This window comes from Lissotriton vulgaris, chromosome 4_1 (assembly GCF_964263255.1).
Source record: "Lissotriton vulgaris chromosome 4_1, aLisVul1.2, whole genome shotgun sequence".
NCBI lineage: Eukaryota > Metazoa > Chordata > Amphibia > Caudata > Salamandridae > Lissotriton > Lissotriton vulgaris.
The window spans coordinates 498,026,699-498,098,787 of NC_141691.1; the positions used below are offsets into that span (position 1 = coordinate 498,026,699).

The 72,089-nt window shown below is 44.0% G+C and overlaps 1 protein-coding gene across 1 annotated transcript; it reads left to right on the forward strand.

Annotated features, from left to right (window-relative positions):
• Positions 1 to 22,451: 22,451 nt before the first annotated feature.
• On the forward strand, positions 22,452 to 56,750 carry LOC147718887 (zinc finger BED domain-containing protein 5-like). Its single transcript, XM_086967260.1, has 4 exons — positions 22,452 to 22,647; positions 40,948 to 41,535; positions 41,652 to 42,679; positions 56,694 to 56,750. The coding sequence occupies exons 1-4, from the start codon at positions 22,452 to 22,454 to the stop codon at positions 56,748 to 56,750; spliced, it is 1,869 nt and encodes a 622-aa protein (XP_086823386.1).
• Positions 56,751 to 72,089: the final 15,339 nt, after the last annotated feature.

Sequence of the window (72,089 nt, forward strand, 5' to 3'; positions counted from 1 at the left end):
TTTATTCTTCTAATTTGCTTCATTCCTTGGAGAATTTGGTTAAAATAACGAAGGAATTTGGAAATGTCTCAGGTTATCAGATAAACCAGGATAAGACTGAGATAATGGCCTGGAATCTAAATACGGAGGGGGTAAACAATAAATCGGGAATGAGATATTTGGGAGTTAGGATAACTCAAAATATTGAAGATCTTGCTAAAACGAACTTTGTTAAGATTAAAAAAGAAGCTGTGGCCACTTTAAAAGGATTTATGAACCTCCCCCTGTCATTATATGGCCGGACTAATCTTGTGAAGATGGTGATTGTGCCAAAAATTACGTTTTTGTTTGGGACTATCCCACTTGGATTTAGAAAAGAATGGTTGGCTAAACTACAGAGCGAGATAATAAAATTTATTTGGGCATCAAAGGGCTCACGGATATTGTGGAAAAAGTTAAGGAGGAGAATCAATAAAGGTGGTCTGGCTGCTCCAGACTTACAAATTTATGCATGGGCTTTTTGTTTCAAAAATTGCAGGATGCTGTTGGGTACCCTATTTAAATCTACGATTGGAGAAATATTTGGTGTGCTGCTGAAAAGTTCTGGATATGATGATTTTGGTTTTTTATATAAGTTCACAGATCCTAAATTTTTCAAAAAGGCGAGACTTAAGATTTTACGGGACTTGGCAGAGGTATGGTACAAAATAAGAAGACTACTCAAATTGCCTTATTTTAGTTATATGGCCCCAATATGGGACTCTCCTGGTGCTCCACTCTGGACAAAAGATGCTTTGGCTTTGCATTTGAAAAAAGAAGATGCTCTGCAGAGATGGAAAGATTTGTTTCAGGATGGTAAACTGCTGCCTTGGGGCTTTTGCCAACAACTGTGGGGTCAGGTTTTCTCGAGATATAAGTAATTACAGATTCAGAGTTGGGCAAATGATCCGGAAAATGTAATTGGGACTCAGAATGATTTTGAGTTGAAGCTTGGAATAGGGATCTTTAAGAAGGAAGTGGCCACATGGTATTGGACGATACTGGAAATGGAAGATGGACCATTTGTGCTTCCGGAGGCCCTGTGGATGGAAAGCTTGCCAAAGATCGCGACAGAGAACCAATGGCAAGTAACAATGTCTATGCTTTACAGTATTGTTAAACCCACAAATTTAAGGCGAAATCTTTTGTTTACTATCCATAGGGCATATTGGTCCCCTCGCAGATTATCCAAATTTAAAGCTGACGGAGTTGTGGGGTGTCCGAAATGTAAGGCCCCAAATGTGGATGATCTTCATATGTTCGTCTTTTGCCCAAATAGAAGGCAATTCTGGCTGGATGTAAATAATTGTATATCCAAATCTCTGAATCTGCGCATTGAGGTAAGCCCCGAATTAATCATAACAGGAAGAAATGATTTAGAAAATAAATGCATGAATAATAATGTAAGACTTACTTTTTATGCTATGTTGATAGCTCGTAGAGAGATATGCAAGTTATGGGTCTCACCATTTAGCCCTAACTTAATGGATTGGATTTTAGCCATGAGGTATATGGCTAAGCTTGATACTTCAGATCATACCAAGAGAAATCAAGGATTTTGGGTACCCTTCCTTACATGTTTTGGTTGAATAATATCGACTATGATTTCCGATGATTAAGCCTGCGCCTATCTCGCTGGTATATATTATATGGGATTCTAGCTCGAAAAAAGAGTAAGAGGAAGACACACTTGATGAGTCAGATGGCCAAGAAGGATCGCTCAAAGAATGGTCAGACTCAAAATAGGTGGAGTTGATGCCTCACTACTCTAACCAGCTTATGAGATAAAAAAGCCCAGTGGTGGATTAAGTTAGAAGATATGGGTGGCGAGACGGCAAATGAGGATAAAAAAAAAAAAAAAGGATCAAGGGTCTCTTGGTTACTAGGATTCAAGAAAGTCTCCACGTATTTTCTTCAAGCGCGTTTACGTAGCACTATTCAGTTGCTAAGGAACTTAATAAACAGATGAAACATCAAAAATGGCTTCCATGTTTTTTTTGTAAGTGCAATAGCGTCACACGATACAGTTGCCTGGAAACACCACAATGGTCACTAAGACAGCATGATGACATCATGCGTAAATTGCATGCTGACACACCCTCGTGCAGATGAAGATGAAGAAGACGCATGAAAAGAATCTTGGGACCAAGCTAACAGTGAGCCAAGATTCTTCAGAATGATTGCCTGTCTGTTTTTGAAAATTTACCTCGCGCAAACCATAACGCGGTATAACTCCACTAGATCAATATAAAAGTGTCAAAGTTGAATTTTACAAATTACTTCACAACTATCCAAAAGAGTGAGCCACATTGATTACTCCCAGCCCATTACAACAATCAGATGGAAGGCGAGAATGTGCCGAAATGCTCCCAACTCTTTATGTTTAGTCAAATAGGTGAGGGTAAAAGTGGAGAATTTTTTTTGTTAGCGCTTAAGGTGTTTTCTTAAACACGTGTGGCTCGAGTGTAGTCCTTTAAAATATAAATTGGAAAAGTCTCACCACATATGCTATTAAAATGCTGCAGTAGATAAAGATTTCATAGGTGTTGGGATCTTGTTGGAGTAGATAGATAGAGCTGCCAACTATGCCAGTGTGGAATTTTAAAAGATGCAGGCTCCAGGCAAAGGTAAAGTTTGTTAGAAGATTTATTCTCAACAGAAAATCCCATCCAGCCAGGTTCCCAGTTCACCCGCTTCTCTCAGATCTAGACCCACAACCACTATGATCTATTTGCATTCTAACATATGATGCATAAGAACCATAGAAGTGTTTACAGAAAGAAAGACTATAATTATAACCATAGAGATGAGGATATCACAGCCACCCACATGAGTAGCCTGGAAAAGAGGTCTCAGGCCTGCCACCGCAGTGCCTGTGCGCAATTTGTTAACTGCCATGTCGACCTGGCAAATGCACCCAGCTTTTCCAGGCCCTACCCTTCTCTTTCCTTGCAGACAGGACTTCCCTAAAGTAGGCCCAAGGTACCACACTGGGCAAGGTGCAGTGTATGTGAAAGGTAGGACATGTACTGATATGTGTAACATGTCCTGATAGTGAAATACTGGCAATTTCGTTTTTCACTATTGAAAGGCTATCTTGCCCATAGGACAGAATGGGGAATGCTTTGTAACATTTTACAAGCATATCTTCCCAAAGGGATGAGATAGAAAATTGGAGTCTGGTATCCCTGAACTCAGAATTTAATAACATCCTTTAGTAAGGATGGTTTTTAAATTGTGTTAAAAATGGCACTTTCAGAAAGTGGCTATATTCTTGTTCACCCTTTCCGTGTGGTTGTGGATTGCCTGTCTGGATTGCCTGTCTGGCTTTGGAAGTGACAGGGGCTGTGGAGGTGCCGTGGCTCCAGGAGTCTGGGCGAGTCAGCACTAGACTGAATAGGCCGATCTGCATTGCGATTGGTGGGACCTGTACATGCATAGGGCTGTGCCTGCTGGTTCCACCCCCCTGTGGTGTGTCTGGGACCCTGGCCAACACTAACAAATGATGATGTTGTGCACTGGCAAAGTGGCCCCAGAACTGGTTTGAACTGGTTTAAAGGGATCAAGGGCATTTTGGGGTATATGTATCAGACCTAAAACCCCTCAACTTTAGACTATTACTGGAATCAAGAGGAAGCTTTGCTGAGGAGAAGAGCTGGATAAACTGAGGAGAAGTACTGCCCTTGCTGTGTGTCTTGGGTTGGCCTGCAGTTGCTGTTTCTGCCAAAGAAAGAAGAAGCACTTTGCTGTGTGCTGTGTCCCCTGCTTGAAGAAGGACTTTGCTGTGTGATGTGTCCCCCGCCTAAAAAAGGACTTTGCTGTGTGCTGTGTCCCTGGCTTAAAGAAAGTCTCCAAGGGCTTGAAGAAGAGCTTGCCTCCTGTTTTGAAATTCCAGGAACAAAAGGACTTCACCCCCAGCTCCCCTGAACGCCCTTGCTGGGAGTAGTTCTGCATGGAGGTGCCTATAACTGTATTGGGCCTCTGGAGGTTGTTCTTGCAGTTGGGAGCTGGAAGAAACTCAAGAGAAGGAAGAAATCCTGTTTCTGACGCCGTTTATGCCAACGCTGTGACGTTGTGACCTGCATCGAGGCCCGGGGAGCTGCTCATGAATTGAATGACCCAGCGCCCAGCCTGCTCTGGAGCTCGGACGCCAGCAGTGATCACCAGTGCCCGACGTCAGTGCTCGCATCGACTCCGTCTTCGCCAGCCCCTGCATCTTGTTATCGCGGCGCCGATAACCACTGAGAGTGACTCGAGAAACTTGCTGACATCACATCATCACCAGAACCAACAACAGCCATCTTCAACGCCGTGCATCGTCACCGACATTGTTTTTAAGGTACTGTTTGTTTGGGTCTATGTGTGACTCCGCACCAGAATCTGCAATCCTTGCGGGCAGCACCGTACTTTGGATTTTCTACTGTCCTGACGTCATGATAGCCTCAGTTGGTGCTATTTGATTTCTACAAGTTTTTTTTTGCAAAATCCTTTTTAAAGACATTATACTGAGTATCTGTATGTTGGATTTTTGTTGTTTTAGTCTTGTCAAGTTTAGATAAAGATACTTTATTTTTCTAAACTGGTGTGGTGTCCATTTGTGGTGTTTTACTGTATTACTGTGAGTGTTGGTACAAATACTTTGCACATTGCCTTTCAGATAAGCCTGTCCGCTCGTGCCAAGCTACCAAGGGGGTGAGCAGGGGTTATCTAGAGTGTGTATCCCCCTTATCATGACTAGAAGCAAGGGTCCCTATTTGGACAGAGGTACCTACCACTGCCAACTAGAGACTTCCATTTCTAACAATATGTTTGCCCCCTTACTTTGTAATAATAAAGTTCTGCGAGGACGAGATGCCCCACAGAGCAACAGCAGCGTATTACTGGCTGTGGGAGTTTGCACTTATTGCTGCCTAATGGCATTGAAGAATAATATGGCAAGGGGGCATTAATGCTGCATTCTGCATGGTGCAATTGAAGCTCATTAAAGCCTGGGTCAGTTTATGCTTCTAACTGACAATGGGCTCAAACCTTCATTCCTCCTTGGGGATGATGAGGCTTACTAAATGAGTGACAATGATGCACATTAGTTCTGAGTCTCATTATTGATTGGTCTCACTGATATTTGTTACTGCTTGGATACATTGATCATTATTAATGCTTGAAACTTTTGATGCTTTTTAAATTGTTGTATCTATAATACTTTATTAATGCCAGAGGACATTTGCATTGATTACGTACTTGGTAAATAATAATGTACCTCATTCCTGGATCGGAGAGTTGAGAGACATTTGTTGATGAGGATATTAATTCAGTGTTATTGCCTGTGCTTGCAGGCAATAATGGCTGCTATCATCCTCTCTTTATTTTTGAGTCTGAGCCGCAGATGAAGGCACTTACACATAACGAGGGGAGAGTAGTCAACAGTGGGTTTTGTCCTGCAGGTGAGGGGAATAAGGCTGTTGGCGCTACTCCACACACAACCAAAATGGGAGACGCCGTGGGACCATGAGCTACCTCTCTCCTAAATGGGATTTAGCCTTCTGCAGTGCTCCTTGCACTGCCGTTACACCGATGGCTAACTAGGCTCCCTCCCTTGTTTTTGGTGATAGGAAGCCTAAAAAAAGTATAAAATTTACTTTTACCTTTTTCGACTTTTCTTTGGCAGATTGATCTTCCCTTCGCTAAGGGAGGATGGGACAGTTGTTACCACTCAAACATTCAGGTGAGAGGCTCCTCATACTTGTGCAATGCTCTCTATTTGCCCACAGTGTGGACGATTAGGAGCTGACTAGCCACCTGACATTTTCAATAAAACCAGCAAAGGAAGCATTCTGATTGGCTGGCTAGCTCCCAACATTCTACACCGAGTGCCAATGCTCATTAGTGCACGGACAGTTACGAAAAATAAATAAAATGATGACGTGGAAAAACTGCAGCTTGGACTCAAATACATCTTATGTTTTCTACCCATGCTGAAATTATTATTATCCTTTCAAGCCTTTTTCTTTGTCTTTCAGTTTTGTTCTTCTAAGCTTCAATTTTTCCAGATTCATTAAGTGATATTTCTGTGATTTTTTTAACGCATCTCCCTGTAATGGAAAACGTAATGTTTGTTGCATTTTTCTGAACTTTCATTATACTTTTTGTTTTATTGGTCAAGCCTACCAAACAATTTGACCACCTGTGACGGAAAGACATATTCGGCCACATGCATCAATGTTGCCGTTTGCGAATCCTTAATTGCGAAAATTAAGGAATCACAATTAAGAATTCGCAAACGGCAATGCATCAAAATTTCGCAAATATGTTTGCGATTTCTTATTTTTCCTTAATTGCGATTCTCAATTTGCGAATAGCAATTAAGGAATCCATTCCCATTGATTCATATGGGCCAAGAGGCCCATAGGAATCAATGGGAAGGCATTCACAATTTGCGATTTTCAATTTGCGAATCGCAAATTGAAAATGCAATTTCAAGGGTGCAGGGGGGTCCAAAGAACCCCTCCCTGCACCCCTGAAATTAAACTTAAGTGCAATTTACACACACAAATGTCCCAAGGACATGTGTGTGTGTAAAATGCAACTTTCAAAAATGCAATTTTGTGCATGTTTGTAAGTTTTCTTTAAATTAGCATGAAGTCCACCTTCATGCTAATTTACCTCTTCCAAATTGCGAATTCTCAATTCTGAAATGATCATGCATTGCATTTAGGAAATGTCAAATTGCGATTTCTTAAATGCAATCGCAATTTTAGAAATCGCAAAATAATTGCGATTTCTAAAATTGCGAAAATAGCAAAAAAGCTTCAAGCATCCGAAATCAATGATTTGCATTCGCAAACGGCTGAATTTTGCGATTCGTACCGTTTGCGAATGCAATTCAGTTTGATGCATGTGGGCAATTGTGCGCTTACCAAGCACATAGAGGGATTTGCAGCCTAAGCATTGCTTACCACTTGTTGTCTTTATTGTCTCTCTCATTTGCCTGAATCTTATTTGATGGCTTGCCTATTTCTCTTGAGTCTGTTCCTCCACTGCTCACTTTTAGGGAGCTACTTAAATCCTTTTTCAAAAAGCACTCTACGAGAGTGCATGTGTTTTCCAGCTGTCCCCCTAGTGTGCTTATCTTCCTTTCCACGCTCAGCGTTGCTCTCTCTTGCCAGTGTACTCCCCTCTGTGATGCACTTGTGTGCTTCTCATCCCGGATTGCTTTTTTGCCTGTGTGCTTCTCTCCCCAGCTCCATGTTGCTCTCTCTTTCTCTCATTTGTTTTCCCCCCATGCTCAATGTTGCTGTCTTTCTCGCCTGTTTGCCGTTCTGTCACCCACTTAATCTGTTTTAAAAAAATGTTTTTGCCATTTTTTTTCTTTTTCTTTACCTATCCATCCCACTCCAGTTAAAGAAAAGACAAAAAAGCACTGGCGTCATTTTATAGGTGCTTGTATTTGCAGTGCCACCAAAAGGACACAGGTAGCCATGTCATAGACTTTTTATTATTCTTTCTTAGCCATGCTGCACAGCATGCTGTATTCATCATTAAAAGCCATAGGTTAAGGTAAGACATGTTGGCTTTGCCAATGCTTATTTATTCCGGGACACCTAACTTAACTGCATGTTTTCGTAATCACACTTCCGAATAATATATTGATTTTATATCATAATTTACAATCACATAATAACTCTGAGGAGCAAGCGATAAATAATGGAGCTGCAAAAATGTATTATGAAAATTACCCTCATAAAACTAAGAACTAATCTTCAACTGAGCGCCTAGTCCTGATTTGTCTGGTCTTCACTACTGCTTTGCAGTCAATCCTAGAGGACTGAAAAACTGCAACATATCCCAAAATAAAAGTTTATTTTTTCGCGATGTCCCCAGCACAGTGATGCTTAACACACCAGCAAAAAACACAGGTATTCAGGACAAATTAAAATGTTCATATCCTTTAGAAGTGAATTATAGATGATGAGCCTGCCGGACACAAACTAAGCTATAAACAGTCCAAAGCAATTTCGTGCGGTGCACTCAGGGAAGGAACATGAAGTAGGAAAGATTGAGCAAATACCTTGAGGTATGAAGCTTTAATATCAGAGACCCTGGGAACCATAAAATATATTCATTACTTTTCTTATTTACAGAGTTATAGTGTTCCTCCCCTGTGGGGGATCCGAACCTGTTGGGTAAACAAATTAGAACAATTTTAGAGAAAGGGGAAGCGATTGGGAAACCACTACAAACGACCACAGTGAAAGAATTAAGGAGGGAGAGGCATCCAGGCTGACTTTGGCACTGGTGGTGCCCAGTGCGACAATGTTTTTTTGCCCCCCTCTTCCCCATGACCTCCTCCTCAGATTCCCTCACTGCCATCCAGCACAAAGGCCCCTCATCTACTCATAGCCCCTCTCACACATATATTTAATTTGTTTTAAAGTTCAGGTGCAGGCTGGCTTTACTGATCCACTCAGCTTTCCACTTTAAATACAGATCTGTTCTTTGCAGCAGGCATATTAAGCCTCTGTGTTACTTAATGGCGAGTCTAAACAACCATAGACTGAACTCCGATCTCTCTCTGGGGCAGGAAAATTTCTCACAAGAGTTATCTTGACATTTTTATTGCTGCCTGAAATCTGGACGCATAAGGAACTATGCATCATTTGCTTTTAAATCGTAAGTTATTGCTAAACACAGCGTCTTCACCTGAGGTCAGCCGTGAGCATGTTTCTTTAGTTATTGAAGGCTTTTTTAAGGACTTTAGCAAGTGCTACAAGCAACCTTTGTTTGCTTCTGAACTCTATAGCTGGGGAGTATAAAGGTGAAAAGTGTCATTTTGGATGGAAGTTCAGAGATGCAGAGGGAGAAGTTGACCTGACAATCATGTCAGCCAGCATGATGTAGGACCACCCACCCCCTTCAGATTCTGAAGGGGGTGGGCAGTCCGGCGTCATGTTGACTGACAGGCATTGTCAGACCAGGAGCAGGCAGCACCACAAGTGCGCATGACTGGTGTAGGTCGGTGAATTTTTCCGCCACGCCCAGTCATGCGCACTAGTGTCTGCTCTGGCTGGCGCAGGCCCATTTGGAGAGCGAGGGTTGATCAAAGGCTTAACCCTCAGTCTCCAAATGGGCAGGCAGGCGGCAAGTAACCCTGCTTTGAGCCAATCCTTCCTGGCACTGCTGGAGCAGCGCCAGTATTGGCTGAGGGGTGGCCACTCCACTGAAGGCGCCAAGGGCCCAGCAGAGGTGGCACGGACCAGCGGTCAGGTAAGTTTCTTTCTTCTTTTTTTAAAATTTTAATTCCCCGGTCTCCACCCCCGTGCGCCCCTCCAGCCCGCGATTATTGTGATGTGATCCGCGACTGGATAAATGCAAATACAGTTGAGGAAGCTGTGTGGGTTAGGGGTTGAGAGTAAGATTTGGTCCTCAGTGTGGTAAAGAGACGTAAATAAAACAAAACCTTTTATGTAGTGCGGAGTGTGTAATAGAGTCATGCGTGGGAAAATCAATAGTGAATAGTGTATTAAATAGATGTAAAAGGCAGTGGGTATGCCTAGGAGTGCAATAGAAAACCTTGCTTGTGGTGCCAGAGTCCTGCGTGTGGTAAAGTAGGAAGGAGGGGTCAAGTGTGATAAGGAGACGTAAAAAGTTGGGCATGTGGCGAATAGTACTATATAAATATATTACGTCTGGTGCAAAGTGTGTAAGAGAGGTCTGCGTCTGAAAAAGAGTAGTGAAGAATGTATTAGGAGACGTAAAGTGCGGTGCGTGTGGCGACGAACACTAAAGTAATACTCCCAAGGGGTGCACGATGTGAAAGAGAGCACTGCGTCTGTCAGGGAGTACTGAAGAGCACGCCAAGTGTGGTGCAGAGTTATAAAGAGCCTTCAGTGACAGTGTGACAAAGAGTCCTGAAGAAAGTCTTAAGAGCGGAAGGAGACCGTAATCCTCAGTGTGTTAAAGAGCTCGTGAGAGGGTGTAAGCGGTATCGTTACCCATGCGTGATGTGGGCGCTCTGGTAAAATAATCCTGTCTGTGGTAATATCATGAATACGATAACGAGTACCAAAGAGAGCCCTGCAAATAGTGAAGGTGAGGGGTGTCGTGTTTGTGCAAAGAGAGCACTGGGGCGGTAAGGATGTGGTTGTGGTAAAACACTACTGAGCTAAACGGGTCCTCTCTGCGGTGTTGCAGGATACACAAAGGATGGAATGTGATAAAGTGAGGTACTGATCCCTTCTCATGGTAAAGAGCCCTGCATGTGTGGTAAAATGAGCCAGGCCTGCTGTAATGAAAGGGAGACTAGAGAGCCCTGACTGTGGTAAGATGAGGGGGGCCTGAGTCTGGTGAAGCGAGACATGTGCTTGCAAATATTCTCTATTTGTAGCAACAAAGTAAGATGCATCAGACACTACTTAGCAGGTGTCTTGTGATGCTTGAGTTCCACAGAGGGCTCTTACGCATTATAAAGAAGAGCGCGCGAAGTGCAACCTGAAAACTGTGATGTAATCATTGGAGCCTTATACAGAATATGCCTGTGCGCTATTTCAATAGGAATATTAAATGATTCTGATTTTCCAGTTGATTTAAACTAGTGTTCTATATGTGTGAATATACCAACCATGTGATCTTGCTGTTTCAGAAGCGGATTTGTCTTCAGCAAGTGGGTCCATCAAAGCTACCGCCTACATTTTTATCTAGGAAGTGCTTCTGATTGAACAGAACTCCTGATATGTGTTCACTTTGCATGGGTGGTATATTATTTGCACAAAGGTAATTGGTTACGGCTGCTGGTGTATTTTGACCGTTAAATGGGGGCACTATTGGCAGCAGCTAGTTAAGTCTTTTGTGAACTATCATGTGAGAACAGTCACTCATGCAGCAAAGCATTTGATGAGGAGAAAATGACGCTAGCGAGTGACATTCCTATGTTGATCCTGGGTTATGATCGGCAATTCACTGTCCTATCATAAACTGTGAGCCATAAATGAATCACTGGTGTGACAGCATTTCTTGAGTTATTGTTGTTAGCTGTGCTGCTGTATGAGCAATAACAACAGACTGTGCGATGCAACTTGCCAAGTAAAAGCCATTCCATGTAAGAAGTCTGCTGACCCCGGTGACACCTCAATGGCTGTCGGCGGTGCACTCCTGTGTTCACTGGTCTGCATTGTCAGAACAAAGCCAGGGCCAGGAGCCATTACTACCTCAGATGCATTGTGGTGCAGACCCACCACTATGTGTGTCACTGCGAACTTTGTTCATTTTAATGCATCTCTGGCCCATCACGCCAGAGGCATGGTGTCCAATGCAGGCCTCCGTTGCTGTTTTGGACACTGTGTGCAATGAAGGGTACCGCCGGTTCATGCCATGCAATCATCCATTACAGCAGTTTATCTGTGCACATTTGGCGACTAACACATGGGTTCCGGTCTGAAGTACTGTGCTACTGTGTTTGCAAGCTACTGATGTGTTCTGTATATTGTGCCGAGACCCCTCATCATGCTTACCTCCCCCACTGACACGCCATGCCCTCGCTGAGTATTGAGCGCTCTTTTAGAAGTGGAGCTGCTGCATTTGCTTCCTTGTGAAATGGATCCAAACATCCGAGTCAGGCCCAAAGCGAGAGATATGGGCTTACTGTGTAACGGTTGCTTACAGTGGCCAGTCCTATGATGTATGGCATTAAAACTGGCCCTATGTACATGCTCCTAAGTTAACACTGATGCCAAAAACATGGATTGACTTGCAAACAATGAATGTTAAAAAAGAGGGAATGCATTTCAGCGATTTAGTTCCTCTCTTATTTTACATGTTTACTTAATCTTGCATTCCCCACCAGTTAGCTATTTTATAATGTCGTTATTTATCTGTATTTATTTCTGTGCATACTTTGAGGCAAGAGCCATGCCACGTGTTTATGAGGGGCTTTGATTGAGGACGCAGGTGCTAAGGCTAAAGCCAAACAAAGTGCCTGTCAGTGGGATGGCCTCTCTGCAGAGCACACAGAACAATGTTTTTGTATTCCATTTGCAACTGAAATTCTGCTGAAATATGAATGAAGGGGGTATACTGATGTCAAAATATTTGCAAGGTAAGAGTAAGAGAAGTTAAGGTGTTTATATTCGAGGGATTGCAGTGCATGTTGGGGGCGGTGAAGTGACAGATGTGAGGAAGGGCATTTGGGGAAGAGTGAAAAGAGGATGCTGAAGAGTAAAGAAAGGGAGTTAAAGATGTGCAGATGGACAAGATATGCAGAGATAAAGAAGATACAAATCTAACATAATTCACACTTAATTGAAGGCCAAAACTCCTTCCAAAGGCCTCAATGCTATTTGTTTCACAGACTCACTATTTCAGAAGTTCAGAATGTAAACATTTTCAATGTTAATTATTTATAAGAAATCATTGTTGTTACTTATTTATTGTAAACAGCTAACACCCAGTGACAAAGCCTATCAAACTGACAGGCTTTAGGCGTATGTCAGTTGCTGTGCCATTTATCTGGATAAAATTACATCTCAGAGAGAAACCAAAATAGCGGTCTGATGGCACACTATGGGAATCACAGAAATGTATGTGGCATGTTCTTTATAGGGAGCACCCACTTTTTTTTATCTCACTTAAAGGCCTGACTGCACATATTTCTATATGAATGGTTATAGCCAGCAGCTGTGGATGCTTCCCGAAGTCTGGTTAGAGCATATTTTTCAAAAGTTAATGCTGAATTTAGTGCAAGACACTGGGCAAGCATACATTTTAAAGGGCTAAAGTTGTCATGCAGAACAATTTGCATATTACAGTAACTGTTGGACAAATTAATACAAGAAGATACAGGGCAGTTTTTAATGTGTTTGATATTTCAAGACTATACGTTCCCACTGCTTAATAAACCTTGCTTTACCACTGCATTCATTTGCTTTAAAATGCACCATTTTCCAATCTTTTTAAAATTTCTTTCTCAGGAGAGGGACTCTCCCTAGACCCCAGGTTTCTCCATTAAACTTGTTCACATCACTAACTAGTGTTTTCTGTTGGAAAGGGTAGAGCTAAAGCAGTCTTGCTTAGTCCCCTAGCCCTCATTATAAGTCAGACTTGCTTGGCAACTCTGAAATATTGTATGAGTTTCTTTTATGAATGCCTAGAAGAACAGAATTTTTAGTCCCTTTATCACAGAAATATTGCTGAAAATCGCACCAAAAAGATGGCAATTTTTAAAAAATGTCTTCATGGGTGGAGAACCTCCCCCGAACCCCTCTTATTGCGGTCGGGCTCGCTCGCTTTGCTCGCACACGTTGATTTGTTCTGCATACGTCCCACCAGTTTCAAATTCCACCAGCCACCACTGGCTTCATTTGCTGCAAACAGTGTTCTTTTGCCTCAAGATTTATCCCAATGTTTTTCAACATATTTTGGAGTGTTTCACTCTTTCTGGTGATTGCGTTATAAGCACTACTGCGCAAAGACTTAGGCCACTTGTGATGTCATATCCGCTAGTGGTAATTTCGAGAATGCCTGCGGGAACCGGTGATGCGCTAATTGATTTACTGTGATGGTAAATAGCATGTCCGGCTTCTCTCTTTACAAACAATAGCATGTTTGCTGCCGTGCTGGTCGGGCAAGAGAGGAGTGAATGTTACAATTTAAAAGTTCTTCAACTATAAGTGACAGTCTGTCCTCCTGCCAAGGGTCCTCCATGTTCGAATTATTGATGTTCCAGGCCTATGAGTGTGATGCAAAGCCAGTCCTGTTTTCCCTAGTCTTTCTGGCACCGGTATTTCTTTCATCCATTATAAATTCAATACAAATCACTAGAGTTAAAACCTGGTGTTAATTATTTAACCATGTCCGAAATAGGGACATTTGAGCATCCTGTGTGCAGTGGCATACTCTATGGTTATTTTAGATTGTAAAATATTCCAACACGGTCATAATATTATGTGAAAGGAGAAACTACCTACCCTCATATGCAGTCTGTAGTAGCTAAAAGGGTAGGAGCGGCCTACATTGTTACAAAAGGTTCACTATAAAAGCGTCTCTTGATGGTTATCAAAACTCTGTGTGGAGCTGACAAAATTTCACCTAATTGTTGTCACCTTGGAGCACCATTTTAAGCGCCCCGGCTTTCCTCCACAAATTAGTTGCACCCTCCACAACCCACCCTATGCAGCCTCAAGTCTCTGCTCATTCCGCTCTTAGCAGGCTTTAATTGTTTAATTATCGCCAGGTGTGGCCTCTCTGTGACTGGCAGCGGCCAGATGCGATGCCTTCACACCACCTATGCTGCATAAATCACTCACACTCGGTAAACAAGAATGGCAGATGTGTGTGCTTTTTATTACACAACTCTTGAAACTCAATGCTATGTTTCGTTCTTAGCCCACCCACTGCTTTATTTTCAAAATTAGAGTTTGACAAATGTAATTCATAAAAAAAAATTCCTTTAATGACATTCGTCTTCCGTTTGTGAGAGGAGTAAGTCAATTTGTAGCAAAAACAATTCGCCTCAGAGACTAACTGATTTGAAGCATAAATTATTTAGTTTCAGACAAAAATATTATTGTGTGTGTGAAACTGTTCCTGTTTAAAATACCATCGCTTGTGTGTTTCAGTAGTTCTTTTTTCTTTTCTCAATGTCTATTTTCACTGCACATTTCAATGTATTTGCTTTATATGTCTTAGTTATTGCAGTGTATTTTTTTACTTTTATCTTTTGTTGACATGTAAGCCGCAAGACGCTCCTCGAAGTGGGTATTTCTCGCTCAAAAACTAAATATATAATAAAAACACGTTAATCAGCAAAATGCCCAACTGCTTCTGGGAAGCATAAAAAACTAGGCTGAAGCGAGAAGGGAAAACATGAGAGGAGCCCTCTGCTCTGCACTGTAAACTCCCCTGGTCGTGGTCTCTGGGGCGAGGCTGAAGCGAGAAGGACCGTCACACAGTAATTTCAAAACCACAGCTCTTCTTCCAGGGCCAACACTCATCCCCATGTCGCCTGCCGCTGGATCCAGTGGCAGACAGTGCCAGCTCTGTGTTAAAGTTCGGCCTGGAAATGGAGACGGCAAAGGGCCGTGCCGGCCCGGCTGAGTAGCAATAAAAAAAACAATATTAGCAATGCCATAGGTCTCACATTTAAATGCGAGACCTATGGCATTGCAAACACACGGCCGCCATTGTCCTGGTAGCATGTCGTCGTGCCTGAAGTAGGAGAAACTTAAAAAAGAAAATAGTGCTTACAAGACTAAATAACACGTTCCATGTAACAACCGAAGAAAAGGGGCCAGAAGTCATGGGAGGTTACAAATAAAGACAAGGCGGTACTAAGGAGGGACTGACAAGCCTATTAAGGAATCATAAACCAGCATTTACGAAGAACAAAGACACAAGTCAATGAAAAATATGGGCGGAGAGTGGGCGGGGCTTCTCTTCCATACTCCAGTACAGCAGTCACACAGAGCAGCGCATGTGTGCTGACTCAGGCTCTATCTAATAAAGGCACTTATCCCCTGAGTGAAGAACGTGCTCTAGTATAATTCTATTTAGAATGGTTTTGTTGCACTGGAGAATGGAGTCATTTTTACTGTTATTTGACACACCCCTTTTCCACCTCCCATTAATGGATTTGCATGTCATTTTGACATGCCAAAACTACGTAACTTATGCTTTCGGGATTATTCTCCTTCAGTATGATCCCCGCCAATTATGTCTTTCAGTTTTCCTTCAAGGAGAAAACAGCTTTGCTTCCTTATTTCACTATTCCAATATTCCACCATATCCTACTGATGTGTTTTATCTAGGAACCCGATCAATATTGTGACCTCATGCCCCTATACTGCTATAATCAATACATATCCCTATAATGGCATAATAATCAGAGCCATATTTCAGTAACTCGCCTCTGCAGTCCATGACACAGCAGAAGCCACTTCCTTATATTCCTAGAGAGCACACCGAGTTCTTTCGACATGCCAAACCCCCAGCAACCTGGGAAAGCCCTGCTTGCTTTGTTTTCATTAGTAATAGAACTCCTGCGAGCACTGTAAGAACGACCAGTTCTTAGTGACATCTTTATTGACGTCTTATGTTCAAAAACTTACGTCAAAATATACCAACGTTGCCTTAAGCAAACACACGGTGGTGGTGAATACTGGAGCAGAACAGCTGTCCCCTTGCAGAGAGCCCAGCAGATGCGAGAAGCCCACGGACGCTGCCCCTCCTCTTTGACGCGCTGAGAAATACGCTGTCTTTTCTCCTGCCGAGAAAATCCAGCTCCGGTGTTTCCAGCCTACCCTTGCGGGTGACTGGGATATCGGGTCCTGAGAGGGAGATACCAGACCTCCTACATTCTATTCCAGAGGTACGGTGCTGACTAAACCCTTAAAGAGAATTCTTAAATCAAACTCTTGGCAAAATCAACTTAACTTAAACTGCTACTTACTTACTCCCTCCCATGTATTAGGCTTAGGTCAGGTACACCTGGATAGGCGCAGTTAGAAGCACCAGTTGAGGTCGTTAGCCAATGTATATATGAATGTATATATTTTATTCATTTTAACTATCTTATGGCTAAGAAACCATATCAATGCTTTTACAGTATTATTTCGTAATACTCCTTTTACAGTACGCACTTTTCATAATAACAAGTCTTGCAATTGTGGCAATTCATTTCTCTTGCATGAGAAAGAAGACTGCTCAATAAATAATATATTTTTATTGAAAACGCCCGTCTCTCTATTCTCTGCACCCTGGTGAAACTAAGAACGCACGTCTGGCTGAGTGAAATAGCTGTCTATTGTTTCACATGACTCTAGAGATTGACTCTTATTCTGGGGAGCAAAGTTGTCATGTTTATGTGGTTGTCGGAAGCTGAATACCTTCTTGTCTGAGCCAGGGAAGCTGATCAATTCCTATTCAGTCAAGAAAGTTTCCAGTGACCTCTGAGCTAGCTGGCGCAAACCTAAATTAAGTCTAACATAGTCAGTAGAGACCTAGAAGACCTCAGTCCTACGTCTACACTGCTGTTTATGTTATTCCAATGCGCAGGGCCTATAGGGAAAATAGGAACTACACTACACTACTACTTGTAGGAGCAGTGGGATGTTTGAAAGAAGTTTAAGCTAGCATTTTCTTTCAGGTGGAAAAGGACTCATCCTGTTCCTCTGCTGCCTTCTCCACACTACTCCTACACAGTATATAGTCCTCGAAATGACTGTACTGCATGTTTTGTGTCCATGTGCAGAGAACGAAGAGCTGACCGTTCGTGTCACTGCTAGATGAGCTATGTAATTTCTTTACTCAGGCTCCTACATCTTTTCAGTGGTCGAATCTTTTGTTTTCTTTTCATTGCAACCATACCCTATACAAAATAAAGGTATGTGCCATTATGCTCTTTTTTTTTATATGTCACTGGTTGTATCTGCCTGGGACGTCCATCGCCCATGTCACTGGTTGCATTTCACATTGTGGTTCTTTTTAAAAATAGTGCATTTAAAGAAACCATGAATCCAGCCTCTGTAATATAAGTATGGCCTCATTCATTAAATACTTTGCAAATTATATCACAGTTACTTTGCAGTGCCCTTGTTTTAAATTACAATAGCTGATATTTGATGTCATGAAGCTTAGTAATAGCCCATGGCACTGCAGTCTTGTGATGCACACTCTCAGAACACCTAGTAGCTGCCTGTGGTACTGCTAGCTTGTATTGCTTACCCTCGGGATATATCTGGAAACATCCTATATTTATGCAGGCTTGTGCTGCTGAATGTTGGGACACTTAGTAACAGCAAGTGCTAGAACAGATGTATGCTGCTCACTGTCAGTATGTCTAACAGAATACGGCACTGCATGTTTGTGCTGTTCACTCTTGGGATGCCTGAGAGAAACTCGTAGTGCTGAGGGCCTTGGCTGCCCACTCTTTGGGTCTCACTTGGCAATGCATATATCTGCCCGGAAGAGTGGATTCAGACTTACAAACATTTCTCAATTCATACAATTGGCTGTTTGGTGTTAGGATGTGCTTTGATTGTCATGCATCAGGTGCATTGTTTTCGGGAATTGAAGGGAGCGGTTCAATAAATGGCAAGTCATCTTGAGAAGAAGATTCTCCATCTAAAAGCGATAGGTTCTCCATTGTAAGTAATTTAGGGGCATTATATCAAGGGGGTTTATCTCCGCTTTTTTGGCTTTAAAAGCCAAGAAAGCGGAGAAAAAATTATCTCCCTATTACCTACCTGTCGCTAACACCAGTTAGCGACAGCTAGTAGGAGATAGCGACTATCTTGGGCCCCACTTTGCATGTCAGCGATATTTATCACTAATGACATGCAAAGTGGGCGTGCCAAGATGTTAGCGACTGGAAACAGTCGCTAACATCGCTATCTCCTATTACCAACTTATGGAGATATTTGCGCTAAGCGCGAATATCTCCAAAAGCTAACACCTGCCCTGAGCAGTTCTTAGCCATGTTATCCAATGGGAGGTGGATAACATGGCTAAGAGCATTAGCTCGGTAATGCATGAATATCGCTGCCTTTTCAGCGATAGTCATGCATTGCGGCCGATTTTTATCGCATTTGCGATAAACCTTGGTAATACCAAGGTTTATCTGCGATAAAAATCGCCGCAGCTCAGCGGTAAATTTTTGTCTCTAACCAAGCAATAGCGATAATTATCGCTATTGCTTGGAAATATGCCCCATGATTCTTAAAAGGTAGACACAGTTCTGTTCCAAGAAAATGTTAGATGCAACGCTTTTGCATAAAGCACCTTGGATGCATCAAAAAATGCAAGCAAAAAAGGTTGCAGGGAAGGTTATGCGTCAGTTCCTTACACTCAGGGAAAGTGATGCGTCGGTTCCTTACACTCAGGGGAGGTCATGAGTCGGATCCTTACTGGAGAGGAGGTGATGCATCGGTTTCTTACTGCGTGGGGAGGTGATGCGTCATTTTCTTACTGCGTCCCCCAACGATGCGACAGACTTGACGCTTTGATACGATTAATGACAATCCGGTACGAAACGATGCTTGAGGACCTGAGATGCACTGCAATTGAGATAAACCCCCTTGGTAATATGCCCCCATATTTTTAGTACTGTTTTATGGATTTTTGTCATTTGGTCTTGTTTTGGTTTAGATAAAGATTACCTATTTTTCTAATCTAGTATGACCATTTGTAGTGTTTTCAGTGTATTACTTTATGTGTTCACAAATGCTTTACACAAAGCCTCTGAGATAAGCCTGTCTGTTCTTGCCAAGCTACCATGGGGGTGAGCGGGTGTTATTTTAGAAGTGTATCCCCCTTACCCTGACTAGGAAGAAGGGTCTCTACTTGGACAAAGTACATACCTCTGCCAACTAAAGACCCCCATTTCTAACATTGGTGGTCAGCGGTGAGAATCTGTACTTGCATTTGTATCTTGCATACAGTGATTGGTGTACAACACTTGTAGAGTGCAGAAAATCACGCAACCACATTCAATTGGTGGACCTTTGTCTTTGGGACTATTTTTTTTTCTTACAACTGAGAACTGCCAATCTTCATCATGTCAAAGTCGGCATCACTTGCATCTGTGGATACTGAGTTTGAAGTGGATAGGGCTGAAACCTACACTGTGCCACTATTGAAAGCTTTCTGCAGAAAGTTTAAAATCTCTGTAAGAGGCCTCTCCAGAAAGGAAGAATTCCAAAAGGCGCTGAAGAACTGGTTGGAGTCAAGAAACCCCAGCGAACATGACGATCAACCTGTGGAGGATGTGGAGGATTCACATGAAAAGCAGACTAGGCTATTGGGTCTGCCTGGGGGGAGGTTACCGTCCCAAGGGGCAGCAGTGTCTCTTCAAAGGGGCTGTGTCCAGCAGAAGAGCTGGAGGACAGGGAGAAAACCAGGATGTATGAATTGGAGCTCACGAAGCTCATGCCGGGGAAAAAAGATAAGGAGTTGGCATTTCAGAGGAAGAAATTAGCCCTAGAAGGGAAAAAAATTTCTTAGAGCATGAAAGAGGTTTTAGGGAACTAGATCTAAAAGCAAAAAATATAGAGTACAATCCCAGTGGTGGCAGCGCACCATCAGTACCTGGAGAAGGGAGGGTATACATACCCAAGTAGGTTATTATTTTGTGATGCAGGAATACGTTGGTCAGTGGTTTAAGGCCTATGAGGTAGCGATGAGGTCCTACAGTGTCCCTGAGAAAGACTGGGAAGCGGTGTTGTCGAGCCACTTTATCTCTGAAGGGAGGAACATGTTGCTAGCATTACCAACTGAAGACCAGGGGGCAAATTACCAAGCAATAGCGATAATTATCGCTATTGCTTGGTTAGAGACAAAAATCTATCGCCGACCTGTGGCGATTTTTATCGCAGATAAAGCTTGGTATTACCAAGGTTTATCGCAAATGTGATAAAAATCGGCCGCAAGGCATGAATATCGCTGAAAAGTCCACGATATTCATGCATTACCGAGCTAATGCTCTTAGCCATGTTATCCACCTCCCATTGGATAACATAGCTAAGAACTGCTCAGGGCAGGTGTTAGCTTATGGAGATATTCCAACACTGGGTTAACTCAAATTAAAGAGTCACGATTAGAGTTTTGAATTGCAACATGAGAAATCTCACTTGACACTTTTTGGTTATCGTGTGTTGTTGTAAGTGGGTTATCTATTTATAACAGCTAGTTTGCACATTTGTGGTGCACTGGGATTTGGTTCAATGTGGGCAAACGATCACATGTGCACTTTAGGTAGGCTGATGACTGTAATATTTGGTGTATATGTTTATATAGATGTATATATGTGTGTTTTTTAATAGATTGTGTGCAACCTTCTCGTTCTGAGGATGGTCTCGTTGAACTAAGCTGGTGGAGACCGAAACGTCGACGCCCTATCACCTTTTGTTGGTTGTAATGAATTGGTTTCTATATATGAACCAGATAGATATTGTTTTGAATTGGTATTAGTGTATGGCAAAACGATTAAAGTGTCCATTCATTTGTACAAAGGTGATATGTTTATGCTGTAGGGAGAGAATAATACAACAGCATGTTCTTCGGTTGCCATTAATGAATTGTATGTAAACCAATGTGTATGTATAAATGAATGATGTACACTTTGGATTCCAAATGAAGTTCCTGATAAAATGAAATAATTCAAATATCAGTTCGCCTTTTATAGTGCTTTTTGATTAAGTAAGCGATCAGTTACCTGACGATATTACAATTTGAAATGTCTGTGAATAAATCCTCAAGGATTCTTGTTCTATGATTATATATACCCATTTCCTTGGGGAAGATTGGGTTGCCCTGTCCAGTATTATTCCCAGAGCTATACAGGCAGAAGTTGAGCGCTTGTAGTCAGGCACGTGGGTGGAGTTTGTCTCCTGTTTTTACAGAACACTGGATGGATGGGTGAAGGGTAGCCAGGTACATGATTTTCATGGGCTCTATGATTTGGTTGCATCGGAGCTCTTGTCAGAGCATTGTTTTCCAGAGCTTTACCAGCACTTAAATGGCAGTAAGCTGACTGATCCCAGGATGTTTGCTGTGGAGGCGGACCGCTGGGTCAGTACCAGGGTCCAAAAAGGTTGTGTGGTAGGCTCTGCCAAAGGTCAGCATGGTCCCCAGCAGAAGAGTGGGAGGGACAAGGGTAAACCAAAGGAGTTCCAAAAAGGGCCCCAAAGTAATTTACAAGGGAACCAATGGAAAGGTTCCCAGCCTCCCACTGAGAAGAAGCCATGGGTCACTCCAGGTAAGCCTGTTCAAAAGGGCCACAGGGCATGTTATGGTTGGGGTCAGGTGGGTCACTGCCAGGGGGAACCTAGGTGCCCCAAAAAGATTACAACAGTACCTACCCGGGAGATGGCGAGTGTAGCCTCGGGGGAGGAGTCAGTTGCCCAAGAGGGGTGGGTGTCCACAGAAATTACCTTGGTGTCTTTAGGTGCTAGTGAGATAGTCCCAAGAGCTCATCTGCTTGATAACACTAAGACGTACAGGCAGTGGGTGACCATCAATAACCATAGTGTGGAAGCTCTGAGAGACACTGGAGTCAGTCTGACAGCTGTCAGTTGTCGGATAGTGTTTGAGGAGCAGGTTGTCCCCCACACATTCTAACCAGTAGTTGCATTTGACAACTCGGAGTCCCTCTGCAAAGTGGCACAGGTACCCTTTGAGTGGGGGGGGGTGTTCTCAGGTACATTGAAAGTAGCTGTGAGGCCAGCCATGCCTGTTGACTGTCTGCTAGGCAACGATTTGGAGAGTTCCCCTTGGGAGAAGGTGGAGCGTAAGTCTCGTTTGAAAATGTTGTGTCTGCCTGAGTGGGTGTGTGTGACCACTCAGTCTATGGCAGCCGGTAAGGGTGATCAAAAGCACCTGGAGCCTGAAACCATGGCCCAGGTGCCTGCTAGAAAGAAAAGGGGTGTGGGAAACCAGCACCTGACGTTCCCATGGTCCAAGAGGGAGCACACCTTGAGGGGGATGCCGTGGAGCCTACAGAGGAGCAAGTGGCCGAACTGGGAGACCTGCCTGGGCTGACCCATTTTCAGCAGAAAGAGGACCCCTTCAGGAAGGAATTCTGCGAGGAGCAGCAGAAATCTCCTTCTCATGTTGGTTTGCGGCAGCAGGCTGGAAATCAGGCAGCAGGTGATCAGTCTGGATTACATTGGATTTACTAGGAGAACAGTCTCCTGTATAGTGAGCCTAAGGTTGCTGAGCCTCATTCAGTCTGTGGAGAAGTGTGGCTCAACGATTAGAGTGGCAGACCCTGATGCAGAGGTCTAGCCCGGGACCAGGGTTCAATTCCCCTCCTCGGTGGGTCTTGGGCTCAAAAAATTCCACGGATTTGATAATTTTCGCCTCGGTGCCTATTCCGATCATGGAGTCCCACTCTGCAACTCTGGGCAATAGCTTGCTTAACCTTCACAACGGCCCCCACAACGCTGAGGATGCCTGGCCTCCACCTTGGGGGTGCCCAGGAGTGGACGCCTCACAGGGAAAGCCAGGATAGGTTCCACAGTGGTATTCGTACAAGCGCCTTGAGACCCTTGCGGGTGAGTAGTGCGCTATACAAGTATCAATTTACATTTTGCCTGTGTGCTGGTGGTACCCCAGAGCTTTAGAGCCTTCCTACTGGGGCTGGTTCATGATGTGCCTTTGGCAGGGCATTTGGGGCAAGACATGTCCTTTGAAAGGCTTTTCACCCACTTTTACTGGCCCCAAATGTGTAAGAACTCTGACACTCATTGTAGGTCTTGTCAGACTTGCGAGGCAAGTAGTAAGAGTGGGAGGAAGTGCAAGGCTCCTCTCCACCCTTTCCCTGTAGTCAGCACTGCCTTTGAGAGGGTGGGTTTTGACATTGTGGGGCCTCTGGATCCCAAGACAGTGATGGGCAACAGGTTCATTCTGGTCTTGGTGGACCATGCCACCCGGTAGCCGGAAGCGATCCTTTTATGGACAGTGATGGCCCCTGTGGTGTGTCATGCTTTGATGGGGATTTTCTCCCATGTGGTGTTCCCCAGAGAGGTGGTGTCTGAATGGGTTACCAGCTTCATATCCAAGTCTATGAAGTCTAGGGAGATACAAAAGAAGTCCTTAGGGTTCAGACCCTTTGAGCTCCTGTATGGGCATCCTGTAAGAGGACTTCTAAGTCTGGTCAAAGAAGGATGGGAAAAAGCTTTCAGTAAACCTCCCCAGGATGTATATAGCTACGTGCTGGCCTTCAGGAACCAGACTAAGAGTTTCAGGCAACTCGCTCAGGCAAATCTGGAAGCCAGCAAGGAAGAGATGAAACAGTGTTATGATCAGAATGCCACTCTGATCGAGTTTCAGCCTGGTCAGAAAGTGTGGGTCAAGGCCTCAGTGGAGCCTTGTGTGCTCCAAGATAGGTGGGCTGGGCCATTTAAGGTGGCAGACCACAAGAGTAAAGTCAGCTACCTGGTGGAATTGCAGTTTCCAAGGAACCCTTTGTGGGTCCTGCACATGAACAGCCTTAAGCCCCACTTGGAGAGGTCCAAAGTGGGCATGCTCCTGGCGACAGATGCTGGAATGGAAGAGAAGACTGAGCCTCTTCCTGGCCTCCCGTATTCTAAGGAACATGATGGGTCAGTGGACGATGTAACCCTCTCCCCTACCCTGACCCTTGAATAGCAGAGTGACTGCCGCCAACTGTTGGGACAGTTTGTTGCTCTGTTTTCTCTGACCCCTGGTGTCACGTAGTGGTGTGTCCATTATGTAGACACTGGGGACAGTCCTCTGAAGCACAACATTTACAGAGTGACTGACTGGGTCAAGGCTTGCATCAAGGAGGAAGGTCTCCAAGATGTTAGCGCTAGGGGTGATTGAGCCCTCAAACAGCCCTTGGGCCAGCTCAGTGGTCTTGGTCCCAAAGGTTGCTGCATCTGGTGCCACACCAGAAGTCTTGTTCTGTGTGGACTACCGAGGGCTCAATTCATTCACCAGGACTGATGCACACCCCATCCTCAGAGCTTATGAGCTCATCGATCGTTTGGGGCTTCTAAGTACCTCAGTGCATTTGGCTTAAAATCTGGGTTCAACCGATGGGCCCAAGGAGAGGTCTGCATTTTGAACCCCAGAGGGGCACTTCCAATTCCAGGTGATGCCCTTTGGGTTGAAGAATGCCCCTGCCTCCTTTCAGAGACTGCTCAACCATGTTTTTGATGGGCTGGAGAATTTCAGTGCTGCCTGCCTGGATGACATTGCAGTGTTCAGTGCCACTTGGGAGGAGCACCTGCATCACCTGCATCACCTCTGGGAAGTGTTGAAGGCTCTGCAGAGGGCAGGTCTCACGATCAAGGCCAGCAAGTGCCAGATCAGGCAGGGTTCAGTGGTGTACTTGGTACACCAGGTAGGGAGCGGCCAGGTGGCACCCCTACAGCCCAAGAATGCCTGTTTTGATGTCTAAAGAACAAATTTAATAGGAGTGACCATCAGAACGGCATATTTAAAAGCATAGTGAATATAGTTTTTAAGAAATATAACTATTTATCAAAGATGAAAAGTGGTCGACATGTTTCAGCCCATCCGGGCTTTCATCAGGACCTACGATGTTCACTACTGCAACAGTTATCACAGACAGTGATAAGAACAAAAGATTAGTGTAGACCTACCAATTGTGTGGTCTTTTAATCCAGGAACGCTCCCATCACTGTAGGGAGGAAAGGCCTCACCTTGCCTGGCACTCGCTCAGGTCAAAGAGGCCACGCACTGTCCGTCGTTACCTCGGTCTGGAACTGAATTAAATTTGTTCTTTAGACATCAAAACAGGCATTTTTAACATTTTGTCACCACTTCTGTTTCACAAAAAACTTTTTTGAGCACTGCACCTTAACCAATCAGCCTGTATAACACTCGTCTTCTCTTTGAAAGGTTTTTTCAATATGATGATCCAACTCTAGCCATCCTCACCAGATACACTGAGGGAATGATTAGTGGACATAATTTCTCAAAAAAACCCAGATGATGAGGCTCCGCCGACCGGTGGGCTGATGGGTTTTCTTTTCTTGAACTAAGAATCTCTCCTATGTCGCTAAAATAACCAATAGGTATTCATGAATCCACATACCATAATTAGGTAGTGATTCTTTTCTTTCAAGACCCTTGGTATCTTCCGTGTTGTTTCAAGTAGTTTAGTTGGGGGACAAGATACGAGTAGGTCTAAAAACTTTAACTCCCCTAGAACCCTCTTTCTTACATTTTTTTTTTTTTAAGTCCTGGTTCTCACCAAAGATTTCAAGTAGCCTATCATAAAAAATATACAGTCTGGTTGCAACAGCTGCAAATACAAAAGTGCTGGGCGAACCTGGTTAAAGTTAAGTCTCTTTAAAAGGGGGAGTAAAAAATGTCTCCCAGGTACTTCGTAAAATTTGCAGAGGAACATGAAGTGTAGCAGATCCTGTGGAGACACGTTGTGGCAACCACAGGGTGCTAGCACCTATCCTCTGCTACACCCTTCCGGAAAGATAATTAATAAATGGAAAAAATCAAGGCAAAACCTAGACAATAAGAACCGCTCGTGGGTGGTCAATGTTCCCAGAAGGTATGGCTCAGTCGATGGATGAGTTTTTAGGGTCAGAAATTTACGGAAGCTTAGTTTGCATAATTCCTGTTCGTCTCTTTCTAGCGTCCTAGTACAAATACAAGCTTCCTTAACCGATTCCACATCATTTTTTGGCATAGTAGAAGGTTTTAAAAAGAGTTCTGTGCAACCTAACTCTGTAAAGCGACCTCTAACATACTTCAACCATGGAATTCTAGACATATATTCAAGGTTCATACAGTCCATTATGATCTGCTTGGTAAGCTTTAGCTCCTTGTTTGACCAGCACTTAAGCCAAAACACTAGAGGGCGCAAAGCAAGAGTATCACATAAAAATGGGGCCCCCAATTAATCATGAGCTACCAGGTTCGATACACCGGTAGGCATTCCCAGCAGGCGCTTTAAAAAGTTGTTCTCTGCCACCTGCAGCGCATCTGCTGTAGTATACCCCCAGACTTCACTACTGTAGCATGCAGTTGATACACCTTTGGCCTGATAAATTTTCAACATGGCTGCAATTGGGCGCTTGCCCATCTCAGCAGCAAAGTTGAAAATGGCAGCAGTAATTTGGATGAGCTCCCCTTTTTCTTCTGGATAAGGGGCCACCACTTCAGGCGATCATCCAACAGGACCCCCAGATATGAAAACACTGACGTTGAGGGGACCTTCACAGAACCTACAGAAAAAGGATACTTTTTCGAAGGACAAGCCCCTACCTGCAAGACATAGGATTTTTCATTGTTGGTGGCTAAGTCAGGGGACCCCATAAAATTCAGGAATGCATCTAATAGGGATTGGAGTCCTCTGGCGGATCTTGCTATGAAGATGGGGCATCCGCATATAGGAGGACGGGGAGACCCCGGTGCCCCACATGCAGAAAGTCGGCCCCCGTAGCTACCAGAGCTCCTTCGAGGTCATTGATGTAAAGGTTAAACAGGAAGGGGGCCAAAATACACCCCTGCCTTACCCCTCTTTCAATATTGAATTCCCTGAAAAGCCAAAGATCCTGTGGATATCTGATGTTCACTTTAGTATCCTTATGCAGATTCATTAGAAAGTCCACGATGGAGGCCTCCACCCCATGGCCCTCATGGACTGCCACAGTTTGACCCGGTTGACACAGTCAAACGCGGAGGAAAGGTCCATGAAGGCCAAGTAGATCGTACCTGGGCGGGCCATCGTGTGCTTGCCAAGGATCAGGTAGCGATTTAAGCATTGGGCCACCATCGACCTCCCCGCACAAAACCCATATTGGGTGTCAGCAAGGATTTTATGCTCCTCTGCCCATGAAGATAGTCGTTGCAATAGTACTTCTCCCATCACCTTTGCTACTGAGTCGATGAGAAAAATAGGTTGTTAGCAGTGCGTACTATTTTGATCCCTCTTTTTAAACACTGGCACGATGGTAGAAGTGGCCCATGATTCAGGGCTGACGTCCCTGGCTGCTGCATTCAGTACGGCTGCCAGGATCGGGACCCAAAAGGTTGGATCCGATTTGTAAAGGTCCGGGGGAATTCCGTCCGGTCCAGGAGCCTTGTTGCAGGTTAGGCCAGCAATTCCCACCTCTACCTCAGTTAGCTCAATGTTTGTTGCCCAGGGTAACTGGTCATAATGACCCATAGAGCCCTTGAACATGGATTCAAAATGGGCCACCCATTCGTCTTCCGTGATATGGAAGCCTAGAACATTGCCTGTATCTTCGGTGAACAATGGTCTATTGACAATGCCCCAAAACCGTGTGCCATTACTTAGAGTATTGGACTCTAGCAGCTCCCTCCATGCCTCCTCCTAGAGAGCTCCCTTGCGGGTAGCTAGGGCCTTTTTTTATTCTGTGCAACATACGCGTATATGTAGGGGGTTTCCCTAAACAACTTTCAAGGCCTCCTTTAATGTACGTGCTGCCTTGGAGTAGGAAGAATCAAACCATCTTGGATTTGAGTTGGATACCTTACGAGCAGGAGCCCTCAAAAGTTTACCTGCTTTATGAGAAATGATGCTAAAAGCACTAAGAACATCCCTTGGTAGACTCTCCGGTTGAACACAAAGAGCAAGTTCAGCTACACATGAGTCTCTCACCTCCTTGTGGAAATCATCGGGTCAATTTGGGACCATTTAAGGAGGCAGTCCACTGTCATGGAAATATAAATAACCAGACCTCCTTTGGCTCTGCCACTAGTTCACGGTGAGGCAGGAACAAAATAAGCTTTAAAACCCTCCTAAAACAGATTACAGTCCAACAAGCAGGTCTCTTGAAGGCAGATTACTAAGAATTGCCTAGCAAACTGATGCCATATGGAATCCTGGAACTTATCTGCCAGGCCTGCTATTGTCCATGATAGAACATTACTGTCCGATATGTGGGGTGTCACCTCTCTTTGTGTTGATGGAAGTTGAACCATCTGTATTGTCTCTATCTGGTTTGTCGGGGTTGAGTGAACCCTCTGTTGGTGCATTGGCTCTGCTACGATCTCGGTAGGGATATCCAGTCAATCACATTCCTCCAACCCCAATAGCATAGAAAATCTGTTAGCTAATTCTAGGGTAGGAGGCACGACTGAAGTAAAGTGAGGCCACCATGAGTGACTTGTACTATGAGGGGGTGTGGGAGCCCTTTGGTTCCTGGCTACAGAGTTTTTATAAGACCATCTGGCTCAGGAAAATACCCTGCCATTATTCCCTGTTATATACCCTTGAGAATCAGCTCTATAGAAGAAACCCAGTGGAAGTGCCTGTACTATGGACCCATGATGTGATGGACCGGCATGAATATCCCCTGACAGGATTCATTCGGCAATTCTGGCCCTGTTGAAGTTTTCTATGACACAGTCACCCCCTCCTGGCTTTCTAGAACTGCCTATCCAATCCACTCGGCGTACCATAATAATGCTACGTTCCACACCAGGACCTACGGGGGTATTGGTTGATAACCAATGGAGTACCTTGTTCTTTAACTTATTATAATTCTCATTTATATCTGGAGGAAGAGGCGGGACGTTCCCCAAGACCACTACATAAGGTGTGGATTCTGGGGGAAGATGAATGGTAGGAGGGCGCTGACATCCCTCTCCTGGCAGCGCTGCAGGACCATCCGGCTAGCCTGCAGAAAATTGGAGGTCCCACCTGTGCAGAGAAAATGCCGGTGGCCTACTGTGAGTCTGACCACCCCTTGGGCCGTCTACCTCCCCTTGAGCTAACTGTGCCACATGGGGCTGTGCAGGCTGCTGGTCTTCATTCCGAATTGGTAGGGTTGTTAGGTAAGCCCCGGTCAGATTTGGCTGCTGATTCTGATACTGGGATCTCGCTTGTAGCCCCGCAAATTGCGAGGGCATCGATTTGGGTCCCCCCTGCAAGACTTTTCTCAATTGCTGTCAATCCCTCCAAAATAGGACTCAGTTTGGTATCCAACAGGGTAGTCATTATGTATTTAAAAGCCTTAGTAACCATTGTGTCTAGGTTTGTAACTACCGACTTGGGCACCAAAGATGTGGTGGAAGGCATAGTGGCCGGGGAAAGTTTTGGTCTTTTTGCCTTACCCCCTGTGGTTTGAAGTTTCTGTTTTGTACTCGCCTCGATGGTAGACCCCCTCTGGGTGGATGGTTGACTAGTCTGGAAGAGCGAAAGGGTGGTCATAGGATTCAGTGTGTTAGTGCTATCCTTCCCTTGTAGTGGAGCAATAATTTCTCTTCTTTCAATTATTACAACTGGGGAGAGGGATCTATGGGGGTTCGGGGAAGGGGCCGGAGAGGGAGCTTCATGTACAAGTGGTAACCCTTCGGTGGTAAGGGAAGCTACAGACGACCCTTGGCAGCTGGTGGAGCAGGCCGCTAGAGATTCAACCAGGGGCACACTAGATCTAAGTGTAGGTGGATGCAAACAGTTAGAGGGTGATTTGGAAAGACGCCTATTCACTAGTTCAATCTCTTTGTCAATCACGGCAGCTGCTCTCTGCAGAAAGGAGTCCATTGTGGTAACAGTGGAGGATGAACTAACCACAGATTTAGCCCTAGCATACCCCATCTCAACCTTTCGTCTCCCCATAGCTTTAAAGGGCTTTAATGATACCAATACTATGCTGAAACAAATACAAACATAGAATCATTAAAACAATTGAAATAAATATAAACGGTGTATATACATATACAGTAGGAACAGGGGAGTACCTCTTGCTCGTGGTATATGTCCAGCATTTAGTCCAGGGAAGCTTCCTCCCTATCAAGGGCTTCAAGTATCAGTGCTTGTATTGTACGTCCGTTCAATGTCTATAAAATAGGTGTTAGTACAAGCCTACCTCCTTCCACAGGTACAAGGACTTGATGGCTAGCTATCCGGGTATCGGCAGGCAGACGGGTTGACCAACAGTTCAAAAAACGGAGAACGTCAACCAAGAGAAATGTCCCAGCCCAGCCTCTGCCGGTCTCGGATGGGCGCGGATGGGCGCAGACGGCCCCCCCTTGGCCCGGGCACTCCTACGCACGTCCCGTGCTGCGGTAGGGCTGTTGTGATCTTATTGCACCCTCCCGCATGGTGACATAATTGCAGGAGAACAAGGGCCTCTGGGCGATGTAGTGTCATTGGGCCATTCCCCTCACGGTCAGAAAAGAATAAGTCAAGCCATTCCCCTCACAGCCGGAAAGAAGGCTGTGCAGCAATGAACCCAATCAGCTAGGTTTTGGAAAAGCGTCCCTTCTCCAACTCTTTCCCAGCTCTTCCCCTGCTCCAACTCAGCCCGCACTAACAGTTTTTCTTTTTTGTCCCAGAAGCTTGTTTCAAGATTTAATAGCCCTTTGTTGCCTGTTGCGGTTTAAAGGTTGCTGTAGGTTTATAGGTGGTGGTTTGTACGTCGAAGCAGGTCGGAGCAGAGCTGTACAACCTCAGATCCGTCGCGGGAGCCCAAGCCCCGCGGTTCCGACAATAGCCTCCGCACCCACAGTACCGCAGCAGCCACCACACCCTCGGGCGTCGCGGGAGTCCAGAAAACCCCGTCGCAGGATCAATGCAGGATTGCCGGCAGAAAAAAGCCAGGTGAGAACGGGAGCGGGTGCGGAAACGGGAACCAGTGCACAATAGCAACCTGGCAACCAAAGCCATTACTCCTCTCCTCTCTTCGGCTCCGCTCCTCCGCTCCTCTCCCCCGATTTACTAATCAGTCCCTAGTACAGTGCACTGTGTGTGCCCAGGGCCTGTAAATCTAATGCTGCTATTAGGCCTGCAGCACTGATTGTGTCACCCACATAAGCAGCCTGCAGCCGCGGTCAGCAGTAGGAGTTCCTGCAGGGCGGTGACGTGGGGAGGGGGGTAGTAATTTATGGATTGGGGAGTTTAACAGGTAAATAAACATATAAATAAATAAAACTAAGGGGCATATTACCAACAACTAGCGATAATTTTTGTCTCTAACTTGTTTAGAGACAAAAATTATCGCCGCACATCGGCGATTTGTATCGCAGATAAACCTTGCTATTAACAAGGTTTATCGCAAATGCAATAAAAAACGGCCGAAATGCATGAATATCGCTGAAAAGTCTGCGATATTCATGCATTATCGAGCAAATGCTCTTAGCCATGTTATCCACCTCCCATTGGATAACATGGCTAAGAACTGCTCAGGGCAGGTGTTAGCTTTTGGAGATATTCCCGTTTAGCGCGAATATCTCCAAAAGTTGATAATAGGAGATAGCGATGTTAGCGACTGTTTTCAGTCTCTAACATCTTGGCACGCCCACTTTGCATCTCATTAGTGATAAATATCACTGACATGCAAAGTGGGGCCCAAGATGGTCGCTATCTCCTACTAGCTGTCGCTAACTGGTGTTAGCGACAGCTTGGTAATAGGGAGATAATTTTATCTCCGCTTTCTTGGCTTTTAAAGCCAAAAAAGCGGAGATAAACCCTCTTGATAATATGCCCCTAATTTTGTTACGTGCACTGCATCACCAAATGCGATGCAGTGCGCGCACCAAAATTCTTTTTATTTATATATATGCTTACTTACCTGTTAAAGTCTGTAATCCATAAATTACTACCCCCCCCCCCCTGCACCTCCACCTCCCCACGTCACCGCCCTGCAGGAACTCCTACTGCCGACCGCGGCTGGCAGCCTGTAAACATAACTAAGGCCTGCCACAGCGGAGTCTGTGTGCAATTTGGTACTGCCATGTCGACCTGGCAAGTGCACCCACTTGCCAGACCCTAACCTTCCCTTTTCCTACATGTGAGTGACCCCTAAGGTAGGTCCAAGGTACCCCAGTGGGAAGGGTGCAGTGTTTGTGAAAGGTAGGACATGCCCTGATGTGTATGGCATGTCCTGATAGTGAAATACTGCCAATTTCATGTTTCACTATTGTAAGTTATCCGCCCCCATAAGATAGAATAGCGAGTTTGCCCATAACATCCTTTGAGCATTACTGCAGATGGGAACAAGATGGGAAAGTAAAGTTTGGTATGCCTGAACTCAGAATGTTAAGATGCAACTTTAAGTGAGGGTTATTTTTACATTCTGGATTTGAAAATACCACTTTTAGAAAGAAGTTCTTTTTTCCCTAACCATCCAGTGTGCCTCTTCTAGGTTGTGTATTGATTGTCTGGCATTGGAGTGACCAGGGCTGGATATGTGCATTCTGTTCAGACAGCCACTTGGGGGGTTGAGGTGTGTCCTGCCTTTCAAGGTTGAGTCAGGGCTGAGCTGAATAGACCTGGGTTGCATTCAGAGTGGGGGGAGGAGATTTCTTTCACTCCTGAATGGGCCTGGTCTGCCTTAGTCAATGCTGTCTCCACCTCCTGCCAGGAAGCTGCACCAGAGAGGACAGAACAGGATTTGGCTGGGCAAAGAGCTTCTCTAACACAGACAAGAAAGAGATTTACTGTATAAAAAGAGGGGCCCAGACTCCAGACTTTAAGATCACTTCTGGGAAATCAAGAGGAACCTTTGCCAAGGAAAAGAGTTGGAGAAACTGAGGAGGAATTCTGCCCCTGTGCTGTTTGATGTCTGGGGTTGTTTGCTGTGTCCCCTGCATGAGGAAGATCTCCTAGGGATTGTAATTGAGCTTGCCTCCTATTCTGAAGTCTCAGAGACACAAAGACCTCACCCCCAGTTCCCCCTGAACTCCTTTGCTGGGAGTTCTGACCTGCTGAGATGCGCCTGCTAGTGTTCTGGACATCTGAAGGTTGTTATTGGAACTGTAAACTGCAAGAACTGTGGAAAGTAAACACATCGCCTGTTTCTGACGCATTGCAGTAGTGCAAAAAAATTTCCAACGCATCACCACAGACGAAGAATTGACGCAGCGCCTGCTCGCGGCTGAAGTGCCTGCCATGCGACGAATCCGGGGCACCTCATCCTCAGACTCCCTCGCTCGCCTCAGCCACATCACCACCCACCTGAAAGACCTGCATTGGCTCCCGGTCAACAAGAGGATCACCTTCAAGCTCCTCACCCACGCTCACAAAGCACTCCACAAGCCAGATCAGCATACCTCAACGAACAACTGTCCTTCTACACCCTGAACCGCCAGCATCGCATGACAACCACCAGCAGCAGATCATTCTCCCACCTCACCGCCAGGACACAGAACACCCTCCCCGCCCACCTGCATCAGACACAGGACCTGCTGACCTTCAGGAGACTTCTCAAGACCTGGCTGTATGACCAGTAGCTGCTTTCCCCACCCCATTAGCGCCTTGAGCCCCTCATGGGTGAGTAGCCCGCTCAACAAATGTTTGATTGATTGAATGACACCTGTCAGAAGGCTTTTGATGCCCTGAAGACTGCCATGTGCATGATGCCTGTGCTTCAGACCTCCAACTTCTCCAAAGAATTCATTGTGCAGGCATACGCTTCAGAGCATGGAGTAGGGGTTGTGCTTTCACAGATAAATAATGAAAGCCTAGACCAACCTGTAGCCTACATCAGTAGGAGGTTACTTACACAGGAGGTGGAGTGAAAATGAGCGTGAGTTATTTGATGTGGTCTGAGCCCTGAAGAAGTTCAGACCATACTTGTTTGTGACTCACTTCCGGGTTCAGACCGACTACAAGCCCCTCAGATAGTTGATGCAGATGAGGGATGAGAATCCATAGCTGTTGAAGTGGTCAATTTCCCTACAGGGGATGGACTTCACTGTGGAACACCGCCCTGGTACAGAACACGCCAATGCTGATGGTCTTTCCAGATTTTACCACCTCAGTGAAGAGAATTCCCAAGGGGTCGTTAGTATTCCCCACATTTCAGATGGAGGGGACATGTTTTAGACCTGGCACCATTGGCAAGGGTCTCCCGTCCATTTTTTGCTGTTGCTTCCTGTGTTTTTGCTATATTTTGTTGGTCTAGATGCTTTGGGCACTTTGCCACTACTATTCAGTGCCAAAGTGAAAGTGTTCCCTATTGAAAATTGTTGTAATGGATTAGTGACTCCATGATTGGCTATTTGATTTACTTGTCAGACCCTAGTACAGTGCACCATGTGTGCCCAGGGCCTGTAAATCAAATGCTGCTGGTGGGCTTGCTGCACTGGTTGTGCCACCCACAGAAGCAGCTTGAAAATTATGGCTCAGGCCTGCCATTGCAGAGCCTGTGTGCAGTCTGGGACTGCCACGTGGATTTGGCAAGTACACACACTTTGTCATGCTTTGCATCGAAGCGCCAAGTCTCTTGCATCGTTGGGGCATGCAGTAAGAAACCGACGCATCACCTCCCCACGCAGTAAGAAACCGACGCATCACCTCCTCTCTAGTAAGGAACCCACACATCATCTCCCATGTGTAACATTAGGGACTTAAGCATCACCTCCCCCGGAGCAAGGAACCAACGCATCACCTTCCCGCAGTGTAATGAACTGATGCATCACCTTCCCTGCGAACCTTTTTGCTTGATTTTTTCGACGCATCCAAAGTACCTTGTGTAAAAGTATTGCATCCAACATTTTCTTGGAAAAGAACTGTTTCTACCTTTTAAAAATCATATTTCTTTTAATGTATTGCAGATTTTTGTTGTTTAGTCTTGTTTTGGTTTAGATAAAGATTACCTATTTTTCTAAACTGGTGTGCTGTCCATTTGTAGTGTTTTTTTCTGCATTACTGTATATGTTCACGATGCTTTACACACTGCCTCTGAGATAAGCCTGTCTGCTCATGCCAAGTTACGAAGGGGGTGAGCAGGGGTTATTTTAGAAGTGTATCCCCCTTACCCTGACTATGAAGTAGGGTCCTGTTAGACCTGGCATCATTAGCGTGGGTCTCCCTTCTATTTTTTCCTTTTGCCTCCTGTGTTTTTGCTATGTTTTTGCTGGTCTAAATGCTTTGGGCACTTTGCCACTGCTATTCAGTGCCAAAGTGCAAGTGCTCCCTATTGTAAATTGTTGTAATAGATTAGTGACTCCATGATTGGCTATGTGATTTACTTGTCAGACCCTAGTACAGTGCACCATGTGTGCCCAGGGCCTGTAAATCAAATGCTGCTGGTGGGCTTGCAGCACTGGTTGTGCCATCCACAGAAGCTGCTTTCAAAATGTCTCTGGCCTGCCATTGCAGAGCCTGTGTGCAGTCTGGGACTGCCATGTTGACTTGGCAAGTACACACACTTTCCAGTCCCTAACATCTTCCCTTTTCTACATGTTAGTCACCCCTAAGGTAGGCCGTAGGTACGCCCAAGGGCAGGGTGCATTGTATGTAAAAGGTAGGACATGCCCTGATGTGTGTGGCATGTCCTGATAGTGAACCTCAGCTAATTTCGTTTTTCACTATTGCAAGGCTACCTGTTCCCATAGACCGGAATGAGCAGTTTGATTATAACTTCTTATAATCCTAACTGACCTAGGGAACAAGGTAGAAATTTGAGTTTAGTATGCCTGAACTCAGAATGTTAAAATACATCTTTTAGTGAAGGCGATTTTTACATTCTGTGTTTGGAAATATCACTTTTAGAAAGTAGGTATTTTCTTGCCAAACCATCCAGTATGTCTCTGCTGGGTGTGTGTATTCCATGTCTAGTTTGGGAGTGACAGGGGGCAAGAGAGGGTTGACTTTAGCAGTTTGATGGCTCAGGGCTGGGCTGAATAGGACCTGCATTGAATAGAGAGTAGGGGAGGGGATTTCCTTTCACTGTCCTGAGCTCTCAAAGAATAGAGAGTCGGGGGCAGAGATTTCCTTTCACTGACCTGAGCCCTCATAGAATAGAGAGTATGGGGAGGAGATTTCCTTTCAGCTACCTAAGCCAGGTCTGCTCTCAAACAATGCTGTCTCCACCTCCTGCAAGGAAGCTGCACCCAGAAGGACAGAACTGGTTTTGACTAGGTACAGACACTCTCTGCCTTCAGAGAACAAAGGAATTTGCAGTGTAAATATTGGGACCCAAGCCCCAGTACTTTTGATCATTTCTGGGAATCAAGACGAATCTTTGCTGAGGAAAGAAACCAAGGAAGCTGAAGGACGAGACTGCCCCTGCGCTAGTGACTGTTTGGGGTTGGCCCTCAGTTGTTACTTATTGCCAAATAAAGGAGAAAAGGAACTTTGAGTTTACTTGAGGAAGATCTCCAAGGGCTTGAAGCTGAGCTTGCCTCCTGTTCTGAAGTCTCAGGGACACAAGGAATTCACCACCACCTACCCCTGAATTCCCTTGCTGGGGATTCCACCTGCAGTGAGGTGCCTGCTGTTGTTTAGGTCCTCTGACAGATTATGTGTCGCTGGGATCTGGAAGTGCAACACAATGAGGAGAAGCGTGTCACTGCCGCAGCAGTTGCCGTCCCATTGCTGAAGAAGTATGCTGCTGCAGCTGTTTTCCTTCATATTGCAGACAAAGCGTGTCGCTTCCCCGGAGAAGCGTGCTGCCATCGTAGAGGTTGCTGTTGCATCACCGGAGAAGCGTGTCGCAGGGCCTGTCACGGCTCCAAAGTTAATTGATTTTGCTGCACGGCCGTCGGGCGTGCACACATCGCAACCACATTGTCGCATTGCATCCAAGATGCCATTTTGTCACATTGCACCGGATCATCGCATTGTGAGGCGGCATCTTGTCGCATCACACCGAGTCACAGTAAGAAACCGACGCTTCACCTCCTCTCCGGTAAGGAACTGATGCATCACCTCCCCGGGGCTGCAGTAAGGAACAGGTGCGCTGCCTCCCCAAAGTAAGGAACGGATGCATCGCCTTCCCTGCAGTCCTTTTGGTTGGATTGCATGACGCATCCAAGGTACTTTGAGAGTAAAGTGTGGCATTTACCATCTACATTGAATTAAGCTATTTCTACCATTTTAAAGTCTTATTTTTGATTAATGCAGCGTTCTTCAATCTGTGGGGCGGCCACCATTCCAGTTGGGGCACGCTCCCCAGCCGAAAAGCTTACCTTTGTTTTCTTTGTTGTTCCGGCTTTCCTCTGCTTTGTCCCCACGTCGCAAGTAATCACACATTAAGAAAAGGAATGTGTGATTGGCCAGCTGCTCCTGCGTTCTCCAATCAGCACCTGGGACATCACCGGTGACGTTCCACCAATGGAAGTGGCAGCAGTTCTGATTTCAGGAAGTGCCGCAAAATTTGCGGCCATAAAGCCCCTGGATTCAGCTTTCCATGCCTTTTCTTACTGTTTCCTGCTTTTATTTTGAAAAGTTTTCCCGTCGTCTCGCATAGCCTCTCCTCACTCGTGTGCCTCTCCTCGTTGGACTCTGCCCCTCGTCGCCTCTCTTTGCTGTAAGGACTCTGCCCCTCGTCGCCTCTCTTTGCTGAAGGACTCTGCCCCTCGTCGCCTCTCTTTGCTGAAGGACTCTGCCCATTGTCGCCGCTCTTTGCTGGAAGGACTCTGTGCCCCTCATTGCCTCTCATCGTTGGAAGGACTGCTGGTAAGAGGGTTTTCTCAAAGTCGGGGGGGGGCTGTTGTTCGGCCGTATTTAATACTGTTTTGTGCGTTTTTTTGCTAGTGGCGACTTTACAGGCAACCTCCACATCTGCACATCGGGGGGGGGTGTTGTACTGCTGTTTGGCCTTATTTAAGTATGTATTCGTCTTTTGTGCGTTTTTTGCTAGCACCGACTTTACAGGCTTTCTCCACATCAGAGGGGGGGGATCTTGTACTGCTGTGTGGCCGTATTTATGTACTTATAAGTGTTTTGTGCGTTTTTTTTCTAGCGCCGACTTCACAGGCTTTCTCCACATCAGCTCACCGGGGGGGGGGGGCTTGTACTGCTGTTTGGCCGTATTTATGTATTTATTACTGTTTTGTGCGTTTTTTTCCTAATGCCGACTTTACAGGCTTCGACTTTACAGGCTTTCTCCACATAAGCACATCAGAGGGGGGGGGGGGTGGAACTGCTGTTTGCCATTATTTAAGTATTTATTAGTGTTTTGTTCTTTTTTTTAATAGTGCTGACTTTACAGACTTTCTCCATATCAGAGGGGGCGGGGGTGTTGTACTACTGTTTGGCAGTATTTAAGTATTCATTTGTTTTTTATGCGTTTTTATATAGCGCCGACTTTACCCGATGTAAGAACGCTTCACAATAGGAACAGTAATAATGCATGAGTAAAAATTACAAGTGAACAAATCACTATGTGTACATGGCGACTGGCCATTGCGTCACTGGGGGCCTCTGGGCATGTCAGCCACTGGCGGGTTGCACCACTGCCAGACCAAGTAATGTGGCACTTGTGCAAGTATCAAAAGTAAACAAAATGCAAGAGGTAGCAAACCGTACATTACAGGAGGAAAAAGTGACATGTGTGCAAGTAACAAAAGCGTACAAAGTACAATATTATTGAATCTCTGAGATTTTTCCGCTTAGAAAAATACCTGCTATCTATCACCTATAAAACCATTGTTTTCTTCTCTTTTCTGCGAGGCCATTTGCATGATCTGCGGTACACTGATCCCAACAGTGCCAGCATCACCCTTGCACTGAATGTTTTAGTTGAAAGTCTTATCTGCTAGGTCCACTGGTGTTCCATTGGTTATTTGTATGCACATAACTTTCTATTTATGCATTTTCAGCATTTCTAGTGTGACAACAGCGCCAGCATGTTTTAGAGCACTTTACCCGTGTATCTGTCGCAACATTGGAAGGTTTTGCACTCGTTTCCTTTCTCTGAGCACTCTGTCATGACATTGAGTTTACACCTGTCTTTTCCCCACCAGCCAATCAGTATTCATGCAGCCGCACAGGGTCTTTGGGTTGACTCAATGAAAGCTTTGGTTTATTGCTCTCTTTTTTTGCACAGCCTCACAGCCGGTTTAAACGCCTGTTACTCATGTATTTCACTGCTCTTCACACTGGGTTTCAACCCTGATTGTTCAAGATTTTGGTTCTTCATTTAGCCAGGTACCCAAACAGGTCTATGGGAAAAAGAAAGTTCCTTTTGCAGCATATGCTTCGCAAACGGGCTTGTAAAAATATATAGTGGGAGAGCACACATATCCGTGAAACTCATTAAGTGCAGGCTGTTCCAGGGTAAAACAAAAAAATTGAAGTGTTTTTTGTTTTTAGGACCACATCTAAGTCTACATGACATATGTACCAAGTGCTTTACCTAGTCATGAAGTATTGAGTCCTGTCACACACTTTAGGTCAGTGACTTTTTAAGAGTTTCATGTTGCTCAACTGGATGTGATTTCTGATATTTATGTTTCCCTCACCTTCTTTGCTTAATTTGCTTGCGAGAAAGTGTCGCTCGCTCATATAATCATTGAAATGTCACTCATAAGACACTAAAATTATGAGAATGTCACACATAGCAATCTGAAACCTTGGCAGCTCTCTACTTCTCAGGAGACCTGTTGACTTTAAGAATCCCACACATGGAAATCCCAAAAGATTTGGGGACAATTGGAATGTTTACAATGTGGAATGAGGTGTTAGGGTACACTAAGTCATGTCAGTATGTCTTCATTTGTAATGTGACTTTTCTGTCATTGTTCCCTTTCATTCACTGATCTTTCAGGCAGCCCTAGAACCCAATGTAAAGTGCTTTCTATTTATATTTGCTGTTCAAAGTATGCACAGATAAGTGCTGAATATACAGCTTTAGGTGGCTGCTTTTTTTTTAACCGCGTGGAATTTTTCCTAAAATATCAAGGTGGTATCTTAACCAATGGAGTCATAGCTGTGGCATAGAAAAGATTTATATTTTGGATACAAATTTCAAAAATGTACAGAGAGGCGGTACGGAGTATCCCAGGAGCCCTCCTTGTTCTGTTCCAGATGCCTTTTTCATATAAACATGGCACAAGTAAAATCAAAATGTGTGCTTACAGGAGAGTGGGTGTATTGTGTATGGGGGATATTGAAGTGAAGGAGCCTCAAGGAAGTACATGCAATCAATTTAACGAATTAAAAGAATGGAAGGCTAATGTGGTCCTGCCAGAAATCAAATTTTTAACTTGCAGATCATGGCCAGCTTACCAGCCATCAGGACTTCAACTAATAACTTGAGAACATGCAAGTAATATTTCGTAAATATTTTCTCCTCATTGCAAGGGAAAAAGCTACTTGGTCGCTAGGCTGAGGACTACTATTCAAGCAGAAGAAACATCTGAGGAAGTGAATAAGAAGGTACGCATTTGTTTTTGAGTGATGGGTGAAGGGGCAGTGCTGACGTTTTCCCCTCACTAACCTTTGAACAAGTAACTTGCAGAGCCTCATCAGTGGGATACAGCATATACATACTGCAGCAATTTTGGGAGCACCTACTTAAAGCATGGATAAGCTGGAATTACTTTTTAGCCACTTACCACAGAATTATTCTTCTACCCAAATTTATTTTATTTAAAACATAAGAAGATTTTTTTTAAAAGATTTTTTTGCAATTGCAACTACAACTTTTAAAACCTCCTGTACCTCATGCAGCTGTACAATTGCAGCCATTTACTATTCATTAACATGCAGCTTCAAATGTTGTATCTTAGGTTAAGCAAGCATTTTTTATGGATTGTTTTCTGCTCCCAAAAACGGTGATAGAGTGCTCAAGCGAAAGGCTGAAACAGAAAGCGACGGAGAGAGAAAAGCTGCAAAAACAAGGAAATGTGATTCCTCCTACTTGGATATTGGTTTCACCTGCATTGTTGTTAGTGGAGAAAGTAGACCGCAGTGTGTGATTTGTGGCGTGATCTTAGCTAACGACAGCTTGAAGCCAACCAAACTAAGGCATCACTTTGAAACGAAACATGGGTCTCCAGCAGGAATAAGCAGAGATTTTTTTGCCCGGAAGCTGACAGAGATAACCCAGCAGAAAGAAGCGATGAAACATGTGGCAAATACTCCTGCAACTGCATTAAAATCATCATACCAAGTAGCATACCACATTGCCAAAAACAAAAGGCCCTTTGTAGATGGAGAAAAGGTGATTCTCCCAGCATTGCTCGACGTAGCTAGGACAATGCTTGGTGAAAAAGCAGCAGAGAAGTTCAAAAGTATACCAATCTCAGATACAACAGTTTGCCGCTGCATCGCTGACATGTCGGAAGATATCCAGGGACAGCTCATAGCCAGGTTGAAATCAAGTTTGTTTGCTTTACAGCTGGATGAAGCAACTGATGTGACAAAGGATGCCCATTTAACTGTATATGTTCGTTACTGTTATGAAACACTACTATTAGAAGATTTTTTATTTTGCAAGCCAATCAAGGGGGGGCAACAGGATCCGATTTGTTTTCCATGATCAATGACTTCCTGAATGTCCATGGCTTGAAATGGGATAACTGTGTTGGAATCTGCACAGATGGTGCTCCTTCAATGTGTGGTGCTATGGCTGGCCTAAAAGCAAATGTATTGAAAGTGGCTCCACATATTCTTTGGACCCACTGCATGATACACCATGAAGCCCTTGCTGTTAGAAACATGGAAAGCGAACTAGAGGATGTGCTGAATTCTGCTGTAAAAATAGTACATTTTATAAAGACCCATCCCACAAGGGCTCGTCTATTTGCAATTTTATGTGCAGAAATGGGAGCTGAGCATGATGGCTTGCTGTTTCATACAGAAGTGCTGTGGTTATCCCGTGGGAAAGTGCTGTCTCACATCTTTGAATTAAGGAATGAAGTACGGCAGTTTCTTCTGTGTTTGGACCCCTGCAAAGCAGAACAACTATGCAATCCCCGCTGGCTTGTACTTCTAGCATACCTTGCTGACATTTTTGAGAAATTAAATTCTCTGAATCTGTCTCTGCAAGGAGCTGACATGACTTATTTTATCATGAATAAAAGAATAACTGCATTCAAGAAGAAGCTTGAATTATGGAGAAGACTAGTTGAAGATGGCCTGTTTGAGCAGTTTCCATGTTTAGTAGATGCACTTGCGGAGACTGAATATGAACTTCCAAGGGTTGCTGAGGTAATAAAAAATTATTTGACTTCTCTCAGGGACAGTTTGCAAAAGTATTTTCCTGAGGAAAATGATCACTTAAATGACTGGGTCTTTCAACCATTTCTGGCAGAGGTGGCAAGCCATCTCCCAATCCGTATGCAGGAAGAACTAATTGATCTCCAAAGTGACCCCACTCTGCAGATGCATTTCAGCAAAGTCTCGCTGGGAGAGTTTTGGCTGAAAATGTCTGCAGAATATTCAGCTTTGCAAGAACCTGCAATCAAAACTCTCTTGCCTTTCAGCTTGTCCTATTTATGTGAGGTTGGGTTCTCAGCACTTGCGGTACTAAAGACTAAGTACCGTTCAAGACTGGATGTGGAGCACAACCTGAGGATGGCAGTGGCAAAAATCCATCCACAGATTGACCGTCTCTGTGGGGAAAAACAGGCCCTCCCGTCACATTAATGTTGGTAATGTTATTATCAATCTGTCATGTGTAAAACAAAGCATTCTAGTAAAAACAATTTGCGCACATTTTATCTTGGGAAATTTTGTTTTGAGCTGTGTAATAAACTTCTGTGATTATAAATGATGTGATGAGAAATAAATATACTTTTAACCACACCCACTCACAAACCTACAGTTAACTAAACTCTTATTGCGTTGAACATTATTTGCTGAATATGGCCCGGGATACGCAGGTGGCGGTCAATTAGGTAGCGTACCACATTCCAGAAATTTCTGCCAGGTGGTGGGGGGGCCCGACATTTTCAAAAATTCAGCAGGGGGGGCTCAACCTACAAAAGTTTGAAGACCTCTGGATTAATGTATTGTGGATTTTTGTTGTTTGGTCTTGTGTTAAGTCTAGTAAAGATTACTTATTTTCCTAAACTGGTGTGGTGTCCATTTGTAGTGTTTTCACTGTATTACTCTATGTGTTCACAAATACTTTACACACTGCCTCTGAGATAAGCCTGTCTGCTCATGCCAAGCTACCAAGGGGGTGAGCAGTGGTTATCCATGAGTGAATCCGTCTTTCCCTGACTAGAAGCAAGGGTCCCTATTTGGACAAAGGTGCATACCATTGCCAACTAGAGACCCACATTTCTAATAGGTCCCTACTTGGACAAAGGAACCTACCTCTGCTAACTCGAGACACCCATTTCTAACACATACCATATTCACCAACCAGTGTTTTGGTGCTTCTCTGTGCGCTTAATAAGGTTTCCCCTGCACAACGCTTGCACTGTGCTTGAGAAATCTATTATTTTTAATATAAACTTAAAAGGGAGTTACATCCCTCCTCCTCTCTTTCCTGGCTTCGTATTTGTTGCTGTGAATGCCACTTACCTTTCCTCCAATTATTTTGCCTGTAGCATATTTTCCTGCATCTACCAATGCTTGTTCCTCGTCTGCTTTTCTCATCAGTTTCCCGCCACCGAAATACTGTCAAAATCCATTTTGGTGGAACTATATTTTTGTACAGTTTTGCCTTTTACTCTTGTAGCATATTTATATAACAATTGTTGCGCAGCGCCGTTAAGACTTAAACCTGGATCCACAGCTCTCAAGTCAGCAGCTCTGGGCGCTGCGCTACGTCCTCTCTACTTACTTGTTATGTCAGGGAGCTCTTTCCTACTCCTGGACGATGGTTGATGAAAACAGCTCTTTATCCAACATAAAGAGCAATCGGTGCATCAACACATCAATACAATAGCAATTATAAAGTCTATGTCCAACATTTTTCTTCAAGTCCTCTTTTTATTAATAAAAAATATCAAGCAACATGTAGGGTAGACCAGCCAACGCGTTTCGTCCAATACAATGGACTTCTTCTGGGCATAAGTGGGTTCCACTCAGAGCGAGGGGCCATTGTATCTGTGGCAAATGCAATGACTGGAAACCAGATAGAACAATCACTCTGATTTGTAATCACATGAGGTGCCGGGACTAAATACATGGAGTAGTCTGCAACTTCCCGGAATTCAAAGCCCAAAATGTTGAGTATGACAGCAACAAGTAAATCACTGTGTCTGTATTCAGCAAAAACGGTCCTTGATGGACATTGTAGTTAGACCAGCACCTTATTAAGCAGCAACATCAATAGAAGTTTGATCTCCCCTCCTTATTACAGGAGCTCTTTCCTACTCCCGGATGATGGTTGATGAAAACAGCTCTTTATTAATTACATATGTGAAACAGAAGCATTACTAATGCTCGTTGTTATTGCATACAGAGATATCACACATTCCTGCTCATCCCTTCACAACACTCTTCACTTCAGTCTCTCTGTTGGACACCTACACCCTTTTTCTCACCACATCTTTCTGAGATCCTCCACTTGCATACCTCAGACCTCTTTCCTCTTCAGCACCCTCTCCTGGAGTGGAGTTATGGACACCTTTGTGAACCTTCTTAAACTTACCTAAGCCAACAAGGAACTGATGTATCAGCATAAACAGTTTTCTGCTATGAATTGAGTGTTTTTATTCGGCTCAGTATTTTAACCCCTTCGCTGCGGCGGCTATTCCGCCGCAGCGCTAAGGTGGTAGGGCGGCCGCGCGGTGGTCAGGTGCTTGTGACGGAACCGCTCCGTCACGGCTCGCGGGCGAGCTGTGCTTGTGACGGAAAGGTTCCGTAACAAACGCGCCCGCTCGATGGAACGCGCCGCGCAGGCGCGAAATCAGCGCCGCGCAGGCGCGCCGAGCGGGCCTGACGGAACTGTTCCGCCACAAGCACAGCTCACCCGTGGCTTGTGACGGAGCGGTTCCGTCACAAGCATACAAGGGGTTAACAGGGGCACAACAAGCATGTATTTCCTGCTGGGGAAAGATAATGCTTGTAGGTACTGTGCCAGGGTTACTTAATTTATTCCCCTTTACATCAGTTTCTGAAATTAAAGAGGATTTTTTGCACAGATATGTGTTTTTTAAAGTATGCTCTAATGGAAGGCTGGTCATATTCTCCCAAATTCGACTGGCAGTATGAGAAGGCTGCTCACAGTCTCCCTTGGAACAGTGTGTTTGTCTGTGAAGGCAGGATTTGCAAAGACCATGGGTAGGTCAGACATTTGCTTTTACGTTTAATTACATGTTTGGAGATAATTGATATTTTTCAAACCTCTCTGGCACGTCTGTTGACCCATTTTGGCAACGTTTCCTGCTGCCACGAAGCAGACTGGAAGATCTGGGAGAGCGTTGGTCCATTTCTAATGCTTTTACAGTGCCTTCAGGAAGCAACCCGAGAGAATTAACAACCGTCATTTAATAATAATGCTTTCTTTAATTAAAAAAGCTTAAGAAACGCTAATGTACAGGTCCTGATTTCCAATTAGGCAAAGGATGGGCCCCACTCTTTTTAGGGGCCCGGCAAAAACAAATCAAAATAATACTGATTTGATCGTGAAAGAAAATTACAAAAGCTTTGCAATTAGTTTTGTTTAAAAGACATTAATAAGTGTTAATGTTTTGTTTTGTGTGATTAAATAGATTTATAAAAAACTGTTGGTTAATAAAAATTAAACTTATTAGGAGATAATTTGCGAGGGGTCCCCCGAAATTTCCTAGGGGCCTCCACTGGGTTTAATCCGGTACTGCTACTCTACATTAAATACAGTGCTATAAAAACGCGAAAACGTGAACAGAATTGTTACTGGTCATTTTCCTCTTTCCACTCATGGTACCACGAGGCCTTGCAGATCCTGCGGTCGACCTTGCACAAAACAAAGCAAACCCAACATAAGAAATGCAATTAGCTGCTTGCAACGAGATGCTGGGAAGAGCTGGGTCTCGGCGTGGTTGGTACACACGAGGAGCGCGCAGTGTGACGGGAGCCATGAATAAACAGGCCCAGATTAGCTCGCCCTTTGGCCTCGAGTCACCTGTCAAGAATCAGGCAAAGATGATGCATGAACCACCGTCCAGGCCGTGCTGGAATTCATCCCAGTGTTCACCCATCCTTCCGATTCTTTGCATATTATATTTTAAAAGCATGGAGGGAAGAGGCATGCATTTCCGCTGTAGTGACTCATTGTCAGAAATGCTTGATTGCTTTCACTCCGTTCCTGAGTGCATGCCAAACGGCGCTGCTGATCCTGAATAGAGGCAATCTATGCTCTCTGTGGGAAATTGGGCTCCCTGTAGATTTCACGCGCTGGCAGCAAATCCCTGTAAATGTTACTTTTTGTAAATGAACATTGCACTTTGAGCTACCTAACGTAGGACTGTAATACATGTTGAAGTGCGCTTTTTGTAAAACAATTCAAGTTTTGAAAACTCTCAGAGCACAACACCCCTTTGTGTCCGTGCGCCTCGTCCCAGTCCTGACATTTTGAGATGACCCGCCCCGTCCACAAGCATGGCTTTAGACTACTTTACTGCAGTGCTGTTCCTATTTCCATTCGTCACACGGTATTAACCCCTCTTCCTCTCCACGGGCGGACCTGTTGGTTTTGCTGTCGTGCTTGGCGCTTCCCACAGGGAAGTTAAGCATTCTTGTATAATCGTTTTACCATGAAGTTTTTGTCCGTGGAGTCAAACCTTGAGACGTTTAGGTACAGTGCATGTTGACATGCTGCCCACTGTCGTGTTCATGCTGTTTGCTGGGCGGCACACCAACACACAGGACACAGGTTAGTCGGGTATTCCCTTTATTCTCATATCGTACAGCGTCCCGTCAGCACGTCCTTACTCGTCCCTGTCCTGGTCATTGTCTGTCCCCTTTCCTGTGTCGTCACCGGATCTGGTGTCCGGTGGCCTGGTCACTCTGCCTGAGGACCCACAGGGTCCTAACGCCCTACTGTCCGTCGCCCACACTGTCGGGTCACGACATCTCCCCCCTTGTTGAAAACAAATGTTCGTGACACATTTACCATAGTCCTCATTCACAGTTATATTGATGGAGGTGAACGAACGAGAGAGAGAGAGAGAGAGAGAGTATTTGTCATTCTACATTTCTTCATTTACACCTCTTCAATTAGTCTCTTTGGTTCCATCTTTTTCCTTCTTAATTTGATCGCTGTTTTCTGACATCCGCTTGATTTTCTTCCTTTTGTGTGTCTTTCTACAGTTCTTGCTTTGACCTTTCCGCTTCTCTTGCTTCTGCCTTGCTGACATGCGAAAGGTGCCCTGTGACGTGACACTGGCCAAACTGCCGCCTTTGCCATTCGTTCTTTTGCTTTTGTCCTCCTCAACTTGCCTCCAGGGATCTCGTTGCCACATTTCCTCGCTTGTCCTTCTTTGACCATCGCAATTCCTCCTTTCTTTCTTTTTCTGTTTTGTCGCCTGTCTTCCTTTCTTTTCATGGGCCTTTGTTGTTGTGTTTGCTGTTTGATCTCTTGCAGTAGTGTCTTCTTGTTCCACTCTTTTTTTTTCTTCTTGTGTGTGATAGTCTCATTCTTCTTGATTCCTTCATCGCCGTTCCATGTCTGCTTTCTTCTGTCACCACCTTTCTTCGGTGATCTTTTCCTTGTTGGTGTTGTGTCACCTTTGCTACGAGTTCCATTTCGTTGCCATCTGATTTTGGCTCTCTGTGCAGCCTCCGGACAGCATGTGCTAGGTCGTCCTTGGTCGTCATAGCAAATCTGATCTCTTTCAATTCTTTGTGGTGTTCTTCAGTCCATGTGAAACGTTTTCTTTTACTTGTTAGCCCCCTCAGTGGGGTGCTTGTGGCAGCATCATCTTCTTCCAGCGTCACTTGTTAGGTCCTCAATGTCATCGCCTGCAAAATGTATTAATAGACCCAGTTTCTTTGCTTCTGTCACATCAGTCGCTTCCATGTATCTCTCCAGATGTTTGATCCAATTCTCCCACCTTGTTCCTACTTGTAGCTCCGACAAGTTGAATGGTGGTGGTTTTCTGTGTTGTGCAATTTCCCTTTCTTGCTTGGGGTCTGTCATTTCTTCTTTTCTGTGCTCTTCTTGACACTCTTTTGTTATTTCTTCCATTATCTTTTCCTTTTGTCCTCTTTTCTTTATTGCTTCTGCTTTATTAGTGCTCATTAGTGCTCACCTCGGCACTTTCTGCTCCTTTACTTCTTTCTGTGCTCTTCTGGCACTCTTTTGTTATTTCTTCTGTTATCTTTTTCCTTTGACTCGGCACTTTCTGCTCCTTTTCTTCTTTTCTGTGCTCTTCTTGACACTCTTTTGTTATTTCCCGTGCTCTTTCTGGCACTCTTCTGTTTTCTGTGCTCTTCCTGGCACTCTTCTATTTTCCGTGCTCTTCCGGCACTCTTCTATTCTCTGTGCTCCTCCTGGCACTCTTTTGTTATTTCTTCTGTTATCTTTTTCTTTTGTCCTCTTCTCTTTATCGCCTGTGCTTGTTTCTTTTCCTGGTGCTCAGCTCGGCACTCTTTCTTTTTTAGTCAGCACTTTATCGTCTTTATTTTCTCTTATGTGTCTTTATTTTCCTTTCCTTTCTTTCTTTTTATTTGTTGTCTTTTTCTCTTATTTACCGTTTTTGTCTTTTATTTAGCCTTCTTTCTCTTTCTCGATTTGTCCTTTTGTTATTCTCTGGTTTTCTCTTTTCTTATTGCACCATCCTCTTCCTTTGCCTTATTGCTCTTTTTCACTTGTGCGCTCTTTTGCGCTTTATTTATCCTTTATTTTTCAGTCAAAACATTTATTTTCCTTTGTTTCTCTTTTCAGACGATTTCCGTGCTTATCTTCATTTTCTTCTTTATCTTCGTTTTCTTCCTGCCTTTCCTCTTTATTCCTTTTTTTTTTTTTTTTTTTGCTCTTGTTCTCCTTAATTCACCTTGTCTTATGTTATTCTTCTTCTTTGCCCTTGCCTGGCTTTGAAATGGCTGCTCTTCTTTTTCCTATGACCTTTCCTTGAATGTCCCCTTCAAAATGTCCTTTAATTGTCTCTTTTTAGTGTTCTTTCAATTGATTTCCTCTTCGCTGGCCTTGAAATGGTTGCCTCTATTGTTTCTTATGGACTCTTTTGTCAATGTCTCATTTAAAATGTCCGCCGCCGTCGTTCTCGCGAGATTTCGCGATCAAAGTTTCGCCTGCCTGTCCCCAAAATGGCCACCACTCCAGTTCTCTCTTCTGATTGGCCCAGCCGCCTGACTCTGTAATGGCCGCTGAGGCTCTCGCGAGAACTCGCGCCACTAGTTTCTAATCGCGCTCTTGTTCTCAGCGCTTACCGTGGTCGGCTGGATCTGCTCTTGGAGGCTGTCGAGGTGGACTCCCATGTTGCTTCTTCTTTTCCATCTAAATCCCACTATTTGCGCATCCAGGGGTGCTCCTTTATTTCCGATGGCGCCTTGGTGGACACGCGTCGATCCGTCTCTTGACCTCGTCGCCAGTTGTCGTGTTCATGCTGTTTGCTGGGCGGCACACCAAAACACAGGACACAGGTTAGTCGGGTATTCCCTTTATTCTCATATCGTACAGCGTCCCGTCAGCACGTCCTTACTCATCCCTGTCCTGGTCATTGTCTGTCCCCTTTCCTGTGTCGTCACTGGATCTGGTGTCCGGTGGCCTGGTCACTCTGCCTGAGGACCCACAGGGTCCTAACGCCCTACTGTCCGTCGCCCACACTGTCGGGTCACGACACCCACTAATGTGCTGAGCTGGAGGGGGTGTTGACAGGTTTCACGGTGACTCTCTGTGTGAATCCCTATGCTTAGAGCAGTCCTGGCTTCATGCAGCGCACACACCGGGGATAAGACATATTTTGCGAGTCTGTAATAGCGATTATTAAGGAATCGCTATTACAGACTCGTAAAACGGGATTCATGTACAAATCGCAATATATTTTGCGATTCCTACAGCTTCCTTATTTGCGATTAGCTAATTGCTAATCGCAAATAAGGAATAACTCCCCATTCATTCCTATGGGCCTAAAGGCCCATAGGAATGAATGGGAAGACATATCAATGTGCGAATCGCTATTAGCGATTTGCATTTTGAGTTTGCGATTTCAAGGGTGCAGGGGTGTCCAAAGGACACCCTGTTGCACCCCTGAAATGAAATTGGAGGCTGGTGTTACGCACACACATGTCACAAGGACATGTGTGTGTGTAACATAGAACTTAGAAAAATGCACTTAAGTGCATTTTTCTAAGTTTCCGCTATTTACCACGAGGTTTGACTTCGCGGTAAATAGCGGCCCAAAATTGCGAATTCGCAATTTTTAAATGTTTCATGAATTGCATTTAAGGAATCTCAAATAGAGATTCCTTAAATGCAATTCCTCGCAAAATTGCGAATTCTATAATAGCGATTTTTGCATTTGGGGTGATGAATCCCAAATGCAAAAATTGCGCTCGCTAAGGGCCAGATTCTCAGAATCTGGCCCTTTGCGAGCCGATTTTCCGTTGATGAATCTGGCCATTTGTGCTTTGCAAAGAGGCACCACACCACCTCAGAGTTTGATATAGAAAAGGTGGTGTCCATGATAAAAGTGTATTTGGAAACCTTATTTAAAAAAGCTGTAAATGCTGCTTTTGCTGAATCCCAAGACAAAAGGCCCAAACTTTGCACTGATGCTAATGAGCACCAAAAATAAGGGCCCAAAGGAAAGTATGTGCAGATGAAGCAGTTGGTGGAACTCTTTAAATACATATAGGGGTTTTTTAAACATGAAGACAAACCTCCAAAACAAGAGTAGAATTCTTGTGTCCAAGCACACTACATCAAGGATGGCGGATTCAGCTTTCCATGATGTAATAATTCATTTATTGCTCCAAGAGTGGAAAGATGTTGGAAAAGTTTCATCCCTGAAACGTTTATCATAAAGATACCCATTAAAACACTTTCATGAAACCTTTTAACAGGTTTCTAAAGTCAACTCAGTAAGAGCTAGCATACCTTCATAATCCTCTCTGGCATCTGAAGAAGCATCGATTCCATACGTTGTTGAATTAAAGATTGAATTGTTATTTAAAGGTCATATTTGGTAGCACATTTCTCTATTGGGGCTGGAATGCATGCATCTTATGCTTCTCAAGACCTATTGAAAGATGTCCAGTCTCTGATTGTGTACAGGAGGCAGCTTTTTTGATAATATGGAACTTTTGGCTAAGTTTTTATCAGACACAACCTTAGATTCATTATGGTCTTCAGCTAGGGCAACCGTGGCGGCTGTCACTATGTGGTGCTCTTGTCATTCTAACAACCAGGTCATGAGCTCTTTCCTGGATTCCCGAAGCAATGAGGTGGTCCTAAGGCGCAGGGGACGGGTTTTCCTCTACTGTTGGCTCTGCGGATCTAGAGATATCTGCAAGGAAGAGGGAGGTGGATCTCAGGCGTGTGGTCCGTAGGTGGAAGGTCAATCATTTATTAATGTTTGCTGGTCCTTTGTTATACAGGGGTTTGTAGGCGTGGGTCAACATCTTAAACTAGCATCTCCTCTGTATTGGGAGCCAGTGTAGCTTCTTGAGGTGCGGAGTGATGGGAGGCTGTCTGGGGAGGTTGAGAATGAGTCTTGCCACTGAGTTTTGTAATGTCTGTAGTCCCTACAGTTTTTTTTGTTTTTTTTAGAGTTTTATATAGCGCAAACTAGACCCGAGACATTGGGTATCAGAGTGATTCCTGTGTAGAGAGTGTTCCATAGTCCAGCCTGCTGGTGACGAGGACCTGAGTGACAGTCCTTCTGAAGTTGATTGGGAACCACTTAAAAATCTTATGGAGCATGGGTAGGGTGTTGAAACAGGCAGACTAGACTGCATTTACCTGTTTCTGCATAGATAACTTGCTGTCCAAGATGATGCAGAGATTGCGAGCTTGGTCTGTCGGGGCAGGGGAATAGCCAAGTTCAGCAGGCCACCATGCGTCGTTCCATGGCAAGGTGCTGTTCTCAAAGATGAGGACTTCGATCTTGTCCGTTGTGAGCTTCAGACAGTTGCCCTTCATCCAGTCAGATGTCTCTGGTGGTGGGGGGTCTTCTGACAACGAGAGGATGAGCTAGGTGTCATCAGCAGAGGAAATTATGCTGTGTCCGTGCGATCTGACAGTGTTGGCCAGGGGGGTCACGTACATATTGAAGAGAGTAAGGCTGAGGGACGATCCTTGTGTGACCCTGCAGATGATCTTCTTGGGTTCCGTGGAGAATGGTGGGAGACTGATTCTCTGGGTTCTTCCAGTGAGGTATAGGGTGATTCATTTGAGCGTGTTTCCCTGGTTTCTGATTTGGCGGAATCTGTTGATCAGGATTTAGTGGGTGACGGTGATGAAAGCAGCTGACAGGTCCATGGATTAGGGCTGCTGTTTCACAACGGTCCAGGAGGGCCCTGAGGTAATTGATGGCTGTGGATGCACCATTTTTCTTTTTTAGGATCAAAGGTGTTGGTCCCTGAGCTTACTGACTTTGTGAGGAAGAGAAAAAATGTTGCAGATATTTAGAACACCTTCGAGCACAAAATCATTCCTTCAAAATAAGACACCTCAAGTTCTGTAAGACAACTATCAACCCTTTCCAGGCCAGGCCTGAGATCAGTGGCCTGCGATGGCAGAAACATCCCGACCACAGCCAAACACTCATTAACATGCACTGACGATGTGATGGAGGCGGTAGTATGAAGAATCAACAGTTTCTATCCTCAATGGTAATCCTGGTTTCAGATGGCTCGATGGGTTTTATCAGTCATGAGGAACAGTTATGGGATAGAATTTGCTGCTTCTCCACCAGTTCCTCTTTTCAGAACAGCTCAGTTGCCATGGCTAGGGAAAAGGTGACAAACCATGAAACAAGTGATACAATCCTCCTTACATAAAAGAGCAATTGCACCAGTTCGAAAACAGTAGAAAGAACTTGGGGTATGTTCCAGACTTTTTTTTGCGTGAAAGCCAGACTAGAGCGTCAGACCAGCCAGTGTTGAATGGAAAGACACTGAACACGTTTGTCCTTTGCACATCCTTATAATAATAACTCTGCAAAGCATAATTCATCTGATTTTGCATGATTTGTTGCTGATGCTGGAATAGTGTGATGCATATTTGCAAGAACCAGTGCATCAAGACAGCCAACAGTATTTTAGTATTCACAAAGGTTTTGAACTCCTGTTGTGGCTGCTTTAGAATTACAAGAGGCTCAGATCTTTTCTTTATCTTGATGACTGGCTAAAATTACTGATTCTTCTTTCTTTAAGGCTGAATCCAGTGTGAACTAAGAGTGCAACTCCCTGTGCTCCGTGGTTTAATCATCAATCCCCAGAAATCCAGTTTGATTGCAGAACAGAAGAAAACATTTATCAGGGCTAAGTTTGACACTCAAAAGAGGCATATTTCTCCGACTGACACAAGAAGAGGAATTCTGCAAGTGCAATTGGAGAAGTTATTATTGCTTCCCCAGCATCAGTCAAGAATTGGTTTAAAGTTCAAGGCCTGATAACATCTAGAACTGTGGTGGTCAAATGGGTTCACCACCACTTAAAGCCATAGGTTACACATCTTCTCAGAGACTTTGATCTTATGAATCTGATACCGAGCAAAGTAAAACAAGACTTACAGTGGTGGTTGATCCCCCAAAATCTATAGAAGTCAGTTTGCTTCAGCTACTCAGTCCCAGTAGTAGTGACCACAGATGCAAGTTATTTGGGTTAGAGGGCAGCTCTACGGAAGATACACATAAAACAGAGCTGGTCTCAGAAAAAGAGATTACAATCCTCCTCACTTTGGATGCACAGCACGTCCTATTTGCCTTGCTGCAAATGATCCCACTTTGCACAATTCTAAGGAAAATTCAAGATGGCACTGAATTACCTGCCTTTGGATGGAGCTTGTTTGCCAGTCAGGGAAACGTTATTTCTATCACAACAATGTAAATGTATATATCTCAACCTCTATTTTCTCTTTGCTTACCTCTACCCCTGACTCTCTCTCTCTTTGCCCCGTATCATCTAAAGTATTTCTGGGGATCACAAAAATACATATTTAAAATGTTTTTTGTGTGGCCCTGTTTCTGAAACTTTGTTTAGCATGATGAAGGCTTGAATTAGCAGAAATGTGGACCAAAATGAAAAGTTGTTCGGAACAGGGGTCCTCAAAATATATCTTGCCAGGGACCCTAAACATCCTCACAACAACACTGAGTGCTGGTGTGAATTTACCAAGTTAAGAATCAGAAATTTTCTGTCTCAGACCTCATGAATTATTCGTTGTCAGTCATCGCTTGTCGATTTAAAGACCTGAATCTATTGCTCACATAAAAGGTCTTGATGATATGCACCATTTTTCACACCTTTGCTTCTTTCATGAGCACCAGAAATCTGCCAGCCTAAACCATCATTCTGTTATTAAACCACCCTGTGCCACATCCAGGTTTTTGTCCTGCAGTCTACTTGGATTCATAATATGTAATGGTGAGGAGTTGGTCGGTAATAGTCCCTAGCTAACTACTATCCACTTCTTGTATTCCATGTTTTATACATGCCTTAAAAGCTCGCTGCTAAGCCTTAAACACACTTCCAGTGGACCAATGCCCTTCTTCGTGTATATTGGCAATGCATAACTCTTCTACATCATCAAGACTTCTGGGATCCAAAGTACGAACAGGCATGCAGCTCAGGAAGTCAGCAACCACATTTTTGACACCAGGTGCATACTAGACCACATAATTGAAATCAAATAGGCAAACAGACAGTCGTGCAAGCCTAGGACTCGCTGCATATAAGCCTCTCGTAGTGAACACTTTAGTCAGCTGTTTGTGGTCACTACGTAGGGTAACCATATTTCCCCAGACAAACTGGCAGAAATGTTCAAGCCCCAAAACGCATGCTAGTGACTCCCGCTACATGACATGGTATTTTAAATCTGTTGGGGTCAAAGAACGGGAAGAAAAAGCAATAGTACACTCTGCACCTTTGGTGTCCGTTTGGGTAAGGATAGCACCCAGCCACTTGCAACTGGCATCAGTTTTGATGATGTTTTCAAAAATGGGGTCAAAGCCTTACAATGGTAAAGCGGAACACATTTCTTCCTTTAAGGTACAAAATGAGTCTTGACACTTATCAGTCCACACAAACGTATTCTTTAGCTTGAGCAATTTCCTTAGTTCATACGTTTTACATGAGAAAATCTTAATAAATTTTGCATAAAATTCGACAAAGCCTAGAAAAGAACGTAACTCTTCCTTGTTACAAGGTACATGTGCATCAAGAATGGCATCCAGCAGTTCTTTCTTGGGCCTGATGCCATCACCAGTAATCTCATGTCCAAGGTAGTTTACTTTTGTGCATGCAAATTTACATTTATTAAGCTCAGCCGTTAAACCTTTGGGATCAAGGCTACAGAGGACCTGGTTCACTTTCATGTCATGCTCCTCCCTTGTTCCTTCCGTCACAAGATTGTCATCCTGAAACATTAAAATGTCTGTCACCCCCTTGAAAACATGGTGCGTCAACCTCTGGAACATAGCAGCTGCAGAGGCCAATCCAAAAGGTACTCTTGTGAACCGATAGCATCCAAATAGGGTTATGAATGTGGTACAGTTCATGCTATCGTGGTGCAGGGGAACCTGGTGGTGAGCGGATTTAAGGTCTATAGTAGAAAAACATTTTATTCCTTTGGAACGTGCCAACAATGTGTTTTTTCTTGGGAGAGGGAATTGCTCAATCACAATGTTATCATTGAGGTCGCTTAAGTCTACGCATAGTCTCAGGTTGCCGTTGGGCCGCTTGGCCACGACCAATGTAGCCACCCACTAGCATAAACTGGCGCTGGGAGCATGGATAGAGAAGAAAAAAAAACAATTGTGTGGTAGTATCAACGTTGTGCACAGTTATGAGGCAAGTGTCAAAGGCAGATATGCTGTGCCCATCAGCGTGATCGAGCACGAGAGAAAAGGAATTGCTGAAAGTGAAGAAGGTAGGGTATGCAAGGCAGCAGAAGGACTGGAGAAGCAGAAACATAGCGCTCATCAAAGTGAGCGAGCACTTGGGAAAATTACCTCTTTGTCGTGTAGAATGCAGGGGTACACTTCTTCCGAGGTAATTTTTGATTTGGAAGAGCTGATAAGTGTGAGGAAATCCTGAGGAGGGAGTAGCCGTGTCACAAGATGGTGTCTTGCAAGCTGCGTAACGTGTGGTAGAAAACAACTGGAGCTCCAACCTAGTAGTAACTCAAGATTGCGGCTGAAGACATGCAGGAGTTTACATTGTCCCCTGGCAATGTGAAGACAATGCCTCAACTGTTCGATGAAGTAGGGGGGGTCACGCGAGCAGCCGACAGTTGGAAACCTTTGTTGGTGATCGGTTGAACTATCACTGCGTTATTGACAGGAATACTTGTGTTGACGCTGCCACTGTGAAAAGATAACCCCCACAAGCAGCAATCGAAGAAAAGCAAAGCTGGTGACGCACAATAAAACAACCTCTCCACTTTTCCTTGTATTACATTTTTTTTTTTTTACAGAATGTGGGAAATCCTGTGGGTAGAACGAGAGGTGTCCAAGGGTCAAGGAACGGATAGTGATAGCGCTGACGCTGCTGCCTAGATGCAAGTTTGCTGTTTGCTGATGTAGGGGCTTAGGATATGCAATACATTTTTCTGGTATGAAGGAAAGGGTAGTAGCGTGATAGCGTGCTGACTGACATGTTGCCGAAGTAGGCGTAGAGACAGGGCCGGAGTGGAAACTGAAAGCAGCCCTGGCAAATTTTGCCAGACCAGCCCCCGTCCGGTACATAGCGAGCGAGCGCAGCAAGCGAGCATGACCACTACTAGGGGATTTGGGGGGGTTCTCCCCCCAAGAAAATTTTGGAAAAAGACAGCCCAAAATGGTGAATTTTACAGCACATTTTTCATTACATATTCAACTGTATCACCTTTCAAACCACAGTAAATAGTATATGATGACCTTAAAGAGCACCAGGTTACCCACCCACTCATATCCACCCATAGACATTCTTACAGAGAGCACAAAACATAGACATGAGTAGTGAATCAGAGAGAAGTACTATCCCCTTTCTTTACTAAATAGGTCTGTGTCCCTGTCCTATGTCCTGATGAAGACCCCAATGCAAGGGATCAATTTCAGCCTGCCTTCATACTAGGGGTCGAAACGTCGAATGTTTTTTCTTGTTCCTCAGCTTCATTCACATAATTATATTATTAATTATATTCATGAAGCATGGCATTTTGCAGTAGCAATAATGAACTTTCTTCTTTGTTAATTGAAATCAGTACAAGAATATTTGATTAATTGTAGCCATTTTGGCCTGTGTTTTTATGTCACTTTACCCCTTCCTACACTCACTCCGCACTTCCCCTTTCCCCTTGTCTTCAGGGCACTGTACGTATCATTGTAAATGCTTTGTCTACAATAGTTGCCTGAATAAGTGGCTTAGCTACATTGTAAATAATAAACAATGTCAGCAGAATGACCTGGTTGTCTTCATAATTAACTTTATTTTTTTGTAAACTAATTTTCCTTTGTTTTACTGGGACCCCTTTCTCTCAGCAATCTGCATACCCAGGTCCCAGTGACATTATTGGGTCAACCCCCCTCTCTGTAACTTACTTTGAGCAGGTACTGCCTGCAAGGTTTTTCTTCCTTTTCTCGATTGTTTTCATTTTTGATAAGTATAGCACATCATGGTGGAGAGTGAGTTTCTCTCCTATTCTGAAGCATATATTGACCAACTACTAGCCAACCCTGAGAATAACTTTCTCTCATCCGATGTCCCCACCATTGACTACACTCTAAAAGATAAGATTTCCCATCTAGAGCGTCTTCAAAAGAAACTTATAAGAACCCGTTGTCATGGCCACTTATTAACCAAATATTTGAAAGAGAACATTATCCCCGTTGGTCTCCAAATTAAGATTGAACCCGCGATCTTCACCGAAGTTCCCAAATTTAGGGAAGGTTTCAGCCACGTCTCCAATAACTGTTCGCTCCATTGGATGGTGCTTGGCGTGGAGACGGCGGCTGAACAGATCAAAATAATTACAGCTGAGATTGATCAACTAAAGGCTGAGATATCTGCCCATGCGAGTTTTGCCTCTGCCAAGGAGACTCTCACTAATCTGGACACTTCACTCAAAGATTTTGAATTGACCACTCAAAACAAAAAACTTGAAAAATTGGCACGCGATCTACGGCTGTACAATAAGAAAAAGACCTATCCGTACCTTGCGGACGATTATTATCGTCAGGACAATCAAGGTAGATTTGCGTACAGAGGACGGGGCTCATTCCGTGGTCGACGGAATAATTTGACTTTTTCTGACTCTTCATACAGTTCGGAGGGTGAGCAGGACCAATCAGGCCCTAGCCACACTTATCCTGGTCCAAGCAACACTTATCAATTTCAGGATTTTGGGAACTATCCACAACAATTCAGTCCTTTTTTAGCTCAAGGCCCTGGATCGTGGCGTCCTCCTCGCAACTACTGGCCCAGAGGGCAAGCCCGTGGCCAAACCCAGAACACACATAAATGGGGTACGGGCCAAGTTCAGCCATCCAAGCAGGTGCAATTCCAATCAGAACAGCACGGCAAACGGACAACACGCCGGAAGACCTACCGGTGGTAAAGTCGACCCCTGTCACCAATCCAGTGGTGAATATATCCTCTTATACCTTGACTGACGATGAGCACAAAGGGCTCACAAAAGGATTATCCTATGTTCATACGAATCTACCTGACAATTTCTCGGTAAAAACGGAACTTTGTACATTTTTCAGGAAGATCCGCCTTAAATATTTCTTTAGGAACACTACGCTGTCTGAACAACAATCCCAAACAGGCCTCAGGATACCATCCTCTTTCGTTCCACCAGCGTATGCTATGTCTCACAAAATTTTAGCATACGAAGAAGTAGTATGGAAAGACATTTGTCAGATCCTTGACAAAAGGACTTTTGTCAGATTTAACACCAGTAGGTCTGAAAAATTGGCTTTACAATCCCTCGCGTCGAACAGCAAAGTAGTCATCAAACCCGCCGACAAAGGCGGGGCCATTGTCATTCAAGATGTGGATAAGTATGAAAGCAAAATTCTCCGCAAACTTGATGACGGTATCAGTTACCAACGTCTTCGTGCAGATCCGTCTGCAGCTTTGGCAGTAGAAATCCTAGAAATAACAAAGGAAGGAGTAGAACTGGGCTTTCTCTCCGAACATGAATTCAATTATCTTAATCAGAAGAACCCTAGACTCCCCACCATATATACACTACCCAAAATTCATAAGAACATGTCTGACCCCCCTGGTAGGCCCATCGTCTCGGGTTGTGGGTCCATGTTGGAACCATTGGGTAGGTATGTAGATCACTTTCTCAAACCCATTGCGGAGACCACAATCACTTATCTAAGAGATACAATGTATACCATCGGCATTGTAGAAGATCTTCCCTTTGATGTTAATAAACAGATCTTGGTAACGTACGATGTGGTCTCACTTTATACCTGTATTCCACAGGATGAAGCATTGGCGGTGATGACTAGAGCTTTAAACCAATGTACCGCCCCCTCGGCAGTGCCCACAGAGTTCATTATAGCTCTATTGAGAATTGCCATGACAAAATTTTTTTTATTTTCAAGGATCAATTCTTTTTGCAAACCAAGGGGGTCGCGATGGGGGCTCCTTTTGCCCCAGATGTGGCCATTATTTATATGGCGACCTTTGAAGCAAATGTTGTCCTACACCATCTCAATCCATTCAGAGACCATTTAGGTCTCTGGATGAGATATATCAACGATATTCTCTGCTTATGGAATGGTCCTCCTGATTTACTAACATCCTTCCATAACTGGCTCAATGGACAGTCTCCCCATCTTCAGTTTACTATGCATTCAGATCCACGGAAAATAGACTTTTTGGATATCACGATTTTTGAAGATGACTGTGCATTGAAAACCACTTTGTATCGCAAACCCGCTGAACGTAACTCATTGTTACAATATACAAGCCATCACCCGCGGGCCCTCCGGGATAACCTACCCTTTGGGCAATTTCTTCGGGTCCGAAGGAATTGCTCGTTGAAAGATCACTATATGGTTCAATCTGCAGATTTGGCAACTCGCCTTCTTGAACGCGATTATCCTAAAAGGCTTGTTCGTCAAGCCAGAAAACGCACATGGCTTAATCCGAGGGAAGATTTAATTGCTCCCAAGAGTTAATCCAACACTCCTGATGATTGCATTGTATGCGTCACGACCTTTTCCACAAAGAGTAATGATATAAAACGTACCATCAATCATCACTGGGCACTTGTTGCCGATGACATACATCAGACAAACCCCCCCTTCATGCTTTTAAGAAGGGTAAGAGTGTGCACGATTTTGTTGTCCGTTCCTTCCTACAGAGTCCCAAAGATCCGACTCTGTCCTCAATGTGGAACTTACCACCCATTGTGGGCCATTACCGATGTGGGCATTGTAAGGCGTGTGACAGCACTATACAGACTAAAGAATTTGAATATCAGCGTATCAAAACGTCCTTGAGAATACATACCAACTGTAACTCTACTAATATCATATACGCTATTCTATGTCCATGTGGTTTGATCTATGTCGGACAGACCCAACAAAAAGCCAAAGTCCGCATCCTTCAGCACATGAGTAAGATTCGCTGTGAAACTCAGGGTGCACCACTTGTGCAACATTTCAAGTCTGCAACACACTCCCCAGAAAGTCTTAGATGGGTCATTTTGGAACAGGTCACACTCGGCCCAAGGGGTGGAAGTATTGCTGAGATCCTAAATGTAAGGGAGCTTAAGTGGATGTTCCGTTTCAATTCCATTAGTAATGGTCTTAACGAATACGACAGCTCCTTCTCCCAGCTAGCGCTACCTCGTTAGGGAGGTCCTTAGAATGCTTTACGCAAACTCTGGATTTTCATCTGACAATGGTGGTAACCCAAGACAATAATTGCAGAAATTACAGATGGGCCTTTTCCATCTTGAGATAGGTACGCCCCTTTTCAGAGGTACTATCAAATTATCAAATGCAAATTTAGATTGTAATAAACACTGCACTCTATGTTTATTGATTGTACACCTGATCATCCGAACTGTTGGGCCTTTACTGTCGTGTGACAGGTACGCCCTCCCTGTTAATAATCAGATTGTCTTATTTGTTTTTCATTGTATATGGAATATAGCATTCTTTGGTTGATGATGGCACATGTTTTACAACCACACCAAATTGGCTTTTACCGTCATGTGACAGGTACGCCATACGCTGGTGCTTGTATATATAAGGCTAAAGGGCTACCATTACAGTGATTAGGTTACGGTTTATTTTCACCTCTTAACTGTTAATTCTAGGGTATAATCACTGGTTGGTTCCCCAATGTGAATTCCTCTCAACCACATCCATATTGCGACTTCGGTTTATAATGATACTGGCCATCCTGTATGGGCCATTTTAATAAGTATCTCTATTCGCCAAACATGTTGACCAGTGTGTATGATGTAAGACTTTCCCTAGTGACATACATTGTGTTATGCAGCCATTAGCGTAATAAGCCACCGGCGTCCCATTTATAATGAGCATGTTCATTCCCTCTTATATACACACCTACAGTGTGATATATGCATCGATTTTCTACCCGTGGTACAATAATAATAACCACTCGAACATGTCCGCTCCGATGAGCCTCCACACTTTTTTACAATAGCCCCTCTATAATTGTTGCCATATGATTGGAACGCAATCAACATTGTAATTACCCGTCTTGTTGCTAATAATACAGATGTATACTGGGTTGCTCCTTTGATTTCTAAGTCGTTTTTAAACACTATTTACTCTTCTAATATGGCAGTGCCGCAGAGCCCTCCCCAGCCCTACATTCGGCACCCTCATCTATTTCTGATACGACCGACTACCACGTGATCGGGACTCTGGTTTGCAAGACTGAGCCCGTTTCACGTACGAACTCTCCAGCGGTCGGCATTGCAGCGATTCATTCCAAATACCCAGGTACATTTCTGCGCACCATCTCCGATCGCATTTTCTGACTCCTCTGAGTATGCCTAGTTTTTAATGGATAGTTTTATATATCCTCTTTGTGTTAGATGCTACATGAGATCTTCCTACATTAGACCCTATCCAGGCTTGGCGTGTTCAACCGGTATGTGGCATTAACTGTGGTACCCTAAATCCTGTTAAAGAGTCTCCTTTCAGTAATATATGGAGTGACGACCTCCTCACTTTCTTTTTCTTAGAAATTACCGATTGATTGACCCTCAATCAGCCCTGCGGATGGCCATATTTAACAATTGAAGACCACTGTCCGGGTCTTACTATATCAGCTGGTTGGTACTAATAGGTATGTTGTAAATGGGCAACAGGCAATTCCTTTAGGGCATTCATTATTACTCAGTTAGAATGATTCTCACTGGCTCCTGTGTTACTCAGTAATATTCAGTGTCATATTCCTCATTTTTCTAGACATCCCTTTTTTAAGCTGGTTAGTATTAACAGGCATGTTGTAAATGGGCACAGACAATCTATTGAAGGCATCCATTATTACTAGGTTTGATTGATTCTCAGTGGCTCTTGTGTTACTTAGTAATATTCAGTGTCATATTCGTCATTTCTCTAGACATCCCTGTTGATACCAACCCATGAATTCCGCATAGTCGTCAAAGTGCAACTGTATTACAAAAAAAGCCTGCCCAAAATGGCAAGTTTTGAGCTGACCACAGAACAAAGGTTGTTAGAAAGTGGATTATCATTTGGGATGGGTGGCCGCCGATCTCAAAGAATAATGATACTAACTTGTCAGAGTGAACTTCAAAGTCACTAAATTAACCTGAGCACAACCCTCAGTAGTTAGAGCACAGAGCAAATAGTAGGCTTAACTTAGGGCAAAATGTAAAGTATTTATGCAGTACCAAAACCGGAAAGAAAAGTCAAAACACCAAACAATAAAAATCCCAAAAGAAATTTGAAAAAATAGGGTTCAATTTAATAAACAAAATGACTGCAAAATGATGAAAATCAAATAAGAGGAACTGAAGATACAACTTTTTCAATCTTTAAGTAAAAAGAGCACCAAAAAGCCCTAAGGGGACAATGATGGCCTATGGAAGTAGTAGAACGGACCGAGATATGAGTCCAGGCAGACCAAATACACAAAGCAAGTTTGTTTTCATCAAAGATTTTTGCTGCAAGGCCCCACACCAGAGGTCTTGGAAGTCCAAATGCTTTCCTAGTACCAACTTTTCAGGATTTCTGGAGTTGGTCCTCTGGGTCATTTTTAGGGCTCTGACAACCCCAGGGACAACATTTCTAGATCAGGACTCACTCCAGTAGGACCAGCAAGATCCAGTTTGTACTGGTCACTTCAAGAAAAAGACCTCTTACAGGTCATCCAAATGACCCTTAGAGTCCACTTCTTTAGGTTGAGTACACGAGGGTGCAAGACCAGTGGTTCATGGCTCCTTTCAGGTCACAGACAGCAAGTCCTGACCTTCTCTGATCTTCTGCATGTCCAGAAGGTGTTCTGAAGGTGGTTTTAAGTGATGCCACATTCATAGATTGTAAGAGCCAGTGTGTCCGAGTGGCTCCTGGACTCTCCCTAATCAATAGAAAAAAAGTTCCCCATGGGCAACCCTTCCTACTTTTGCAGCACATCCTTTTTGCCATACTGCAAACTAACCCACTGCTGGACCTGTTAGTCTTAGGGTGGTCTTCTCACCAACAGTTTGCCTGTTTCCCTCTATTTTTGCTGAACTTAGTTTAGTTTTTATTGGCCTTAGACTATGTGCACTTTACAACTGCTAACCAGTGCTAAAGTGCTATTGCTTACTCCATAAACATGGTAAAACTGACTTATACCTAATTAGCACATTTAATTTACTTAAACGTCCCTTGTAGAGTAGTAAACCACATACCGAAGGCCTGTAAAATAAATGCTAATGGTGGGCCTGCAGCACTCATTGTGCCACCCACATAAGTAGCCCCTTAAAACATGTTCCAGGTCTGCCATTGCAGCCTCAATGCAGTTATAAACTTCCAAGTTGACTTGACAGTATAACCCTCTAGCCATGGCTTAAGATCCCCTTTTATTGCATATGCATGGTGAACCCTAAGGTAGGTTCTAGGTAGCCCAGACGGCTGAGTGCATTGTAATTAAAAGGTTGGCCATGTACTTTTAAGTAGTTCATGTCCTGGTAGTGAAACACTCCTAATGTGTTTCTCACTGTGAGTGTTAACCTTTGTTTCACCGGGCACAGATAAGCAATTCGTGTTGGTAGCTATGAAATTATAATTAAAATCATCCTTAAAGGTAAAGTCAGATTCCAAATTACAATTTTGAAAAGGCCCCTTTCAGAAAGTTTGCCTTTTTTGTGCCCATAGCTATTTAGTGCCTGCAGCCTGCCCCAAGTGATATGACTGGGTGTACTTGGCAGTTAGACTTTCTCCCTCTCGAACAGACAGGCTTTAGAAAAAACCATGGGACTATGGACAACTTAACAGCCCTCCAGGCAATAATTGACAAATATATTAGAGCAAGAAAGGGGAGAGTCTATGCGGCATTCATAGATTTCTCCACGGCCTTTGATAAGGTCGACCGTCAAGTATTGTGGAGAAAGCTGCACTCCCTAGGAATGCCGCATAGACTTTTATGTTTGGTCCAGGATCTGCATGACAACACATGGTGCAAAGTGCTGCTAGGGGGAGAAAGGGGTCTCTCTCGGCTCATTCCATCAGCAAATGGCCTCAAACAGGGCTGCCTATTAGCTCCCTTATTATTTTCCCTTTATGTTAGTGACCTTCCCTTTATTTTATCGACATGTGAAGGAATTGCACCACGCCTGGGTGAAAGACACATCTCTTGTCTAATGTATGCAGACGATATTATAATTTTAGATCTTACCCCTAAGGGTCTTAATAATCGTCTACATACACTACACACCTTTTCCGAGGCGCACTTCCTGAAAATAAACGTCTCCAAAAGTAAGATAATGTGCTTGGAAGGACGAAACAAACTAAAGTTGGAGCACATAAGCTGGGAACTGGGAGGCCAAAAATTAGAAAAAGTAAAAACGTATGTTTTCCTAGGTATGGTTGTCAACAGCAGCTTGGGTAACAAATTACACATAGAAAATAGCTCCCGTAAAGCAAAGTCTCAGGGAAATGGCCTAAGAACATTGTATAAATCAACAGGCAAAAGACACTTTGTCCAGTTGCTGGAGGCTTTCCGGGCAAAAGTCCCCCCGACTCTGCTCTATGGTATAGAATTAATCGACCTAGCGGAATGGGGCTTCTTGGACACAGTTGAGGGCTGCCTCTTGAGAAACTTAACCATGGTTAACAACAGTTGCAGTGCAGCAACCCTGCGTTTAGAACTTGGTCTAAGGAGCAGCTGGGCACAAGGCCTTGCAGGAGTTATCCGTTGGGTCATTTGTTTGATTAAAGGGAAGCCAACTACTCTCAGATCCCTTATTACAAAAGAGTTGATGGGCCCATTAAATGAATATTCGACCCTTATAAAGAATTATAGGAGAGCCATCACTCTCTTGGACTTGGAGGAAGCATCTCTCCTAGAGCTTTCCATGGACCAATTAAAATTACAACTAAAACAAGCTACATGGAAGCTAAGTTTTGAGAGGGATCGGAACCTTATAATACAAAAGAAGGGGGTTATACAAGCTGTCGATTCCTGTATAATTAGACAAGTACAACCCTACCTGTCATGGAACATACCCCATGGTTTACGCCGCTTTTGGCTACTCCTCAGGCAGGATTCGCTCCCCTTGAATAAGTTGTTGGCCAAATGGCACGGCATATCCAACGTGTGCAATTACTGTAACCTTGCAATTCAAGATTCTAAACATGTCTTGCTAGTTTGTCCAGCATTACTGACTTATCGTCGCCTTTGGGTAAAACCGGCATGTGTCCAATTTGGGATTACTTCTTCAACAGCCTTGTTGGACGCTATCTTTAATCCCCCAAATGGAATCTTTTGTAACAAAATTTTTAATTTTTTTAAATGTTTCTTAAAACTATATTAGCTGAACGGTATACTGGTTTTGTATAATTTCTGACTGCATGAGTTGTTTATATACGGTTCTTATCTTCATATTTTGTATGTTATTGTATAATATGTGGATCTCCACGGAGTTCCAAAATCATATTTAATAAAATTGAATTGAATTGAATTAGACTTTGTGAAGTCCTCCCAGATAATCACACAATAGAGAGCTTATGTTTGTCTGATTGGGGCATCTGCTGGCATGATGGGATGAGCTGGATACAGCCCCACTTCCAACTGAAGAGGCTTTACCCTACGTTCACACAAAGGGCTTGTCACCACTGCATGTTCCTCCAGCCAGCTTTGAGCCAGGTCAGGTGAGTCATGAAATCCAAAGCACTTCAAAGAGAAACCTCTAGAAACTTTTCCTATTTCATAGAAGGCATCAAGTATAAAAAGAGAGTTCTCAGACCCACTCGTCAGTTCACTTTCTGGACTTATGGAAGTCTCAGCGCCTTGATGCCTTAGGGTAATTGCTGCACTTTATAAATTGCAAACTCAAAACAAAAATTCACTGCCTGCTGCTGTGGCCTGCTGTTGTGTATTCCACAAAACTTCTTTGCTTCACCTGGAAGGACTGCTTTGCTGTCTGGAGTCTGCCTTGAACACTCAGAGGCCTGCCATGTTGCTTGAGCCCTACTTCTTCACCTAAACCCAGGGCTACCAGAGTCACTTTAAAGGCTAGTGTGCTGGCCTCCTTGTCAGACCCAATCAATCAATCAATCAATTTGTATAGCGCGCTACTCACCCGTTAGGGTCTCAAGGCGCTGGTGGGGGTGTCACTACTGCTCGAACAGCCAGGTCTTGAGTTGCTTCTTGAAGGAGAGATGGTCCTGGGTCAGCCGTAGGTGGGTGGGGAGGGAGTTCCATGTCTTGGCTTCCAGATAAGAGAAGGATCTTCCTCCGGTGGTGGTTTTGTGGATTCGCGGGACGGTGGCGAGGGCGAGGCTGGTGGAGCGGAGCTGGCGGGTGGGTGTATAAAATGTGAGGCCACAAGGACATAGCAGGCTCCCACCATCTTGAACCCACACCTGGACCCAATCCAAGTCCTGGACCCTTGGTGGTGATGCTAAAGGTGTCCAGCTAGCCAAAACCAATACTCAGGACTTAAATTTTTTTAGGCTAAAACCTGCTCTGAGAACCGAGGGAAGCCTGAGACTAACCTGCTTGTCTATCCACTCAAGGTGCATCGACAGTCGGCTTGGCTTTGCGGTTGCACCTGCTAATTTTTCTTCGCAGCAGCAAATCCTGTTCATTGGTCCTTCACCAAAGGGGTATCCAGCTTCCTGGAACTCTTGTCAGATGCAGCCTCCTGCTTCGTCCCGCTGGAGATTTTCATATTCCAAAAAAGTGATTCCCTCCTCGGGCACCACCTGCATCATTTCCCCACTGAATCCAACCGGGCCCAATCCACTGTATCCAACCCATGTTCAATCGTGGCCAGGCATGTTTTTTTTACTTTGAGACGTCTTATGTGACTAGATGTCCACAGTTGGCATTTTGATCTTTTAGGAACTCGTTTTTACTAAAAACTTTAGAAAATGTATAACTTCAGCTCTACGGATTGGATTTTTACAACCGTTTGCTATCAAAAGTTTCAGATGAAAGTTTACATTCTGTACATGACTTTTTCTAGGATCCAGCTACAGTGCTGCCATTGAAAACAGTGTTTGGGGTTAATCATGGAAGGTGGATGGCCACTTTAATTTCACACGTTTCACTTTTAAATATCAGGTACTCTACCTTTTGTTCTTTTAAGATACAGAAAAAAATTATTTCCAAAGTTTTCCATAATGTCAATTTTGCCTTAAGGCTTTGAAGTGAATTTTCAATTGTGTGCTTTAATGTTAAAAATATGCATCATGTTATTCTTTTTTTTACTTTCAATGGTCTTGCGGTAGTCCTGCTATACTCCTGTGGAACCCATACAACCAATGGAAATCCCTTGTAGGAGTTCTGACTGGGTTTTACTTCCTGTTTTAGGCCCCCAGTGAGTACTACAAAACCAGCAAGAAAAAGTTAAAAAGCTGTGCCTGTCATGAAAAAGTGATTTTGTATAAGTTTGAGCTTAGAGTTGTTTTAATTGGACAATTAATGAGGACCCCGTTCGTTTTTTTCTAAAAGTGCTCCATTGTTAGGTTTTGTGGTCCCATGGGATTACCTTGGTGCTATTTACAAAGACTTTGTTTCAGGTTTGTATTACTTCTTACCACTGAACTGATGCAAAATTCAAGTTGGTATTTATAAACCAACACAAATCACATTTTGTGCTGGATTGTAAACAAAAGTAATGCAAACCAGTGTAATGCACTGCCATGTGTTACTTTTCCTCAGGCGGGTGCTCCATGGGTGGGTTATGGGCCGTCCTGTGAACCCATACATGGATTTGGATGCAAATCCTTATCTAAAAAGACTTGTAGACATGGGCCCTATTTATGAACACCTTGCGCCACCGGTGCGTCACTTTTTCCCATGTTAAAAGTGACGCACCGGCGGCGCAAGGCCTTCATAAATAAGGCCCATGGATTTGTCCCAAAATCCTACGTCTCTCCGAGGCTAGTGTCATGAGGAGGTATTTTTTTTTAAATGTTTTTTAAGTATTCTATTGCGCCTGCGGTACCATGCTGGGTACATGATCATTTTTTAGGGATATTTAACTAGTACTGCAGCAGTATTGGTGGATCAATTTATTATTTTCTTTTTAAAATACCTGTTACCCCAACCACCAAAAGGACATGTGAGAAATGTTCAGTGCAATACATACTGGAGGTTCAGTCAGCTTAAATGTCTAAAGAAAATGGCTTGTACGTGAGGGGTTGTATACAGAGTAAATATCAAGCACAGCAGCAGCTTTCAACCCAATGTCTGGTTGATTGCCACAAAAATGTCAGCTAGCAGCAAAGGGTCCAATTCAAGGCAAAGGCTGTACGTAGGTGGAAATTGGGAACCTAATCTGGTGGGCATGCCTTGAGAGAGTGGGTTCTCCATAAACAATTCTGTACAAGGAGAAAGTTGTATGTAGTATGGCCTTGACCACCTAATGTGGACTTAAAGCCTGAAGGGAGTTGTGTGGAAAGCAAGGGATGGGCATAGTAGGGTCTTGGGTACCTAATTAACTTGGGTGTCTTTATGGACTGTGCTTTCCATGAACAACTGTGCATAGTAAAACTTGATCACCTCAAGGGTCTTTGGTGTCCGGAGGGAGCAAGCTCTCTGAAAAAGGTGTTTACAGAGCAAACACTCTGCATGGTAGGGGCTTTACCACCTATGGGGGCATGGGTTTTGTACAAGGTGAAGGGTTTGCTTAGAAGCAGCTTGGCCACTCAATGGGGTTAGGCTGTCTGAAAGGAGTGGGTCCTCCATGAAGACTTCTGCACAAGGCAAAGGCTGTACCTAGTAGCTGCTTGGTCACCTAATAAGTCTTCGGTGTCTGGAGGGTGTGGGCTCTCTGTGAAGACTTCTACACAAGGTGAAAGGTGTGTCTAGGAGGGGTTTCACCATCCATGTTTCATTGATTTGCATGAGGGTTGGCTACCCAAAAATTATCCAGGACAGGGCGAAAGGAGTGCATGTAATGATTTGGACACCTGATGGGACTTGGGTGTCTATGGAGAGTGAGCTTTCCATGAAGACTTCTGTACAGGCTTGGCCATCTGCATTTCATTATGCACAAGAGGCTGCCTGACAACAAAGGGTCTAGTAAAGGGTGAAGGATGAGTGTAGTAGTAATGGTCTTGGGTATCAGGTAGTAGTGTACAAGGTTGCATTGGTAAAATGCATTGTGAGACCCCTCTTTTTTCTTGGTTCTCACTTTACAGATCACTACAAAACTTTCCAGGAAGGAGATGAGGTGGAGGAACTTTTTTCTTTTCTTTTGGAAAGATTTATCAAAAAACGCTTTTCCTTTTTAAACTGTGACCCTGCTATAACTAAACAGTAGCAACCATAACTAAGTAACTAATATTGATAGATAGATAGATAGATAGATAGATAGATAGATAGATAGATAGATAGATAGATAGATAGATAGATAGATAGATAGATAGATAGATAGATAGATAGATAGATAGATAGATAGATAGATAGATAGATAGATAGATATTCAATCTAAAATTGCTTACTTTCACAAAAGAACTCCATGGCACTCTGGTGCAAGTATCAATCACCAAATTTATTCACCAACACTTTTCAGAGCTGACGAGCACCTAGGTTACAACGCTGACCTTTACACCAATCACTGCATTTAATCATCTTAGTGCATAAACACACTAAAAGGACCAGTACTATGCATTTGAAACATCTCACTATTTTGTAGTGGCTTTCTATACAGTATACATCATTCAACAGCAACATTATTTTTCTCATTATTTAATATTTACGTTTTTCTTTTTATAGCACTACATTATTTCCTTTAGCGTAAATATTTCCTTTATATTTTTCATTTAACACATGCAAGGTAAATGTGTTCCCTGATTAAATGTTTTTTGGTCACCATATTTAAGCGTGCAATTTACACATTATACAGCCCCAGTGGGACTTAGCAGTATTCATGTTGCTATTTTCATGTTTCGATCCTTCTTACACAAAAGATACAAGAGTTTTTGCAAAAGAACCTTTGATGTTACATGGGAGGAAGATATCCTCATAATGTCACTAGACATAAAATCACTTTACACAAGCATTTGAAACAGAGATGGTCAAAAAGCTAAGCGACACTTTCTAAGAGCAAGGGCAATAAAATACTACAAACACAATGAGATGATACAACAGGTAATGCAATGGTGCCTAAGCAAGTGCCTAAAAAAATGAAAAAAAATAAAAGGGACCCCAGCAGGGGAAAAAAGCATTAATAGAATGTGGTGAATCTAAAGCAAAAATTAAACAAAATAACAACTGCTTTGTTTTGTAAAGGGTCCCCGGGTGGTCAGGACCCGGGACATAGTTTAAAAGAAAGAGAAGAGAGAATAGGGACCCCATCCTTAGGCTCATAAAGCCCCAGGGACCACCACTTTCCCAAAGCTTTATTTATAAAAATAAGGAGGGGGTGCACAGGGCGCCCCCCCTCCATGGGCTCTATAGGTCCCGGGAACCACCACCTGCCCAGGGCTAATAAACACATTGATGGGGCCACGTGGATCTCCAAACTCTGGGGACCATCTCCTCCTCTGGGCAAAACAACACCTAATCAGGGGCCCAGGCTCTAGGGACCACCAACTCCCAGGGGCCTTTCTCTGCCTTGTGGACCCCCGCCTCCGCAGGGCAGGACCTTAAAATTCAATGAGGCACCCCTCCTGGAGCTAATAATGGCCCTGGGAACCACCACCCTGAGGGCCATCTTCTGCTATGTCCCGGGTACCCACTCCTGTGACATACCTGTTTGCTTAAGTTTGATTGAAGCTCACAGCTCCCGCCAAGGTCCGCTTCCAGCGGGTAGGAGCTGTCAAAGTGCTCCCACTCGCGATCAGTGGAGGTTTCATCTCCTTCCGTGCTCGACAGAATAAAGGTCAAAAACTAATCGAACAGGCAGAATAGAGCGCAGCAATGAGCAGAAAGAGCCAAAATAAAGGTGAGAAACAAGCAGAAAGAGGAAGTATGGATGTCAGAAGAGCAGAAAGAGGCATAAAAGAGGTCAGAAATGAGCAGTAGGAGACAAAATAAAGTTGAGAAACGAGCAGAATGAGGCAAAATAAAGGTCAGCAACGAATAGAAAAGGGAAAAAGAAATATCTGAAAGTGGCAGAAAAAAGTTCAGAAAAGAGCATAAAGAGGAAAAATAGAGGTCAGCAATGAGCAGAAAGAAACAAAATAAAGGTGAGAAACAGGCA

What these genes read in the sequence shown, in the direction of transcription:
- LOC147718887 (XM_086967260.1), top strand. Translation starts at nt 22,452, where the DNA reads ATGGTCCAAGAGGGAGCACACCTTGAGGGGGATGCCGTGGAGCCTACA. An exon ending in GGCTGGAAATCAGGCAGCAG is followed by an intron (nt 22,648 to 40,947) that starts GTGATCAGTCTG and finishes TCTTAGGTTAAG; the next exon opens with CAAGCATTTTTTATGGATTG. An exon ending in TTGGGTTCTCAGCACTTGCG is followed by an intron (nt 42,680 to 56,693) that starts GTACTAAAGACT and finishes TTTTTTTTACAG; the next exon opens with AATGTGGGAAATCCTGTGGG.